Raw genomic sequence first — 72089 nt, forward strand, 5'->3', positions numbered from 1 at the left:
GGCGAGGCTGTGGAGAAAGGGGAACCCTCCTACACTGCTGGTGGGAATGTAAGTTAGTTCAACCATTGTGGAAAGCAGTATGGAGGTACATCAAAATGCTCAAAACAGACTTACCATTTGACCCAGGAATTGCACTCCTAGGAATTTACCCTAAGAATGCAGCAATCAAGTATGAGAAAGACCAATGTACCCCTATGTTTATCGCAGCACTATTTACAATAGCCAAGAATTGGAAGCAACCTAAATGTCCATCGATAGATGAATGGATAAAGAAGATGTGGTACATATACACAATGGAATACTACTCAGCCATAAGAAAAGGGCAAATCTAACCATTTGCAGCAACATGGATGGAGCTGGAGGGTATTATGCTCAGTGAAACAAGCCAAGCGGAGAAAGAGAAATACCAAATGATTTCACTCATCTGTGGAGTATAAGAACAAAGGAAAAACTGAAGTAACAAAACAGCAACAGAATCACAAAGCTCAAGAATGGACTAACAGGTACCAAAGGGAAAGGGACTGGGGAGGATGGGTGGGTAGGGAGGGATAAGGGGTGGAGAAGTCGGTGGATATTAAGGACAGCATGCATGGGGGTGTGGGAGAAAGGGGAGGGCTGTACAACACAGAGAAGGCAAGTAGTGATTCTAGAACATTTTGCTATGCTGATGGACAGTGACTGTAAAGGGGTTTATAGGGGGGATCTGGTATAGGGGAGAGCCTAGTAAACATAATATTCGTCATGTAAGTGTAGATTAGTGACACCAAAAAAAAAAGGCAGTTCCTGTGCGGTAACCTCCAATGAGTTCTACACAAGGGTATAAAGGGCATATAAAAGTGTAGGCAAAGGGTCTGTTTGTGTTTATACAGAGGATCAAAGCCTAATTGGGCTACCCCAAAAATGAACTAAGATACGATATGAAAAAGAACTTCCAACATCAGCACTCTCTGGAAGACTCATGCCAGAAGATGAACATCAAAAAACCCCAACAAAGATCCACGCACTGCTACAGCTGTAGATGCACTCATCCCACCAGTTCCTGGACTTGCCATGGGAATGAAGAAGGAGATATCTAAGCTGGCCTGTGCATGCAGTAAAACAACAAATTTGACTGGATCTATACTGTTGGAACTCAACCAAGAATTAGGAGAAGTGCAAATTGTAGCGCTCCATAATCTTACAACTACAGACTATTTACTGTTAAAAGAACATAAGGGATGTGAACAGTCCCCAGGAATGGGTTGTTTTAATTTGTCTGATTTCTCTCAGACTGTTCAAGTTCAGTTGGACAATATCCACCATGTCATAGATGTTTTCACAAATGCCTAGGGTGCCTAACTCTTTTTCTTGGCTTCACTGGAGATGGCTGGTAATTACATGTATGCTTTGGTTATGTAACTATACTCCTATTATGTTAATGTGTGTGCGCAATTTAAGTAGTAGTTTAAAACCTATACATGCTGAAGTTACTCTACAAGAAGATATGTCAAAGAAATAATCAATCTTCCCATGTTTTCTTCCACCTGCTACTTCTATAGCTTTTCTTCTTCCTTCCTAATTACCACCCTTAAATAGAATTCGTGCCTCATATCAAATTTTCCGAGTATCATAATTCTTCCAAGTGGTAAAGATACCTCAAGACAAATGCTGGGCATAGAAGCTACAGGGCATAAATATGCAAAGAAGTTAAAAGCTAACCATTCCAAACAATAAGGCTTCTGTCTCACTTACCAACTTAACATTTCCCTGTATGGCCCCGGAAAATGACTAGTTAGCCAGAGATGGATAAGATTCCTCAAGGGAGGAACAACCTAAGACAGGCACAGTCGCAGGGGGGTCATCAGGTGAGAAATTGGGGATCAATAGAGGTGAGGCTTAGAACCTCACCACCCCTGTTCTGAGAGAAATCTTCTGCATACGTGGATGTTTAATTGCCCTTGTCTAGCTTGGATTAACACATAGTCTACAGGCACACACCTGATCATCTACATTTGCTCTCTTACAACACTAAACTATGTTTTCTACCTTTATCTTGCATCTACCTACCACTTCAGCATTTTATTAAAAATAATAATAATAAAGAGAGAAATGTGGTATCCACATATAAATCAAGTATAAAAATCAAATGAGTATTCATATTTGAACTGACTGTTTATAGTTCATAATGCATGAGCAAAACCGACAGTTTCTGTGGTGACTGCCCTTGTACTGTTCACCATGTAACTTATACACTATGTAAGAATTTGTTCTCCATGAAGAACTTATTTGTTATGCTTCAGAAGATTTTAGACTGATGAAAATTATGGTTGGGGTGGATTAATGATTGTGCATTGAGCATTGACTCCCCTATACAGAATTTTATTGTTGTTAACAACCATTTGATCAATAAATATGAGAGATGCCCTCACAAAAAAAAAAAGTACACACTTCCAATTGTAAAATAAATAAGTAACCGGGATGTAATGTATAGCATAAGGGATATAATCAAAATATTGTAACAACTTGGTATGGTGATAGCTGGTACCTAGAATTATCATGTATATAAATGTTGAATCACTGTGTCGTACACCTGAAACTAATGTAATGTAATTCTGTGTGTCAACTACCCTTCAATAAAAAATAATTATCTACCAAAAAATAAAATAAATAAATAAATAAAAGCATCTATTCTTTTTGTAGGCAATGAAGTAAGAGATGCCACTAAAAATACTATGCTTTTTGCCTACTTTAATAACATGAGGATGTGCCAAATTTCCACTAGAGGTTTGTGAAAAGAACGATAGTTTTATTGTTTGGTAAAAATAAATACATATTTTGCTGTTAAAAAAAAAAAGACAAACATTTTGGGACCACTTAGCAGGTGTGCACTCCTAGCCCTTTGTCTCTCAACCTCCCTGTCTTGCCAATGGGTTTTAGCCCCATGCAAGCTTGCTATGGATTCAGTGTGATAAAAGAAATGACAGTAGAACATACTTGGGGTGAAAGGGTTTATTACCTGGCTTGTTCTCCTGATGGTAGGTCAAGCACTAGCGTCTCTGCCTCTACTGAGAGCACTGGGCCAAGCTCTTTATATAGTGCAATAATAGCTTATTGCCTATGGGTGGGAAGCAGTAGCCAAGCAACAGGCCAGTTACATCATCAAGTGCTTTACATTCAGTGAGTATCCTGGCCATAGGAACCCCAACATGCCGACACTCCACCCCTCCAGGATTCTTGCTTTAATATCTACACGCTCTCAATCTTCTGTGATGGTCCTGTGCAAGAACGCTAGATTACTGCAACCAGATTCCACAACAGCAATGGAGGATAAAAACAACTCAGAGATATTAACAAAAATTAAGATACAACAAGATTTTGATACAGGTAACAAAAATTATGATAGTCCTCAAGCCAGAGGATGTTCCCAATCCACAAAACCTTAGGGGTGCTAATGAACAACTTAGAGATAGTAAGAAAAATTAAAATACAAGATTTTGAACAAAAATTATAAAAATCCTCAAGCCAGAGGAGGTTCCCAATCCACAAAGGCCTTTGGGGCAATAAGACACATGTTTTAATGATACCAACATAGGCAAATCTTGTCCATCTGGTAGGATGCATACAAGAGAATGGTCCTATGCTAGGAGTGCAGCAGGAAGGGGGTCCCATCCAGATATAGTATACCATACTTTTACTCCTCTCCCCATGAGGGTTGCTGAGGGGTCTATATATAGTGCTACTGGAGGTACATACACTGGCCATCATGATAAAACAAAACTCCCTGGTAAGATGCTCCTATGTTCTGGCTGTTTAGGATATAATACTGTGTTCTTTGGGGGCCACTCTGCTGTTATTCCAGGAATACACAGGAGGCCAGCTGCCAGGCCTTCTTCCCAAGGTGCCAGGAGAGCCAGCTATTGTTGGTCCATGTGTCAAAAAGTCCAAGAAAATGCCCACTCAATGGAGTCTCCAGGGTGCAGTGCTGTTGGTGCTGGCAGCATGATATTATTCTGGTGGCTAAACCTTGGCTTCAGTGATTTTTCCTTGGTTTGTACTTGCAGTTGTATAGGGGAGGCAGCCATATATGTTAACATGTCTATGGAGCTCAGGGCTCCCTTTCAGGGTCTCTCATTCAAACACTGCACCATGGTCCATAAGTGGACTGACCATCCCTGCAGACTATTGGTATCTGACTTTAGTCTGGATTTTAACAAGCCACTGTGGCTCTCTATCAAGCCTGCTGTGGTACGATTGTATGGCACATGAAACTTCCATTTCATTCCCAACTGTCACACCCATTCTTGCAGTGTATGTACACTAAAATAGGTGCCCTGATCATGTACAATTACCTGTGGTCAGCCATAGGTGACAAAGAGATGCTCCAGGCCTCTTTTGTTCATCCTCGGTCTGCACAATGGGTAGGAAAAGCAACCAGAAGTCCAGTAGCTGTGCCCACACAAGTCGTGGCATACCGATATCCTTCTGACACAGGTAGAGGCCCAATATAGTCTACATGCCACCTGATGAGGGGTATCTGCCCCATAGCTATTGTCCCATGTAGCTGTGGAACTCAGTGTAAGTCCCTTTTAGAGCATACAACACACTCCTGCGGGGCTCAAGTAACTTCTTCAAAGGTCAAAGGCAACCCCCACTGATGGGCTCCAACCCACATTGTCTTTTGCCCCACATACAACAAATGCTGGTGTAACCATTGGGCTGCATCATAGGCAGGCTTTCCTTATAACTAATGTATCTGGGCCAATTTATATGCTTCATCATTTCCTGGGGATGCCAGTGACAAATGACCTGTCATGTGGTATACTGTAATTATTTTAGTATGACCACAGGCCCATAAGTCTTGCAGCAGTTCTTGCCCCCAAAGGGGTAGGTGACCAACTAGACAGTTGGCATGGAACCAGGTTGGTTGCCATAGGGTCAAGCCCTGATAGACAGCCAAGCTGTCAGTGCAGACAACTAAAGGGGAGGGCTCCCAGCTGATCAAAAGCCACATGACCCACAACTCTGCCCATTGGCTGCTCTTCCCCTCACCATCTTCCATCCATATTGTATCAGTCTTAGGATGGAAAGCTATGGCCTTCCAATTTGGGGACTTCCCATGGCTGTAGCCATCTGTGTACCATGCATCTTCAGGTATAGGGGCTCTTCCCTTCCGATGGGGACTCTCTGCTATTAATGGTTCGAAACGAAGTTCTTCTTTTCACTAGTATATGTCATGAGCCCCGATAAGTGTTGGAGTTCTTCACTCAAGGGGTTACTAGAGAGGGCACTACGCTGCTGTAGGTAAGCACCCCACTTGGCCAGTATGGGCATTTGTGCTGCACAACTCCTTGGCTTTTTGTTCCAGTCTCATACCCACCCCTAGATGGGATAGGTGGTTATTCCCTTTATTGGGACCATTCTAGGGATGGGTTCTATAGCCAGAAAGGCATGATACATGGCAGCCAGTTGTTTTTCTGTCAAAGTGTATCATACCTTTGCCCATTTCCAGAGTTGTGAGCAGAATCCAATAGGTTGGCATGTTCTTTGAAGCCACTGCCAGAGACCCCAGCAAAAGCCGTCTTCAGTCACATGAACATCCAGGTCAAAGAGCCTTAATGGCTCTATCACAGTCAAGGCCTGTATGTCCTTAACTGTCCATTTTGCGGTAGTAAAGGCAGATGCACATGTCTCATCCCAGTCCCACCTGATGCCCTTTCCTAACAAACTGTATCAGGGCTTCAGAATTTGTGCCAAGTGTGGGATAAACACTCTCCTGTGGCCTGGAATACCCAAAAATTCCTGTAACAATGTTATAGTTGTTGGGATAGGAAGGGCCTGATCTTTATCTATAACTGCTTCTGGTATAACTTTGGTCTTACCTGACCAGAAAACCCCCAAGAATTTGACTGACAAACCAGGTCCCTGAAACTTGGTACTGTTCACAGCCCATCCTTTCTCCTGCAGATGTTGCAGCAGTCTAGGTGCTGCACCTTCTGGATCTGAAAGAGAATTGGACGTGAGCATGACATCATCAATATCATGGTATAGCTGCACCATTGGCAGTTTTTCCTATGCAGCCAAGTCCTGGGCTACAAGTCCATGACAGATGGTGGGGCTGTGGAGTTATCCCTATGGAAGGATGGTGAAAGTACATTACTATCCTTCCCATGTGAAGACAAACTGTTCCTGACATTCCTGCTCAATGTCAGTTCAAAAGAAGGCATTAGCAAGATCTACTACATAATGGTATTTTCCTAGTTCATGGCTGAGGGTATCCATCAGGCCTGCAATAGAGGGGAAAACAGCATGCAAAGGGGGTATGAGTTTATTCAATTCTCTGTAATTCACCGTCACATGCCAGGAGTCATCTGCCTTTTTTACTGGCAACAAAGGGGAAATTAAAGGACTATGGGTGTGCTTTATAATAACATCCTTTTCCAGTTCCTGGAAGGTTTCATTGTATTTGTATTGTTTTGTATTAGTCATCCTCCAAGGCACAGGCAGAGCTATGAGTGGTTGCACAACATGTCCCCTCAGAACTGCCTTCACCACATGTCCTCTCAGTCTGAATCACCTGCGGTGGTCTGCAACCATAGACCCTGCAGGATATCAATATCCAAAATATACTCAGGGAGAGCAGATAAATACACAGTATACTCTTTAAGGGGTAGACACCCTATTCTTAAAGGGATTTGGGCTTGTTTCACTCAGCCTTACCCCCATATCCATCTATGATAGTGGGGGTACCAGGAAACACTTAGGCTTACCATAAATCAGTGAACATTCAGCCCCTTTGTCCACCAGAGGCAGGGCACCTTGTATGTTCACTGTGGACCAATGGATAGCTATTTCAACATGTGGCCTCTGGTCCCCACCTGATCCCTTGAGCCAGGTTCCTTGACCTTCCCCTCAGTCAAACCATGTTCACCAGTCACCTTCCTGTGTGGGCTTGAGTGAGGTTGGCTCACCCTCCAGCAGGAAGTCTTGCAAACACACAGACTGGACTTGTGGCTCTGTATCTGGCCTCTGCCTCTTTAGTCTTAATGGCTGGAACTGCTGCTCTGGTTTCCATTGTTGCCATAGCTCTAGTAAGATCCTATTTGTCTTTCCATCTAATTTCCTTCCATCTGCTCCTGCCCGTATTAAATCAACCAACATCTGGGTCCTCATAACCTTCATGGGGCCCTTTAAATTCTTCTTCTGAGTGGCAGACCTTATTTCTTTCCATGTTCTTATTGCTTCAGCCTCTCCTAAGCTGCTACTGTACTTGTCACCTTGCTTATGTGCTGCCCTAAGTGAGGGGAAAGAATGGCCACTAGAGACCCAAAAAGAGATGTGGGAGCCATTTGAAGCACAGTAGTTCTCATCCCTGTAGTGAAATTCTCTTCATCTGTGCCTGATTCTCTGGGCTATAGATGGCATTTCTTATGCCTAGTTCCTAGTAACACCTGTTGGAACTTACCATATGTCTGCCATCTAGCAAAAGAGGATGGTAGATCAGTCTGATTGGGCCAGTCAGCACAAAGTACAGCCATGAGCCAATCAAGGAGGGAGTGTTTTTCTGGGGTCTGATGTGCACTTTGTAACCGCTGACTCAAGGTGGGCTGAAGCATCAAGGAAGCCAGCTTTCCCATATCTGATCCAGACAGAACAATTCCATCCACCTCTAAGTCCTACAGACACAGGAGCCAAGCTGATATTGACTGTGAGGGCTTCTGCCTAAACTGGGAGCCCAAATAGACCAGCTCAGCCTGAGTATAGGGGCGGAGCATAGAGTGCTCCACGACCTGGGGTGGGGGCTGCTCCTGTCCTTGGGGAACTCTCAAACACAGCATCTTTATTTTATTTACAACACTGGGTGTTCTTTCAATACAGGAGATTTCAGTGCCTCCAGCACCACCCCTTCATCCTTACCCAGCTCCTCCATTTCTGGGTCTCATGATACCTTTCTATCCACTACCCCGAGTGTGTCCTCTGCTACAGTACCTTGCAGCAATGCTAGCTCAGTCTTCTGCTGCTGTCTTACCTTCATTTCAAATCTTTGCAGCTGGAATTCTCATGCCACCTCCACTTTTGCTTCCCTCAGGAGTTCATCTTTTTCCTTTATGGCCTTCTCCTCCTTCAGAGCACCTGGCAGCATTGCCATCTTGTTCTGTAAGAAATCTTTTACCTCTTCAATGGTACCTTGCTGCCAGTGTTCTCGTGCTGCCTCTTCTCACATTAATGCCATATCCTTCTTCAGTGAATCCACAGCAGTTTGCAGCTGGCATTCTTATGCCACCATTTATTGGGTCTTTCGCAGGAGCATGTCCTTCTCTTCTGTAGACTTTTCTGATACTGTGAGAAGCAGCTAACTCACAGTCCCTGCTTCCTCACAGGCACTCTGTCTCTGAAAAGACCTACTTACTATACCAAGGGCTATCTCTAATTGCCTCAGGTATCCTCTCCACTTGCCTCCAGTCCTGGTGTGGGGCCCAGCCTCTAGGAGACAAGCCACCTGAGACCACATACCCATTGAGGGACAGTCCACTTTCTCCCCATTCATAGCGGCAGCCCACTGAAACAACCCTCCCATAAGCGTAGCCTGTCTTTTTCCTTGGTCCACAATGAATCCTGCCAACTGTCACCAATTGTCTTGCCAATGGGTTTCAGCACCAGGCAAGTTCGCTATGGATTCAGTGAGACCAAAGAAATGACAGTAGAACATTTCTTTGGGGTGAAAAGGTTTATTACCTGGCCTGTTCTCCCAGTGGTAGGTCAAGCACTAGCGTCTCTGCCTCCTCCCAGAACACTGGGCCAAGCTCTCTATATAGTGCAGTAATAGCTTATTGCCTAAAGGTGTGGAAGCAGTAGCCTAGCAACAGGCCAGTGACATCATCAAGTGGTTTAAGTACAGTGACGATCCTGGCCATTGGAACCCCAACTTCCCCACACGCCTTGAAATCCTCTAGATAACACACTACCCCGGCGCTCTCTTGTTCCCCTCCTGGCATAAGCCAGGAGCTCTGTCATCTTGCTTTATCTCTAAATAAAAGCCTCTGCCTTGCTCTCCTACCTAGAGTGTTTGTGATGTTCATTTTTTGACTCTGGGATCAAGAACCCTGGCATCACTTCCTTAGAATTTCTCAGGAAAGAAACTTCTTGGCTGTTCATGATTTCACTCTTTCCTTCACAGTCCACATATAATCCATCAGCAAGTCTTGTCAGCAACTTTTAAAAATACATTGGATTTATTCATGTCTCTCCATTGCCAACTGTATAGTCCTTGTTTCAGTCACTATTATTTCTCTTCTGGACTACCATGAAAATCTCCTAACTGATCTCCTTCTACTTTGTGGGATGATTGTGTCATCACACCCAAATCCATATGTTGAAATGCTAGCGCCCAATACCACATAATGTGACTGCATTGGGAGGTTGAATCTTTAAAGAAGTAACTAAGTTAAAAATAGGTCATTAGAGTGGGTCCTAACCCAATATGACCTGTATTCTTATAAGAAGAGAGGATTAGGACACAGAATACACAGAGGGAAGATCATGTGAAGACACTGGGAAAAGATAGCCATCTATAAGCCAAGGAGAGAGGCCTCAGATGAAACCATCCCAGGCAACCCCTTGATCTCAGATTTTGAGCCTCCAGAATTGTGAGAAAATAAATTAATTTTGTTAAACCACCCTGTTTGTGGCACTTTGTTATGGCAGCCCTGGAAAATTAACACATCATAATAGTGGTTTTCTGTTACTTCATCACAAATTACCATAAATTTAGCAGCTTTAAAACAACACTTATTCATTCACCGTTCTGTAGGTCAGAAGTCTGGCATGGCATGAATGTCTCTGCTCAGTGTATCACAAAGGCTGTAATTTAAGTGTGCACTGTTTCTTTAACTGGTTTCCCTGCTTCTACTTTTTGCCCTCTAAAACCCTCTCCACACAATTGCCAAATCCGAATTGTTTTTCAAATGTGAATCAGATCATTCACTCTTCATTCTAAATTGTCCAATGGCTTGATCTAGCTACATTGGCCAAACTTGTTCTCATCTCAGGGTTTTTGTATTTGTTGCTCCTTTATTCTAGATCTTCTCTTGCTTGACTCTTTCACATCATTTATGGTCTCAGCTCAAATGTCCCCTGGACCTACATATGTAGAATAACCTCCCCCACCCCACCCCATTCTCATCCTTAGTCATTCTCTACCACCTTACTCTGTTTAGTTTCTTTGAAATTACTTAAGACTTTCTGAAATTATCTCATTTACTTGTTCAGTGTCTTTTTCCTCTCACTAGGCTTATAAATTCCGTAAGAAGAATTTTGGCTGTCTGGTTCACTGCAATAAACCAACCAACTGGAATAGTGCATGCATGGCTTAATCACTCAAAAAATACTTATTGACTGAACAGACAAATAAATGATAATCTGGGTTGAAATGTACCGCCTCAAATTTCTGGAACTTGATGATTTGGACAATGTTCTTCCCTAAAGGCAACTACTTATTTTGCCCTGATTCTTTTCCTAGTCTCCACCTTGGACCAGTTTCAGCTCCCATCAATCTTAACACCTTCCCTGCTCACCACTGAGAACTCCTGACAAGGTTAATGATCAGGGCTGATACTTTTAATAGACTTTTCATAGGTTTTTGTAAGTGGCTACAGCTAACTCAAATAAATAATGCACTTTTATCAGTACCATGCATGAGGCAACTCTGGTGGAAGTCCCTGTTCTCAAACAGAAGATCCAATAAAGAGGCTGTTTTATTGTGGTTTTAAATATATGTACATTGTTGTTCAGCAAAAATGGGTTCCTCTTTTAATAAAGGATTGACACCCAAGAAAGCCAGGGCTATTAATGAAGAAAGATAGATAATTAAATTATTGTGATATTAGAACTGAAATTTCCAGTTATTAGATGCTATTGTAGATAAAACCTTCTTGGGAAAATCATTAGAAACCATGTTATTTGCCATGTTTGTGCTTTTGGGAAGGGACCAAACAGAACAGGTCTGTGTTTAGTTAAAGGTCATAAACACTGTCAATTAAGAGCAATACATTTGGGCCTCCCACCTGCCCATAAGCACAGGTTTCCATTCAACTATCTCCGTGTTAACAACTACCATCTTAATGCCGGGAAAAGCACTAAACTCTATGTAGCAATAGTAATCCTGTGCTCATACACAAACTTCTTTATACAGGTGATACAGATAATTGACTACTTAATGAAAACATACCAAATAGTGTATAGTGTCATATTGAAATACTGAGCTTATTTCTCACCTAAAGACTGAATAAAATCTAATATTAGCAGGGAAGAATAATTAGGAACTTAATGACATTGATTGTGCCTGTAGTTCTATTTTAAAAAATCATCTGCTAGCTTAAGACTGTCCAGGATTGGGTATATTTTTTAGCCTACTTAAGGCTAAAGTTTCTGCAGAGAAGTAAATATCAAGGCCGTATAAATACCAAGTTAATTCCCTGCTTATTTTTAATATCATGCAGTAAAATTGACTTTTGTCTTTCAGTGCACAGTTCTATGATTTTAAACTCATGTATATATTTGTGTAACCACCACAATAGTCTATGTTAACAGTCTATATATAAAACTATTCCATCACTTCACAAAACTCCATTGTGTTACTCCTTTATAGTTGTACCATCTCCCAGCTCCCAATTCCTGGCAACCACTGATCTGTTTTCTGTTCTTATCATTTTATTTTTTTCAACAATGCCATATAATTAGAATCACACAGAATGTACTCTTTTGAGACTGGATTATTTCACTCAACATAACATTCTCCAGATCTAAGGTGTTCTTTCCTTTTTTAATGCTGAGTAGTATTTCATTATATGAATGGACCACTCTTTGCATATCCACTTACCCAGTGCAATATATCATGGTTGTTTTCAGGACTTGGTTCTAAAATTTTTAGAACATTTTATGTTCTAAAGTTTCCCTTTGTTTTTCTTTATGTTTTGTGTTTCTTTGCTGAATCTTTCTGTTTTATATTTGTTCAAGAATGTTTATGATTTTGTGTTTGGAAATCATAATTATAGCTGCTTTAAATATCTTATCAGATAATTCCAAAATCTGTGTTACCTTGTCTTTGGCATCTGTTAATTGTTTTTCCTCATATGAGTCAAGATATTCATATACTAAGTAATTTTGGCTTGTATTTTGGGCATCTTAAATAAAACATCATGAGACTTTAGCTCTTGTTTATATCTTATTGATAATAATACTTATATTTTCGCTTTAGCAGGCACATGGCTTGATTAAGTGAAGTGAATGGAGAAAAACTTGGAGGATTTTCCCATTGCTCTGAACTTTAGGATTTCCCTTTTCTTCTTCAGACAGAACTAGTGGGTTTCCCCAAGATCTCTCTATCTCTGTCTCTTTCTGTCTGTCTTTCTGCCTCTCTCTCAAGTGTTCACTTGTATTTCAGGCAGTACTGAATTCAGGCTATGTGATACCAGTGGGAAAAAATGATATGCTCACCATTGGTTCGGTGACACTTCAACTTCAGGTGTTCTTTCCTAATCCTCCTGCTAATACCTACTTTTCAGAGACCTCGAATAGCTATACAACGTGTTATGTGCAGGTTTTATTGTTGCATATGTAGGAGAAAATGGTTGTTGTGTGTTTACTCCATCTTACCTAGAACTGGAATCCTTGCATGTTTTTATGTTATTTAATTTTTTTGAAGAGACAAATGTGAAATATTGTGGTGTGGTGTAATGAAAACATATCATGATTTAGAGTCAAAATACCTGGGATTTGTCTTACTAATTGGATGATCTTGATAAAGGAGCAACCACCTTGTATGTTGGCTTCTTGGTTGCAAAATGGAATAATAAAAGTATAAAGAATTTTTGGGTGTTTAAAGGATATAAATGATAAAAGCAGAGGCTACATTGAGAGGCATAAGGTATACAGTTGGTGAGACAGACAGAAATAGATGAAAAAGAGACAAACAGAAAGAAATTGTAAGAAACAAGGGGGAGACAAGTGACAATTACAAAACATTCCCTTTCCATCTAATGCCAAGTGCACACACACACACACACACACTGTAGTAAAGAAACCGAAGACAATTAAAGTAATATGGAATCAAAAATAAATATTTTTGTCTTGCACTTTTTTGAAATGTAGTAGCCAAAACATCTTACTGAATCACTTTGTGATAAAAGCATTTTAAAGGCATTGTGATTGAACTATGTATGTTTTTCCTATCTTCACTCCATTTCCCAGTGTAGTTAAAAATATAATGAGCCTTTTATGCTAAAATGTAAGCTTCAAGAGGACATGAACTTTTTGTCTGATTTGTTCATTAATATATCTGAAGTAGTTGAAATATTGCCTGGTACCTGTTAGATTCTCTATGAAATGTTTGTTGAATGTGTGAATAATTCACATTCTTCTAATTTGGACATTTTAACAATTGGGAAATAGTCTTTGAATAAGTTTAGTTTCTTGATGTTTGTGGAGGAAATCTCTTGCTTTTCAAGTTAATAATGTAAACACATTTTTTTTTGGAAAATGTTTAAGCTACCTTCAGAGAACCAGGAGATTTTAAAAGCACTAAGTACATTTCAAACACTTACTATGCTAACTGCAAACTTTAAAAAAAATCTATTCACTACAGCAAATCTATGAAGCCCTTTATAATTTGTTGCTTAAGTTAATGGCTATAAAATTTCAAGTGATAAAACCGCATTTCTTTAAAAATAATTTATAATCTTTATTATATCTTCAGATTCATATCTCCATCTAGTCCAGAGAAGAACTGATTTATTATCTGTTAATGAAAAATATCGACTGAGCTTCAGTTATAGTTAATAAATGTAGCATGGTCTAATTTTTATTGTTGAGTTATAACAATTCTTATGATACAGCACTTTATTATTTGCATATCTGCTCTATCATTTGACTATAAGATTTTAGCAGAGTGTCTGGATGAGGTGGTCATCCTTTCCCTGGACTTATGGACCTAATATAGCTCAGTTACCCTTTATTACATTTTTTTTTTGAGAGGGCATCTCTCATATTTATTGATCAAATGGTTGTTAACAACAATAGAATTCTGTATAGGGGAGTCAATGCTCAATACACAATCATTAATCCACCCCAAGCCTAATTCTCATCAGTCTCCGATCTTCTGAAGCATAATGAACAAGTTCTTACATGGTGAACAGTACAAGCGCAGTCATCACAGAAACTTTCGGTTTTGATCACGCATTATGAACTATAAAAAATCAGGACAAATATGAATATTCATTTGATTTTTATACTTGATTTATATGTGGATCCCACATTCTCCCTTTATTATTGTTATTTTTTTTAAATAAAATGCTGAAGTGGTAGGTAGATGTAAGATAAAGGTAGAAAACTTAGTTTAGTGTTGTGAGAGAGCAAATGATCAGGTGTGTGCCTGTAGACTATGTGTTAATCCAAGCTAGACAAGGGCAATAATGCAGAAGATTTCTCTCAATACAGGGGGGGGGGGTGAGGTTCTAAGCCTCCCCTCTGTTGATCCCCAATTTCTCACCTGATGGCCCCCCTGCAACTGTGCCTGTCTTAGGTTCTTTCTCCCTTGAGGAATCTTACCCGTCTCTGGCTAACCAGTCATCTTCCGGGGCCATACAGGGAAATGTAAAGTTGGTAAGTGAGAGAGAAGCCACATTGTTCGAAAAGGTTAGCTTTTTACTTCTTTGCATATTTATGCCCTGTGGCTTCTATGCCCAGCATTTGTCTTGAGGTAACTTTACCACTTGGAAGAATTATGATACTCGGTAAATTCGATATGAGGCACTAATTCTATTTAAGGGTTGTAATTAGGAAGGAAGAAGAAAAGCTATAGAAGTAGCAGATGGAAGAAAACATGGGAAGATTGATTATTTCTTTGACATAGCTTCTTGCAGAGTAACTTCAGCATGTATAGGTTTTAAACTGCTAATTAAATAGCGCACACTCATTAACATAATAAGAATACAGTCACATAACCAAAGCGGAACTATAATTACCAGCCATCTCCAGTGAAAGCAAGGAAACCAGTTAGGCACCCTAGGCATTTGTGAAAATTTGTCTATGATATGATGGATATTGTCCAACTATACCTGAACAGTCTGAGAGAAATCAGACAAATTAAAACAGCCCATTCCTGGGAACTATTCACATCCCATATGTTCTTTTAATAGTATATAGTCTGTAGTTGTAAGGATTTTGGAGCACTACAACGTGCACTTCTCCTAATTCTTGGTTGAGTTCCAACAGTATAGATTCAGTCAGATTTGTTGTTTTACTGTATGCACAGCCAGCTTAGATATCTCCTTCTTCATTACAATAGCAAGTCCAGGAACCGGTGGGATGAATGCAGCTACAACTGCAGCATCGCCTGGATCTTTGTTGAGGATTTTTGATGATCATCTTCTGGCATGAGTCTTCCAGAGAGTGCTGATGTTGGAAGTTCTTCTTCATATCGTATCTTAGTACATTTTCTGGGTAGCCAAATTAGGCTTTGATCCTCTGTATAAACACAAACAGACCCTTTGCCCACACTTTGATCTGCCCTTTATTCCATTGTGTAGAACTCATTGGAGGTCACCACACAGGAACTGCTTTTTTTTTTTAAGAGAAAGGAATATTATCAGAAAAGTGTACCTCCATAGCCGATCATCTGACACCCTTTAAGTGATCAAAATTAAGGATATTTAAAGCATGCATTAATCATTGATTTACAGTTAGTTTTATCCTATCATGGAGTAATACCCCTTTTCCTTCTTTCTTTTTTCTTTTTTTTTTGTTATCTTTAATCTACACTTACATGAAGAATATTATGTTCACTAGGCTCTCCCTATACCAGGTCCCTGCTATAAACCCCTTTACACTCACTGTCCATCAGCATAGCTAAATGTTGTAGAATCACTACTTGTCTTCTCTGTGTTGTACAGCCCCTCCCTTTCTCCCATCCCCCATGCATGCTGATCTTAATACTCCCCTTCGTCCTCCTCCCCCTTATCCCTCCCTACCCACCCATCCTCCCCAGTCCCATTCCCTTTGGTACCTGTTAGTCCATTCTTGGATTCTGTGATTCTGCTGCTGTTTTGTTCCTTCAGTTTTTCCTTTGTTCTTATACTCCACAGATGAGTGAAATCATTTGGTATTTCTCTTTCTCCACTTGGCTTATTTCACTGAGCATAATACCCTCCAGCTCCATCCATGTTGCTGCAAATGGTAGGATTTGTCCTCTTCTTATGGCTGAGTAGTATTCCATTGTGTATATGTACCACATCTTCTTTATCCATTCATCTATCGATGGACATTTAGGTTGTTTCCAATTCTTGGCTATTGTAAATAGTGCTGAGATAAACATAGGGGTGCATCTGTCTTTCTCAAACTTGATTGCTGCGTTCTTAGGGTAAATTCCTAGGAGTGGAATTCCTGGGTCAAATGGTAAGTCTGTTTTGAGCATTTTGATGAACCTCCATACTGCTTTCCACAGTGGTTGAACTAGTTTACATTCCCACCAGCAGTGTAGGAGGGTTCCCCTTTCTCTACAGCCTCAACAACATTTGTTGTTTGTCTTTTGGGTGGCAGCCATCCTTACTGGTGTGAGGTGATACCTCATTGTGGTTTTAATTTGCATTTCTCTGATAATTAGTGATGTGGAGCATCTTTTCATGTGTCTGTTGGCCATCTGTATTTCTGTTTTGGAGAACTGTCTGTTCAGTTCCTCTGCCCATTTTTTAATTGTATTATTTGATTTTTGTTTGTTGAGGCGTGTGAGCTCTTTATATATTATGGATGTCAAGCCTTTATCGGATCTGTCATTTACAAATAAATTCTCCCATACTATAGGGTTCCTTTTTGTTCTATTTGTGGTGTCTTTTGCTGTACAGAAGCTTTTCAGCTTGATATAGTCCCACTTGTTCATTTTTGCTGTTGTTTTCCTTGCCCGGGGAGATATGTTCAAGAAGAGGTCACTCATGTTTATGTCTAAGAGGTTTTTGCCTAAGTTTTTTTCCATGAGTTTAATGGTTTCATGACTTACATTCAGGTCTTTGATCCATTTTGAGTTTACTTTTGTAAATGGGGTTAGACAATGGTCCAGTTTCATTCTCCTACATGTAGCTGTCCAGTTTTGCCAGCACCATCTGTTGAAGAGACTGTCATTTCACCATTGTATGTCCATGGCTCCTTGTTCAACTATTAATTGACCATATATGTTTGGGGTAATGTCTGGAGTCTCTAGTCAGTTCCACTGGTCTGTGGCTCTGTTCTTGTGCCAGTACCAAATTGTCTTCATTACTATGGCTTTATAGTAGAGCTTTAAATTGGGGAGTGAGACCCCCCTACTTTATTCTTCTTTCTCAGGATTGCTTTGGCTATTCGGGGTCTTTGGTGTTTCCATATGAATTTTTGAATTATTTGTTCCAGTTCATTGAAGAATGTTGCTGGTAATTTGATAGGGATTGTATCAAATCTGTATATTGCTTTGGACAGGATGGCCATTTTGACGATATTAATTCTTCCTAGCCACGAGCATGGGATGAGTTTCCATTTGTTAGTGTCCCCTTTAATTTCTCTTAAGAGTGACTTGTAGTTTCCAGAGCATAGGTCATTCACTTCTTTGGTTAGATTTATTCCTAGATATTTTATTCTTTTTGATGCAATTGTGAATGGAATTGTTTTCCTGATTCCTCTTTCTATTAGTTCATTGTTAGTGTATAGGAAAGCCACGGATTTCTGTGTGTTAATTTTGTATCCTGCAACTTTGCTGTATTCTGATATCAGTTCTAGTAGTTTTGGGGTGGAGTCTTTGGGATTTTTTATGTACAATATCATGTCATCTGCAAATAGTGACAGTTTAACTTCTTCTGTACCAGTCCGGATTCCTTGTATTTCTTTGTTTTGTCTGATTGCCTTGGCTAGGACCGCCAGTACTATGTTAAGTAGCAGTGGGGAGAGTTGGCACCCATGTCTAGTTCCCCATCTCAGAGGAAAAGCTTTCAGCTTCTTGCTGTTCAGTATAATGTTGGCTGTGGGTTTATGATATATGGCCTTTATTATGTTGAGGTACTTGCCCTCTATTCCCATGTTGCTGAGGGTTTTTATCATGAATGGATGTTGAATTTTGTCAAATGCTTTTTCAGCATCTATGGAGATGATCATGTGGTTTTTGTCTTCCTTTTTGTTGATGTGGTGGATGATGTTGATGGATTTTCGAATGTTGTACCATCCTTGCATCCCTGGGATGAATCCCACTTCATCATGGTGTATGATCCCTTTGATATGCTTTTGAATTCGGTTTTCTAATATTTTATTAAGTATTTTTGCATCTACATACATCAGGGATATTGGTCTGTAATTTTCTTTTTTGGCGGGGTCTTTGCCTGGTTTTGGTATTAGGGTGATGCTGGCTTCATAGAATGAGTTTGGGAGTATTCCTTCCTCTTCTATTTTTTGGAAAACATTAAGGAGAATGGGTATTATGTCTTCTCTGTATTTCTCATAAAATTCCGAGGTAAATCCATCCAGCCCGGGTGTTTAGTTCTTGGGTAGTTTTTTGATTACCACTTCAATTTCTTTGCTCGTAATTGGTTTGTTAAACTTTTGTGTTTCTTCCTTGGTCAGTCTTGGAAGGTTGTATTTTTCTAGGAAGTTGTCCATTTCTTCTAGGTTTTCCAGCTTGTTGGCATATAGGTTTTCTTGGTAGTCTTTAATAATTCTTTGCATTTCTGTGGAGTCTGTCTTGATTTTTCCGTTCTCAATTGTGATTCTGTTGATTTGTGTTGATTCTGTTTTTCTCTTAATAAGTTTGGCTAGAGGCTTATCTATTTTGTTTATTTTCTCAAAGAACCAGCTCTTGGTTTCATTGATTTTTGTTATTGTTTTATTCTTCTCAATTTCGTTTATTTCTTCTCTGATCTTTATTATGCCCCTCCTTCTGCTGGTTTTAGGCCTCATTTGTTCTTCTTTTTCCAATTTCTATAATTGTGATGTTAGACTATTCATTTGGGATTGTTCTTGCTTTTTCAAGTGTGCCTGGATCGCTGTATACTTTCCTCTTAAAACTGCTTTCGCTGCGTCCCGCAGAAGTTGGGGCTTTGTGTTATTGTTGTCATTTGTTTCTATATATTCCTTGATCTCTATTTTAATTTGTTCGTTGAGCCATTGATTATTTAGGAGCATGTTGTTAAGCCTTCATGTGTTTGTGAGCCTTTTTGTTTTCTTTGTAGAATTTATTTCTTGTTTTATACCTTTGTGGTCTGAAAAATTGGTTGGTAGAATTTCAATATTTTGGATTTTGCTGAGGCTCTTTTTGTGGGCTAGTCTGTGGTCTATTCTGGAGAATGTCCCATGTGCACATGAGAAGAATGTATATCCTGTTGCTTTTGGATGTAGAGTTCTATAGATGTCTATTAGGTCCATCTGCTCTACTGTGTTGTTCAGTGCTTCTGTGTCCTTACTTATTTTCTGCCCGGTGGATCTATCCTTTGGGGTGAGTGGTGTGTTGAAGTCTCCTAGAATGAATGCATTGCAGTCTATTTCCCCCTTTAGTTCTGTTAGTATTTGTTTCACATATGCTGGTGCTCCTGTGCTGGGTGCATATATATTTAGAATGGTTATATCCTCTTGCTGGACTGAGACCTTTTTCATTATGTAGTGTCCTTCTTTATCTCTTGTTACTTTCTTTGTTTTGAAGTCTATTTTGTCTGATATTAGTACTGCAACCCCTGCTTTCTTCTTGCTGTTGTTTGCTTGAAATATGTTTTTCCATCCCTTGACTTTTAGTCTGTACATGTCTTTGGGTTTGAGGTGAGTTTCTATTAAGCAGCATATAGATGGGTCTTGCTTTTTTATCCATTCTATTACTCTGTGTCTTTTGATAGGTGCATTCAGCCCATTAACATTTAGGGTGACTATTGAAAGATATGTACTTATTGCCATTGCAGGCTTTAAATTTGTGGTTACCAAAGGTTCAAGGTTAGCCTCTTTAGTATCTTAATGCCTAACTTAGCTCGCTTATTGAGCTGTTATATACACTGTCTGGAGATTCTTTTGTTCTCTCCCTTCTTATTCCTCCTCCTCCATTCTTCATATGTTGGGTGTTTTGTGCTGTGCTCTTTCTAGGAGTGCTCCCATCTAGAGCAGTCCCTGTAAGATGTTCTGTAGAGGTGGTTTGTGGGAAGCAAATTCCCTCAGCTTTTGTTTGTCTGGGAATTGTTTAATCCCACCGTCATATTTGAATGATAGTCGTGCTGGATACAGTATCCTTGGTTCAAGGCCCTTCTGTTTCATTGTATTAAATATATCATGCCATTCTCTTCTGGCCTGTAGGGTTTCTGTTGAGAAGTCTGATGTTAGCCTGATGGGTTTTCCTTTATAGGTGACCTTTTTCTCTCTAGCTGCCTTTAAAACTCTTTCCTTGTCCTTGATCTTTGCCATTTTAATTATTATGTGTCTTGGTGTTGTCCTCCTTGGATCCTTTCTGTTGGGGCTTCTGTGTATTTCCGTGGTCTGTTCGGTTATTTCCTTCCCCGTTTTGGGGAACTTTTCAGCAATTCTTTCTTCCAAGATACTTTCCATCCCTTTTCCTTTCTCTTCTTCTACTGTTACCCCTATAATACGGATATTGTTCCTTTTGGATTGGTCACACAGTTCTCTTAATATTGTTTCATTACTGGAGATCCTTTTATCTCTCTCTATGTCAGCTTCTATGCGTTCCTGTTCTCTGGTTTCAATTCCATCAATGGCCTCTTGCATCCTATCCATTCTGCTTATAAACCCTTCCAGAGTTTGTTTCATTTCTGTAATCTCCTTTCTGGCATCTGTGATCTCCCTCCGGACTTCATCCCATGTCTCTTGCATATTTCTCTGCATCTCTGTCAGCGTGTTTATGATTTTTTTTTTGAATTCTTTGTCAGGAAGACTGGTTAGGTCTGTCTTCTTCTCTGGTGTCTCTGTGATCTTGGTTTGCCTGTAATTTTGTCTTTTCATGGTGATAGGAATAGTTTGCAGAGCTGGGACGAGTGACGGCTGGAAGAACTTCCCTTCTTGTTGGTTTTTGGCCCTCCTCTCCTGGGAGAACAGCGACCTCTAGTGGCTTGTGCTGGGTAGCTGCATGCAGACAGGGCTTCTGCTTCCTGCCCTGCTGCTATGGAGTTTATCTGCGCTGCTGCTGTGGGCATGGCCTGGCTCAGGGTTCTGCTCCAAATTGGTGGAGTCTCGTTGGACGGGGAGCGGCCGGGAGGCTATTTATCTCCGTAAGGGGCCTCTGTGCTCCCTGCAGCCCAAGGGATTAGACTGTCCAGAGTCCCCGGATTCCCTACCTCTGGATTAAGTGTCCCGCCCTGCCCCTTTAAGACTTCCAAAAAGCACCCGCCAAAACAAAACGGCCACAAAAATAAAAAATAAAAAATTACATTAAATTAAATAAATAAAAAAATAAAAAATAAATAAAAAATGGCCGCTCGTTTTCCTTTTTTCTCCAGTGCCAGCCTCAGGCACCCGCTCACCGGTCTTGCTGCCCTGATTCCCTAGTATTGTGGTCCCTATCCCTTTAAGACTTCCAAAAAGTGCTCGCCAAAAGAAAACAACAACAACAAAAAAAACATGGCAGCTCGCTTTTCTTTTGTTCTCCGGCGCCGGCCTCCAATACCCACTCGCCGGTCTTGCTGCCCTGTTTCCCTAGTATTGGGGTCCCTGTCCCTTTAAGACTTCCAAAAAGTACCCACCTCAACAAAACAACAACAACCAAAAAAAAAAAATGGCCGCTTGCTTTTCTTATGTCCTCCGGCACCAGGCCTTTGGTACCCGCTCACCGTATCCAGAGCCCCACGCATGCACTGTGTTTGTGCTCTGGTCTGGATGGCTGGGGCTGGGTGTTCAGCAGTCCTGGGCTCCCTCTCCCTCCTGCTCTGTCTCCTCTCCTCCAGCCGGGAGCTGGGGGGAGGTGCGCTCAGGTCCCGCCGTTCCGGGACTTGTATCTTACCCCCTTCGCGAGGCGCTGGGTTCTCGCAGGTGTGGATGTGGTTTGGCTATTGTCCTGTGTCCTCTGGTCTCTATTTTAGGAAGAGTTGTCTTTGTTATATTTTCATAGATATATGTGGTTTTGGGAGGAGATTTCCGCTGCTCTACTCACGCCGCCATCTTGGCTCCCTCCTCCCTTTATTACTTTATATGGAAATTTGTTGTTTACGTTTATCTATCCCACTAGGATGTGAGCTGTGTCTTCAGTAACCACAGCACTGGGCACATAATAGATGCTTAATTAATCCCTATCAAATGCATGAATGAATCCTATGTAAATACCAAGTGGGGAGAGATGAGATATAGTACCAGTGAGGATACCAAGCATTTTGTAAGTTTATATGCAATAAAAATTGCCATTCCAAGATCAATCGATTCTTTAAGCCAGAAGCCATAATTTAAGACCATGGTTTTCAACTCTAGCTGCATGTTACAATCATCTGGGAAAATTTTAGAAACTGACGATGACCAGAACTTACCCCATAAATTCTTATTTAATCAGTCTAGGAGAACAGACATTCCTAGCTTTTTTTTTTTTATGGTATCACTAATCTACAATTACATGAAAAACATTATGTTTACTAGATTCCCCCCATTGTCAAGCAGACATTCATGGCTTTTTAAAAAACAGTTTTATTGAGGTATAATTTGCTTATCATAAAATTTATTCATTTGAAATGTACAATTCAGTATTTTTTAATAAATTTACAAAGTTGTGCGGCTGTCATCACCATCTAATCTTAGAACATTTCCATCAACCCCCAAAATTCTGCCATCCATTTATAGACACTTCCTGTCCCACCCCTATCCCCAGGCAACCACAAATCTACTGTCTCTATAGGCTTTCTTTTTAATGAGGTATAGTTAACATACTCTATATTTCACTCAGTGGTTTTTATTTTATATATTTTAAATACCCTTGGAGTTGTGCAACTATAACCACTAACCAATTCCAGAATACTTTCATTACCCCAAAAAGGAAACCCATACTGTTAGTGATTGATCCCCATTGCCCCCCCAGCCCCTGGCAACCATGAATCTACTTTCTATATTTGTGGGTTTGCTTATTCTGGACATTTCATATCAATAGAACTCTACAGGCATTTTGTTTCTGGCTTCTTTCACTTAGCATAATGTTTTAAAGGTTCATTTATGTTGTAGCATGTATCAGTAATTCACTCAGTTTTATGTTTAAATAGCACAGCTTCATATGAATACACCACATTTTGTTTATCCATTCATCAGTTGAACAATTGGGCTGTTTCCACTTTTGTACTATCATGAATTATGCTAGTATGAACTTTTATGCATGCGTTTTGTGTGAATGTTTGTGTTTTCTTTTTTCTTGGGCACAGTTTGTGAGTAAAATTTCTGGGTTATATGGTAATTCTATGTTTAAATTTTGGATAAACCATCAAACTGCCTTCTAAAGTGGTCACACAATTTTGTGTATGTGTTCCAGTTTCTCAACATCTTTGTCAACACTTGTCATTTTGTTGTTTTATCTTATAGCCATTCTAGTGTGTGTGAAGTGGTATCTCATTGTAGTTTTGATTTACAATTCCCTAGTGACTAATAATATTGACCACCTTTTCTCATAGTTTTTAAGACTTCTTCTGCAGTCAGAAGTCAAGAATCACTTATTTAGTAGCTCCAGAACTGAGGAAAAGCACTGTAAGCCACTGTGTCTCTCAAATGGAGTTTACCAGAGCCAACAATCCTCATATTTGACAATAACTGGATGAATTGGGCCTAACGGATGCCTCCTCAGGCTAAGCACATGTGTATTGTAAGGGAATAAGGGTATCCTCTTGACTTGTACTCTTTCAGAATGTTGACGTAATAGTGAAAGTACTGACATATTTTGAGGAAAATGAGAATGGGTGCAGCAGGTGAAGAATGGTTGTAAGTGCAATAATGTGGGTACCACTGTGGACCATGTGATGGTGATGACTGCTGGTCCTGTCCTAGGAAACTTTGACAGATCTCTAGTGCAAGATGGCTTGTAATTTGACTTAAGCAGTGAATTAAATGAAAGAGCTACATCTGAGGTTTTAATGTAGACTAGAAACAGCATGAGGTGCTTTTGCTTTGCGGCTTTTAATAGAGCAGGTGATGGGTAGGGTTGAAGATTCCTCCCAGTGTCATGATTGTCAAATAAAATCCTGGCTATCCATCTGTAGCTCCAGGGGGAAGGGTGTTCCCAGTCCAGAGAAAGTGCTGTATGAATCTGATGAAACTGAAGTAAGTGAAGGGAAAAAGTCAGGTTGGGAGAAAGGCTTTTATTTCTTACAGTCACTAGCCGGGCTCTTGTCAGTCCATCCCCTCCAGCCACTGCATGTGTTCTGCTTCCCCACCTGCCACTTCTGGGAGGAACTCCATGAGCAGGTCGTTGGTGACTGGCAAACGCCAGGCCAATTATGTACCAGAAAAGGAAGGGGAGGTGAGAATGGCCATTTTCTCTCCACCCCTTGCCCCGGATTGACAGTGGGGCTCTGCAGTGGTAAATACCCACTGATATGTAAACGGACTAAGGCTAGGCGGGAGATTCTGGAAATTCTGCCATTTACCGTACACCATCTAAATGAGGTACGAGGAACAGTGGAAAGATATCAGTAGCCAGGAAAAGTGATTTCATGGGGTGTTATAAAAGCTTCAGATAACCTAGAAGCCAGGGTAGGAATGGCAGACAGAATGGTGGAAACCACCTGTGAAAGTGAGCACTCTTGATTTATGAATGTATGTAAAATACCTCAAAATATCCCTGAAAAAGAGGCACCAGAAAGAACATACTTGCACAGATTTTTACTGAATGATCCAAAGACTGTTTTTTTTACAAATTCACCCTATTTTACTGTCATGCTGATGCCACCTGATGTAATAATGGTTATGCTATCATATTGCAATTCACTCAGGCAAAGCAGATAGCCTAGCTTCTATCTTGTTAACCAGTAAGACCTAGTTTCCTTCGCTCTGCTCTTCCCCCTTCCCTCCCTACCTTCCTTGGAACTTCTTCCTCTTGAACATCCTGAGGTAAACTTAAATTTGTTTTTGTCTTATGGACTTCACCTTCTTGGTGCTTATTAGGTAATACCCAATCATAAACACTGCTCCAGACCACTTGGTGCTCCAAATTTTACTTTGACTAAAATTTCTTCCAGTTTTCAAGAGACCTTTTCTGAACCATTTCCCCAAAGTGTTCTCTGTTGCAATTGTAAAGAATCTATTGATAATATACATCAGCCACACCATGAATTTAATTGGCTTTTGCGTGATAAGTGAGGAATTAATCACCATTTCTGTCATTATTCCTGGGAGTGGGGCCTGCACAGCTAATTCTAAAACTGGCTAATTAAGGATGCTTTAGAACAATATTGTTCTAGGTTACAATTTTCCTGTATGAAAGATATAAGAACCAACAATAAAAATAAGTTAGATTTAAATCTTGCTGAAATCTGTCCAAGAGAATACACAATCAGAAACATTTCCATATACAAAGGACAACCATTCAGATAAATATTTTTTCCTTCTGTAGTTGGTTATAGTCCATCAGGGTAAAATTCTACCTAGATTGGTCAGCCCAATATTTGAATTAACTAGGTATACTCTTGTGTAGGTTTGGATGGATTTAATTATTTTTACCCTGTATTTATGCTCTCTTTACAGAAAATCATGCCAATATGTGAATTCAAGCAAAATTTTAAATTCTTCTTTGCATCCTAACTTATGTCTAATTGTGATTCATTTTCTGAATTCTTTGATGGATCTTATATTATTTTGCAGCCAAAGGCATGTACTGCATGTTCAAGATATACTTTTTACTCAATAGGACACTGAGAACTTGGGACTATTCAAGCGACGGTGACAATGTTTCTTCCTACTACTAGACAATTTAATAAATATGGAAGAGGGAGTCCATAGTAAAATTACTTAACAGGGGAGGAAAGAGTCCTCAGGTGTTTTCCTCAGTCATACCAGCTAGTTACCAGTGCTAAGTACTGTGACATCCTGGCCCTTAATTATGTTTTTCTTCCACAATACATTGCCTCCGTATTAGTGAGAGATACTTAATTTCTGTGTAGATGGTGTACTGCCTGTTCTATGGTGAAAATTGCACAAAATTCTCCTAAGGATGAGTAGATAGAAAAGTATTAATGAGTTTCATCATGGGTAAATAAAATTAACCCCATCAAACAGTTAATGAACATCTTTGATTGTGGTTTTTTTTTGCGGAATTAAACCAAATCTATAAGCCTTATTCAATATCTATAATTCTATGACTTTTTTAATTATGGGAAATTAATGAGAGATGTTTGCATGAATAATGTTTGCCATTGCAGCATGATGAATTAGTGGTTTGTAGTGTGTCTGGGTTCATATGCAAGACAGTAGGAAAAAAGTTTCCAAAACAAAACTTGACAAATATTTGTAATGAGAATTAAATTTAAAGATTCCTATGATTTTGCTCTGCATATTAAACAAAATGTTCAATCAAAAAAGATAATAAATGAATTTTCAAGAAAATTACCCAAAGTCCAAAATATTTAATATAACCTTGGTAAAGGATTAGGGAATCATTATAGAGATACAGACATCATTAAAAAATGTATTCTTTGGAAGTAACTTATGTGTCTATCAGTGGATGAAGGGATAAAGAAAATGAGGTACACACACACACATATGCACACAGTGGAATACTATTTAGTCATACAAAATTAGGATATATTGCCATTTGGAACAACACAGTGGACCTTATGGACATTATGCTAAGTGAAATAAGTCAGTCAGAGAAGTACACATACTGTATTATCTCACTTATATTTGGATCTTAAAAAAAATACTCAACTGAACTGATATAGAGAACAAATTAATGGTTGCCAGAGATGGTGGGAGAATGCATGGTAGGGAGTAGGTGAAATGAGTGAAGGGAGTCAAAAAGTACAAACTGCCAGTTATAAAATGAATGTAATGGGGATATAATGTACAACATGGTGACCATAGTTAATAATACGGTATTATATAAGTGAAAGTTGCTAAGAGAGTAGATCTTAAAAGTTCTTATCATAGGAAAAAAATTCTGTAACTATGTATGTATGGTGATGGATGTTAACTACACTTTTTGGGGTGATTATTTTGCTATATATACAGATATTGAATCATTATGTTGTACACCTGAAACTAATATGATTTTGTCAGTTATATCTCAATAAAGAAAATGAGAACAAATTGTCTTTAAAAAAGAAGCAATGTATTAGGAAAAAAACAACAAAGCATTACCAATGTTTAATACAGAACCATAATATATACCTGAACACTGTGTCTAAATTTAGTTACTCTAAGTAAAGGAAAACAGAATAGAAATGTCCAGGAAAAGTCATGTGGAAGATAAAATAAAATTATCTAAGCAATAGAGACCTCCATAAAATTCTTTCCATACATCCATGAAAAAAATTCTATGAAAATAAATGGGCATAAATAAGACAAACATTTATTAAATTTTGAGTTTATGGTTTAGGTGAACATGTTCTGTTGGAACCGGGAACTTGAAAGATGTAGTTTCAGGGCTCTTTTTCTTTTCTTTTCCTTTTTACCTGAGATTTAACATAGTGAATGAATTATTTATTGGCCCCGTATTTCTTTTCCTCTGTCCCCTCAGAGCCCCTGGCACATGTATCAAGAACTTCAAAATGAGGTTGGTTTAAAGAGCCACCATGTTAATGAAAAGAATAATATGAGGTGGAAAAATACCATTTGGAGGGTCAGAAAGAGTGACAGTCATTTCCTGATTTTCACACACACCTTCTTCCCCAAGTTAGTACCACACATGTGATACATGCATGGTGTAGCTAAAATAGATGTATTGATCACACAGATGTAATAGTTATCAACTTTTATCTTCTATCACATTGAAAATCTAAGTTTCATGCTGTCACAGAACAAACAAATGTGTGATTTACCTTAAGTACTTTGAATACTTTTGAAAAGTCTCTCACTTCTAACAGCAAAAAAAGTTTTGCTTGGGAAATCTGGAGAATGTGATGTGGCATGTGTTCAGCGTTCTTCCTGGTACTTATGGTAAGAGTGGTAAAATAATCATAAAAAGTCTCTTCTTTTTCCACTTACTTGATTATTTCAGTGGTAATACAGGGAGAAGCTAATTTGGTAACCTGGGGTTTATACTGTCTGGTAAGTATCTTTAGCCCTCCAGAATGGGAGGGAAGATCCAAGAGGGAAAGCAAGCAAGGTTTTCTTACCAGAACTGTCTTTAAGCTCTTAATGATTTATGAAGGGTAGTAGAGGGAATTTTACTGACCAGCCCAGTTAACCTGGGCAGGAAACAGGCAAGGCTTGGGACCAGGATCCCTGTCCAGGAATAGGCAGTATATTTGGCAGAGGTGTAGCCAGTGATGCATTTCTCAGGAGCCTGGCTTTAATGAAGGAATCAGAGACTTAGAGTAGCAACCCCCCAGACAATATAGTGGAAGGCGAGTAGCTTTAACTCACTTACTCTCCCCATTCCAACTCATGTTCCTTCGTACCCTTTTTTAAGGACAGGAAGGGAAGCCTGAGAATCATAAAGCTGGAGTAAAAGTTCTTCCAGGCATCTTCCATGCCATGCTTTCACTGGTAAAAGGTAACAGTTGCTATTTTTCCCCCTAATTTCTAAAATAATACATGTTTATCGCAGATAACTGGGAAAACATAGAAAGTAAAAAAATAGCATAAATCATCAGAATCCCACTACCTGAAGACAAATGTCATTCCAGTTTCTTTTTATGCGTATGCATAGAGATTTAAAAACAAATAGAATCATCTGAACATGCTGTCTTATTACTTGCTTTTTCAACTAGCAATATTTCATATATATTTCAATGCTAATACATATTACATTTTGAGATTTTAATAGCCATGTAATAAAATTGTATCATACTTTAATCAACAGATCTCTTATTGTTAAACATTTACTTTGATATTATAAACACAGCTTTGATAAATATTCCTGTAAAGAAGTCTTTATGCTTTTCATAATTTTGTCTTTGGAATTAATTAACTGAAATGGGTAAAAGGATATATATTATTTTGTTAGAATATTTTTGGTTTGCCCTTTGGGAATATACAGAATTGCACATCTATGATCAGTGTATGGGTGTGCCCATCTCACTGTACCTTTACCAAAGAAAAGAAACATAGAGTTTGTTCTTTGAGAACATATAGGCTAATTGAATTGGACACTACTCCATCAGGTATAAACACTACTAAAATAACTACCATTTGTTAAATATGGTTTATATAAAGCATATCTCATCTGCTAATTTTCTTTATAATCTTAAGACAAATCAATGAGATTCTAATATGTGCAGATGTATAGAGAAAACGTATGTAGAATCTTATGCTCATTATATGTTTTCACCAGGAGAATTGGCCCAAGATGAAAGTTTAGTTTGAAGATTACTGTAGGGAAAAGGTTCCTGCATAAGTAATAGTCATTATCATCATCTTTACCTACCTACTCACTAGGCACATGCTGCTGAATTAACTGTTTCATATGCTTCACTTAATGAGAAAGGAAATAAATGACTATTAATTTTTCTTCATCACGGAAGTTGCTGTTTTTAGGTAATGCTGGAAGAACTCAATTCTAAAGATAGTATTTATCTAGCTTTCCCTTTTTCTTATGACTTATCATTAACATGGTTTTATTAGCTTCTAAAAGTCACTGCAAAGACAATTATTTTGAAAGAGGTCAAAGGCCTATTTGATTCATTTCAGCACTGACACACAGAAAAAAGGCACAAATGCAATCAAATGTTGTGCTTAGTCGAAAGAGCTTGAAAGAAATCTTCTAAAAAATAAAATTCAGCTTCACAGATGGGTGAAAGATGTTTTGTTTTTAATTAATGTTTCTGTTTGGTTTAAAAAAGAAAGCTCACTGGAGGCTATGTTGGAATGATTCACATCTGTTACAGTGACACAGATTGAGTAGAATGGCTGCCCATAAAGGTATTGAAAATTGAACATTGAGGAATTATGTTTGACTCAAGTACTATTGAAGTTAATGACAGGGGTCATTCAATTTCATCTATATCTAGGCATTTTCTCATTTTCCTAAACTTTGAACTAAGACAAAATATTGCTACAATGTTCAGAAAAGCTCCTGGAACAGCTCACCAAATTTTAAGAAATCAGCATATTCTTTTACTAGTCAAAAGATTAGCACATAACTTTCATATGAAATAGCACATAAATCTTTAATAAGAGCTTAGCTGGGGCACTATTCTTTAGGTAAGTTCCTAAATGTAAGAACTGGCTTTGTCCTACCAAGTACTTCATTAGAAATTTGTTTTAGGCTAGTATGTTCTATCACATTAAGGGAGATTTTCACACAAAATGTTATTTATTATCTGATGGTATGCCACACCTTAACATGTTCTCAGCCAGTCTTTTTTAGGTTCCTGCAAACAGTCATACATCAGACATTTATCTCAGATAGGTACAAACATAATCATGTATTTTATGAGAGGTCATGCCAAATCTCTCTCTTTAAAGATTATCAGATCTCAAGGCTCAGCAGAGGTCTTGTGAAAGTAGAGCCTTAGCCTGGAGGAGACAAAGCTGGGTTAATAGTTAAATAGTGCAGACAGCTCTCAAATATTCATGTACATCGAAGAAAAATAATGATGAAGAGTCCAAAAAAATAGAACCCAATCAAAGCTTCTCTCCATTAGTGTGCATAACTTAGAGTAAAACAATTTTAAGAAACTGGCGAGGAAGATAAATCTCAGCCCATCGGATGTGGAGTCCTGTATCTGAGACCAAAGGTGATGGGATGCCTGGAAGACAGGGAAGAATTAGTAATGTCTGTATGTGTGCATGTGTGTGTCAGAAGGATTAAGATACCATGGTGTAGATTTTTACTGGTGGTCTGGGGCCAAATGGAATGGAATTGCCTGCTACCTAACTTTGAGATCCCTTTCTCACTATATACTTCTTCATGCTCCCAGTATTAATTTTTGACACACTCATTAATCCTACTGAGACAGGGAATGGACAAGAGGCAGCCCCTGTCCAGTTAGAGCAAGATAAGGTCCCTGGGAAGGACAAATGAGATGTTTACTAAGGACCTTAGGAATGTGAAAAACAGGAGACTTGCAACTGAAACAATGCAACGACTTCAATGATAAAGAACCATCTTACTGATCATAAGTCACAGTAGCTCACCTGTACCTTGACCAAGGCATACTAGTTAAAAATGGAAATGAGCCTTAGTATGATTGGCTAAAATATAGCTGCCATTCTGACTGGAATCTATAGAAAACAAACAGCTTCTCTCCCTCGATGCAACAGGCATAAAATCCCCTAGACCTGAGCGCATAAAGGGCAGCCTTGCCCCTCCCAGTATATGCCTGGGAGGACTGTATTTTTACTTCTCTCTATCAATAAAAAGCCTCTTTCTTGCTTGCCTACCTTGAGCGTTTATGAAGTTCATTCTTCAACTCCATATACAAGAACCCTGGTATCACTACCACATTCTTGTTTGATGGGGACTCCTTTGCAGATGAACTAAGTGCAAGGTAAATAAAATCATAGGCAGGTACAGAATATTATTGATCACTTTAGAATTTGGAGAGGGAGATTATGGAGAGAGGAAATTGTAGTGTTATTACTATGGAAATGACATGCACAAGAAATAGGTTCTGGTTTTCCCTCAATTCCTGTAAAATTCTACCTCCACTGTTCCCAAATCCATCGTTTTGCTTTCTGAAAGTCTAATACTGCAGTTGTTTTTGACTCTTAATTCATTATAGAGTTGCTTCTGCTAGCATCCATTTATCAACTGTAGGATCTTTACCTCTATTATGTCTCAGATTTTTTCTTGCTCTCCTTTGAGACTTCCTTTGTTATTTTATTGAATTTAATTCATATAGTTCTTGTGTCTCACTTTTTACTTAGGAGACTTTCATTCCAAAGTTTCTTTTTGTACAAACATAGCAGATTTTGATTTACAATGGTTCACAAAATCATATTTGTTTATTGTGTTTATGTGATTAGATGATATTAGCTTTATTCTATCCTTACTGTAAATAAAAGTGAGAGAAAATGAAACTAAATTTTAAAAAATGCTCTGATCTTGAGAACATTCTTATTTATAACCTGTCTTTGTTCAGATAATCACCGATGACATATTTTATTGTCTTTCTCAGTAAAGAACAAGCCAGGACAGAAAGGAAACTTGGGGTATCAAGATCAAAACTCAGACTGTATCTTTGAAGTAAAGAAGGAAGTGAAGCCTAAGGTGGGGAGACAATAGCAAGATATCACCCTTTTGTAGGTTTAACTCTTCTACTCAGATAAATTAAATAGTAAGAATTTACTGATTGTGTTGCTGAACCACTGTCAGTAATCTTAAGCAAATCACACAAATCTGTAAAGATGCCAGAAGATTGGAAAGTTAGATTCTGGAAATTATCAACACGTAAATTTATTATTGACATGAAAAAGCTCAAGAATATAACATTGTGGATAATTTATGCAAACTTAAATGAGATCTACAAGACAGAAAAGGTAACAAGTCATACCAAATTAGTCTCATTTCCTTTCTTAATGAGATGACAAGATGGATAGAAAAGGGAATGCCCCAGAAATAGCATATCTTATTCTCAACAAGTCATTTGACAAAGTTTCTTATAATGTCCTAATCAATGAGATGAGAGAATGAAAGCTGAATAGTAGTGAGGTGGATTGAACAACTGAACCTGAACAGTGTTGATTTCTGTTATTTTGGGAAGAGCTATTAAATGTTGTACTGCAGAACTCTGTTTATGATCTTGTTCTCTTTAGCATTTTTATTATTATTTGGGTGAAGATGCAGAAGGCAAATTTATCATATATGTAAAAGAAACAAAGCTGGGACAGGTAGTTAACATTTTGAATAATAAATTTAATATTGTAAAAAATGTTGAATATTTCTTTAGATCAAAATAGAATTTTATGAAATGTTAGAAAAAATGTACTTCGATCCACAAAAAAGAAGAGGAAGAAAAACAGTATGAAACTGACAAGAAGAAATTTAATAGATACAAATGTAAGGTTCTGTATTTAGCTTAGAAAATAAGATAACTAAGAGAGAACTTTGACAATTCATGGGGAAAAGATCTAGAATTTTATTAATCACAAGCATCCTTTGAACCAACTAATACACAAAATGAAACAACAACAACAAAAAAGTGAATATAGTCTTAGGTGGCATTAGTAAATGCCCAGAGTCCAGATATGTAAAATCAGGGTAATAATAATAATAATAGGGCTCTTCTTCATGGGGCTCTTAAAAATGTTAAAGGAGAAAATCCATGTAAAACACTTAGCACTGGACCAAGTATAAACATTCAACACACTACTTATATCATTAACAAGAAATACGATAGTCCTACTTCACTTGTGTGAAATCACATATGGAAAGGTTTGTCCATGTGTAGTGTCAAAATATTGGAACCAATGTGAGGACTGGAGAAAAATTGGGAGTATGGATTTGAGATAATGATAGTTTTCCTAAATACTAAGAGCTAGCAAAGGAGAACTAGATTTACTCTTTATGACTCCTAGCATGAGTCCACCATGAGACAATAGCTAAGGAGTCCCTACTATGAGTGGATCAGCATTGTGATAAGCTCTAGTGGACATCTAAGGTTCTTTCTAAATCAATGATTACATGATTGAAGAAACAAGTTATCTTATACTTTCACAAAGGGCCACCTAAGCTCCATGTAGGAGTTATTTTTCTTAGAACTTACCCCTGCTCCCCACTCCCAACAGCTCCTAACATCACTTTTACAAGAGTAAATACCTGCTGTCCTAGCCCATGGTCTGCACTAGAAACCAAGGCCTCATGAATCATACCAAGCTGAAGGCTTTGCCATTTCAGCAGAAGGGCTGTTTTTTTCCAACTCAGCTGAGCCAGAGGGGTCATCCATAGTTTCTAATTCAAGTTTTGCTGCTGCTAAAGGTTGCTTCATGTTGAAATGGCATTTTCTTTTTAATGTAAACATTTTTAGAAAGGCTGTGAGGAGGTTTCGGTGTAACAAATGTACCAGAATAGCTGTGCCTAGCCTGCTGAGTGAAATCCTTTTTTGAAACATTGTTAGAACAAAGAAATTCACTCCCTGTGAAAAGAGAGCTAACTTGGAAATCATATCAACAGTATTTACACTCGGTGTTCCAGATGAGGTACTCTTCCTGCTGCTGTCAGCAACATTTGCTGCCAGATCCACTAACTACTTTTGCCTGACCTTGAGTGGATAAACAATATTCCATGCCATATCTCACCAGCCTCTGCGAGTCAAGAAAAGCATGCCCTTTCATAATTACGTCACAAAGGTATCTTAGTGTATTAGAACAGCAAAGCACTTGAATTAAAAAATCACTTATCCAAGACTTCCTAGCCAACAAAACAAAACAGAACAAAACAAACCCCCTCAAAGCCCCAAACACACAAGAGAATTACAAGGCACTGAGTGATCCCTAAGAGCAGTTTGAACATACTGCAAAATAGCTAAGTAGGAACAGGGTAGCAGAAAGGCGAGAATACTGTGACAAAAATAGTCAGGGGAATGGAAGCATAAAGAACAGGTGGATGAACTTCTTATTCCCAGGAAGAGAAGTTTAAATGTTGGTGCTTGTTCTTTTTACAGGAGAGGCATGTAAGAAATTTAACAAAATTTAATGCAAAGGTAAAATAAATATAAAACATTGTGAACAGCCCACACCTTCTCTACCTACCACACCCCCAGATCATTTTCTATGCAGCTGCACATCAGTAGTAAAAGAAGAGCAATTGTTATTCTTTCTACTTGCTTGGGATAAGTTGTCCCTTGTCCTGGTTGAGTGACTGTTCACAAATCTATTCTAATACATTTTTCAAACTGGGTATACATTTTTATCCACTCAGCAGTATGTAGTAATGTCTCCATTTCTAAAAGAGGTGGCCACATGAAAAGGTTTTCAATTTAGAAGTATTTAAGTTAGTCAACAAAGCAGAACTTTCTAACAGAAAACAAAATGAAGTTGCTTAACACTGCCCTTTATCCTGGCCCTTGTATGAAGGACTGAATGATGCCATCATTCTGTTCCTGGAGGACTATTAGGATGATATAATGGAGCAGTCCTTGGTTGGGGGTTGGCATGACTGGCATAACTTTGCCTCCTTGAGTGAACAGTAAACAAAAAGGAGTATAATCAGTCACAGCTACACAGAGCTTCATGGTCAACCATGATGAGAAAGATTAATGGCTGAAAGGTTATAAAATGGCACATAACATAAAGATCTCCTGTAAAAAGAACAAGCACCAACTCTGTGTGCTCTTCCTCCACAGAGACCATATAAATAGGTTTTGAGTTTTGAAATGTTAGTTAATGAGTTTTTTTAAAAAAGGACCTTGATTTAAAACATTATAAAATATTATAATAGTCACTTAAAAATAGGTAAAATACTTGAACAAATAATTTTTTAAAAATACAGCTACTGATTATCTGGGGAAAAAAAAAACGTCATTAACAATAGGGGTGAAAACTAAACCAAAAATAGGATATTGTTTTTTACCTATCAACTTAATAAAAATTAAAAAGAACAATTACACCTAGTATTGGTCATGGACACGTTAATATACTGCTGATATATACACTTTCTGGAGAGAAAACTGAAGGTGAATACACCAGTAAATTAACTGGTTTCTCGTGGTGTTGGAATTAAAAGTGATTTTAATTTTCTTCTATTTTCTGTATTTCCCAAATGTGTAATAATGACCAACTACCAGCCTAAATGGACACTTGGTCAGAGCATGTTAGTTGTATTTTTAAAAACCAAATTTATCTTCTTTCTCCCCAAACCAATTCCCCCCCACTCCCTATCCCTGGATCAGCCACTATTGTCCATGTTACTATCATTACCTTTGCCACTCCATCTTATAAATGTTGGAGTCCTTCTGACTCTTCTCTTTCCCTTACCTCCAATATCTAATCACCAAGCCCTTTAGATTCTTTGCAGTGCTTCATTATCTTTTTCATTTCCATGGTAACCATCTTAATTAGAGCCTTAGAACTTCACTTCTGGACTACTGCGATTGCTTCTTAACTGGTCTTTCTACCTCTAAATTTATCCTATACAGCACTTTCATATCAATCTTCCTAAAGCAACATTTTATGTAGGATACTCCCCTGCTCAAAGGGGAATGTTCCATGAACTAGGGGATAAAATAAAAACCACTTTGGCATTTACAGTCATCTAGAATCTGGTTTCAACCTGTATTCCCTTATCCCCCTCTCCTGCCTAATAATAATAACAAAAGCAACCCCAATACTTCTTTAGGGCTTGCTAATTTCTCAACAATGCTATGGGGTACTCAGTATTGTAGTCCCCTTTTACTGGTGAGAAAGCTCTAGATCACACAGTGAGAAAGTGGTAGAACTACATCTTGAACTACGCACTCTTATCAGATGTTTCTATTCCCGGTTCCCTGAACACAGCATATGCATCCTTGCCTTGGCATCTTTGCTCATTCCATATTTTCTGTCAAAAATGGCCACTTCTTCACTCTACCTAACAAAATTCTGTCAGCTCTTTAGGACTAAATTCACATTTTCTGTGACCATTCCAGCCCAGGCTTCTTCTTTCTTCGTAGTCCTTGTCTTTATTACCCATTTGACACTTATTGTAGGATACCCTATGGTGTTATTTATTTACACATCTATTTTTTATTTGTTCTGTTACTTTAACTAGACCGCAAGCCACGTGAGAGCCAAAACCATGTCATATACTTTGACTTACACTGCACTTAGCACAGTGCCTGGAAAGAGTAGATACTGAATAACTGTTTATTGATAATAATCATTCATTTATTTATTCATTGAATGTTTCATAAACATCAAATATATGTCGTTCTAAGTTCTAAGGAAATGAAGACACAAAGTTAGAATGTTGTCTTCTCCCTATATGAACTTCAGGATCTCAAAGTCTGAAGGGGAGAAGACTTGTAAATGAAATATTACAGTGACGCAGTTGTTGCTATATATATAAGGTGCTATGGTAGTGCAGAAGATGAAGTGTTCATCTTTGATTAGGGAAATCTAGTAAGTTTCCATCTGGTTGTCACATTAAGTCTAGTCTTGAAACAGAAGTTCATCAGGTACACAAGAGATTTTCCATAGGGGGAAACGCTTATACAAAGGTGTTGGGGCAAAACCAGATCATTGTCTACTCTTGAATTGCAAATAGTTGAAGATGGCTGCAGAGCAAGGTATGTAGAGGGAGATAGGGAGATTAGCCTAGAAATATAAGTAAGGGTTGCATCATCAAAAGCCTTGTATCCTGGACAAAGGAAATTGGTTTTTACGTTTTATTTAAACACTAAAATTTGTCTATTTAGTCTGGCATTGTAACTCTAGGAAAATAAATTTCAGTGGAGTGATAAGGTGGAAGCCAAATTAAAGAAAGTTGAAGAATGGAGGACAATGAGAGAGAGGTAGCAGTGAATTAAAAGTATTGTTCCACAAAATGAATATAGAGAAAATAAGACATTATGTGGTAGATAGAGAGGATAGAGAATTGGTGGGGAAATTCTTTGGGGAAACCTGAAGAAGGAGATATGTAATGGACTTTGGACCCTAAAGAATTGGGAAAGGATAATATACAGAGCACAGGCAAAGGACTTATTTAGAATGGAATGGGAAGAGGGAGCAGGAAGCTGGAAAACAGGTGAAAATGGGTATGGATGTACATAGGTTTATACATATGGAATGAGGTGCTTTGAGATTCCAGCCTAATGGCTTGTGAAAGAGGGAGCTTGTAAGTGACTTGAAAGAAGAGGCAAATAGAGGGAACCGTTTTGTAGATGGATGTCAGATAGTAAATAAGATGATGGAATATGCAGTCTGGGCTAATTGGTAGAGGAAGGAAAGACCAAAGGATTCTGGTAACCTGATAGAAAAGCTACTTGGAGTCAAAAGACCAGAGATACCTGCGGGGTAGAATATGAGTATGGCAGAAGGAAGGGAAGGAAAGAATGGCAAGTTTTAGAGCTTATTATAGCTGGAGAGTGGGATAATAGTTTAAAATTTCAGGAGTCAAGCATTCCCAGAGAAAGGATGAGCCCGTAGTTTGATCAGCACATGTGGAGGTAATAAGGAGTATTGGAAAATAAAGAAGAGTGAAATCTCAGCAGACGCTGGATAACCTTCAAAATTTACCTCAAATCAGACCATCTCACCAGTTGTACTAAAGCCACTTAGTCCATGCCACAATCAGCTTGTACACTAACCTAACTGATCTCTTGGATTCCCCTTATGCCCATTCCCCATCCTCTACCCAAGTCAGCTCCTCACTAATTGGTCACAGAGTAAATTAAATGAGATCATGCTGCCTCCCTCCTTTTCTCAAAACCCAATGTTCCACTGGATTTTCACTACACTTACTTAGCTATAAGTCCTTACATCATCTAACGCCAACTTTGCCAAGCTAACTACCTAGCACTTATCCTGTTCTCACAGGGCGTTAGCTATGCTGGGCTCCTGGCTGTCCTAAAAGCACAGTAAGCATGCCTAAAGGCCTTGGAACCTTAGGGCCTTGAAGTCTTTGGGCCTTTGGATTTGTTCCCTCTGCCTTTAATGCAATTTCACAGCATCTCCTCAAATCTCCGCATGACCCTTCCCTTTATTTCATTCAAGTCTATGCCAAAATTTCTCCTCAGATAGGTCTTTCTTTAGCAATCTTACTTAAAATGATAAGCCTCTGTCCTTCTTTACCCCAAAACCCTGAATTGTGTTTCTTATAACACATCACTGAGATATTTTATATATATTTGTTTGTCTATTGCCCTTGTTCCACCTAGAATTTATACTCTTTGGGGCTAATGACTTTGTGTGTCTTATTTCTTGTCTTAGAAAAATTCCTGGCACAAAGTAGGACTCAAGACAAGCGCTAGAACACTTACTCAAGGCAAAGCTAGTGATGGAGCTGCAAGGTAAGTAAGGTGTGGTCCCTACTATAAGCAGGAACAACTGCCAAACTGGGGAATCAGGAGGAGCACAGAGCGAGGTACACGACCTGGAGAATGGCAGAAAATGAAGCAAACGTTTAACTGTGTAAGTCTTCCTTTTGCATATTTTTATGCTCCAAAGACTTGCATAAAATCCAGGACTCTGGTTTCTCAAAGGTTACCCTAAACAGATCTTCGCAAACATAAAATGCTGGGCCATGCCATGGATGGGGCTGTTTCCTTGCTATTCAAAAATACCAACAGGCAACAACAAGAGGAAGGGAAATCAGATGACAAGAGTATTTCAGAACTTTAGAAAACAATAACAAAAAGTGTCCGTAAGTTTCTCTTTAAATATTGCCTTTCCTCAAAGAGTTAAAACTGCAGAAAATGTTCTTCAAACACACAAAATACTCCTTTTACAGTATTTTTTAATCCTCCCACTAGGATGATTTAACCTTTCCAAGATCTTTGCCCTCAGGAGTACATCCACAGTCTTAGTGTTCTTTTATCTGCACTCATTTTCCAAGCCTCCCTGCCAAACCCCAACAAAAGAGGGAAAAAAGAGCCTGGAGTTCACTTCAGGTATTTGCAATCATCCAAAAATGTTTTCCTTTTTAATCGACTTTCTTTTCGTCCCAGGTTCTGCCTAAGCCATCTGAACCTTATTATTTTGAGAGCAACTAAAGATTAAGCCATGGCTACTGAGTTATAATGATCACCAAAGAAACAGATTAGTGGTGCCTTGTGTTATGCTAGGATTTCCCAAGCGTTTAGTCTTTATACCCACCCCTTCTCACCCTCCATCAAAAGAAAAAAAAGCCCCTAGTGCTGAGATAGTGTGACATCCTTCCCAACCTTGATCTCTGGAAATGCATCTGTTGCCTCAGGCATCTGTAAACCTGTAAATCCCAAGAGCTTGCATATTTTCATTGCAACACACTAAAGCACTTTCTACTATACTTTTATTTTTTTCATGTGCACTAGAGATATCTTTGTGTACGTGACATGAGTAAGAGAGAATGGAGGCAGTTGAAGGAGTAAATTTGCTTCCCATAGGAAATAGGTTGCAGCTGAAGCCACTTTTAAGCAAAATTGTGAAACACTACTTAATGTAAAGCATGCTCCATCTAATTGGTGCAGTTCCCAACCTCTTTCTCAAGCCATGCTTCTCTTTTGGTTCCACGATCTCATGTGCTTCACTGAATGAGTGACAGGCTTTATTGTTCCAGTTAGCTTATTGTGAATCTGGAAAATTGCAATAGGACTGCGTGAGCTACCTGTTTTCTAATTGCTTTTCTTTATTCCCCTAACAAAGGCAGTGAAACCAGAATGACAAGTACATTTAAAAAAACACTAAATGTACCACACTGCCACTCACTTCTGTTTTTTGATCTTGAAAATATGAAATGGAAAATATTTAAATTAAATCTCCACAAAATAATCTCAGTTATAAGGCCTTTACCAAGAGGAAAATGAACCATGCCTTTCAAGTACTCCTAATTCCCCAGAACTTTCAGGAAACTATATTAGCCCCACCTTAACTCAAAATAAATGTTCCTTTTTTTACCCCACCTTGAGTATTTTAGGAATGTATTAATTTATAATTACCTGTACAAACCTTTCTGTTTGTAAACATTACTAAGTTTGTCCTGTAGAAGTTTGCTGTATATTATGATTTCCACTACAGGATGCCTGATTGGTGTACCTTTCATTATGATATTTTTTAGTATGTTCCTCATGTTCGTAATCTGGACTTTTTCACAAAGTGGTTACTTAATTAATGCATCTCTATCCTTGACCTCATTCCCTGTCCCCCAGGCTCATATCCAACTGCCTGTGAAAGCTCTGCTTGAAGGCAACTCACACTCAGTATGGCCAAAAGAGAACTTCTGATTCTCCCCATCCCAAACTGACTCCTTCCTCAGTACTTCCCATCTCAATAAATGTCTGTCTTCCATTTACTAAGTTGCTAAATCTACAAAAATCTAGGAGTCATTTTTTACCCTTATCTTTTCTACACACCCTTAATTTGACCCATCCACAGAACATGACAGTTTTACCTTCAAAATTTATCCAAAATCAAAACACTTGTCACTATCTCTACTACTATATCCCTATACCAAGCCACTTTCAACTTTTGCCTAGATTTGCCAACATACTTGGCAGTAGCCCTTCACTATTCTCCCTGCTTCTGCTCTTGACCCCCTACATTTTACCCAGCGCACAGCAATTAGATTGACCTTTTAAAAACACACATTATATCATGCCTCTCTTTTTCTCCAAATACTCCATTGCACTGAGAATAAAGTCCAAACTCCTTTACCATAGCTTACCATTCTCTACATTATTTAAGTTCTCCAACCTATTTCCTATCACTGTCCCATCCACTCACTCTTCTACAACCACCATGGTGTTCTTACTATTCCAAGAACACAAAAACTCATTATCTCATTCAGATCCTTTACATTTGCTTTCCATTATGTTACGCATGAACTTCCTCAGAACTTTGCATGGCTTGCTCCCTCTCTTCTTTCAAGTTTCTGCTCAATTACTACCTCTTCAGAAAGGCCTTCCCTGACCGCTTTTTTTTGTTTCTTTGTTTTTACATTTGCCCTTAGCTTTATTGAGGTATGACTGACAAATACTAAAGTCTATAGAAAAATGAAGAGTAATCAAAAAAAAAAATCAAACCAGGCTTCAAATCCAGGCTTTCTGATGTCCAATATAATGTGCCTCCCTCTACATAACCTTCCTGCTTAAAGGTATGAAACAGCAGTAATGAGGCCTCTGCAAAGGGACTGTTTATTGAGGGCACTTAGGCCCACTCCAGGTTGCAGAACAAATAAGTAGAAGAGAGCACCATGGGAAAATGGATATGGGAAACTAGGAGTGAAGACAATGTGCATTCATACTCTGCATTGTTAGCAACTGGCTTTGGCTTATTTAGTTTGAGGATGAGGGGAGGAGCAGCAGCCTTACTACATAATTTCTCCCAGAACTTAAATTCTAGAGTTTAACTTGTAATGTAAAGAAGTGAACTTCCAATGCAAATTAAAACAGTCCTATCAGACTTTGACTTTACTTTCTTTCATTTTTATCATATTCATTTTTTGGTGTGTGTCACCTGAAATTAGAATAATAGGTAGTAAATATGCATTGAAGAGAATCTTCCCTTTCATTCTCACTGGGCTACAGACTAGTAATATAATAGTTGTGGTGTGAGTGTGTGTCATAAAATTAGTGAACAAATTACAATCCCTGACGTAGTCTGCAGGTAGTTTCTTCTGATCTTAAATGACCAATATTGAAGATTTTATTGAGGTATTGAAGGACAGAATTTTGCCAAAAGCTCAGCCTTTGCTTGCTTGTTTGCTTTGCCTTTCTTTCCCACAGAGGAGCACTAATGGTTTACTAGCTGCCTGATCAGCTGGTGATATCTAAGTTATGACTGCTTTGTAAGAAAAAGTAGAAAATAGAAGACAAAATCTTTGAATGAGCCATAGAGGGAAATATCCTTTCACCATATTGCGGTTTTGCTACTTATGACATACTGGCATTATTAGGAGACCATGGGTATATGCAGGAAACTATGTTCATTTACTCTGAGACAAAATGGGCTTTTTTTGAGAAATTTATTTTTATACAACATAAGCCAGGCTTCATCCTATCATTTTTGTAGTTGGAGTGGAAACAGGGTGCCAAGAAATAGTTGGACCACCAAATCCTGGATGGATCTCTAATGTACTGTGAAATGCCTGCTTTTTCAAGCCACATTTTTTACCTCTTAATAATCATGTTCACTTCTGTGGTAACATACTAGCTTGGCCTACATAGAATTGCTTTATTTGATGCAATTTGTCCCAAGTCCCTATATTCTTAAAAAGAAATCACTTAAATGCAATCTATAGAAGTGTGTTGCTGTTGAATAATGAAACCATTCCCTTGAAAAGAAGCTTAAGTCATTAAAAAGTTACACATGCAATGACTCATAACTTGACATCTTTACTATTATTATTAAAACATTTTATAGCTCCATTAACATTATTAGTGGCACAATAGGAACAACAAAGTATGAAAGACTTGGATCTCTATGTACTTATTACACTCAACAGTTTACAAATCAAGGTTTATGCTTTATGTTCTGAGTCTTATTTCTCTCATTGAGATCAATTTTCTATTATAGTTACTGAAATGATGTGGCTTTGAAAGAAGTCAATATAAGAACAGATTCTGAATCAATAATAATGTCATTTAAAACAAGGTCTTCAATCAGAAGTGGCCTTCTTTCTGTGAGCTAGTTTTATTGCTAGTAAACAGTTGAAAAGTTACAATATTTCAAGAAATAAATGAACTGAAAAAGAATCATAACAACATAAGCAAGCTATGGAAATCACAGTAACTTGAAAAATCTGCAGGTTGAGAAAAAGACCCAATAGCTTATTATAAAACTACATTGAATTAGATACTTTCACCAAGATATTTGGAATTTTCATGTAGGCTAGTAATTGAAGCTAGTATTGCACTGAGGAAAAGAAAAAATTATTATATTGTTTATTCTCATCTGTAATCAAAATTTTGGCTATTATGAAAGGCATGGGATTAGGGCAATTTTAAACGTCATCAGATCCAAACATTTTTGCCTGCCAGTGTTTCAGCTTTTGCCCTCACATGGAAAGTAATATCAATTCATCCACCACAATTACTATGTGACTTAAATTATGGACATCTTCATGCAAGTATGAAAATGTAACACTTAAAACCCTGTTGACTGAAGCTGAGAAACTATCCAGCATGTGTTGCATCAAGAGGGAAATCAGAGACTCCCAAGTCTTTCCTGTGTTCCATCTCTGACCCTGCCGGTCTTTCAACTTGCATTTCTTTCATTAGAATGACTATGATAATTCTATTTACCTCAGAGTATTTGAGGCCTGAGGTGGGGGACTTTGGGAAGCAAAAAATCCTAATCAGCATAGCAGCCATTTTTGTGAGATCTATGCTAGAAGTGAAGAGTGTTCTTTAGTATCAAGTGGTGATGTCTCTGGCTGAACTAAAGGGCTAGAGGGCAGATATTGATCTTGTCACTAGAAACATCCTCAGGAAAATGGTAGAGAGAGAGAACAGTTGTGCCTTGAGCATCTCCTGAGTGGGACCAGGAGGGTTGAGGATCTAATAGCTCAAAACGGCTGAAAAATACACAGGCACTGTCTATAATAGGAAGTACAAGTGACTCAAGGACTGTCATTTCAGTGGCACCCTCACCCAGATTACATCCTCTCTAACAGCTTGACACCATGCACCAAATATTACCACCTGAGAATTACTCCTCTGGCTTACAGCATTGCTTTTGCTAACGTCTCCTGTGACAAGTCATTATTTCATGAATGTATTCACAGTGGTTCTCAAACAGGGCTGCATATTAGAAACACCTAGGAAATCTGCTTAAAATGCAGATTTCTAGACTCTAACCTAAGAGCTTCTAATTCAATGTGTGCACCATGGAGCCTAGGAATCTGTATACCTATCCAATTACCCAGGTGATTTGATGCAGCAAACTAGTATTTCATTAGCAAACATCAACAATCAAGGGTAAATAATTTTATTTTTCTCATCTGCTGTGGTTCTGGAAGAATGAGAGAGATAAAAGACTTTGATAGATGGTTTTGATGGGAGGATGGAAAGAGGTTCAGAGCCAAGAGATCCCTTGAGTAAGAAATACACAATTCAGGTGTATAAAAAATCAAAGGGTATAAAAAGCATGGGCTACCTGAGGGAAGAAGTTCTCCAGCAGAGAAAGAAAGGCTGTGAATTCTAACATAAAAGTTTTGTGTGTCATAATTTTGTCCAGATAGACTTTAATCTTCCTCAACAACCAACCAGTGGACCTCCACCTGCACAGCTTTCTGCCTAAACCTCATTAACAAATGAGATGCAGTGAAGAAAACAAGGACATTAAGGGTGTGTATGCATCTAGCATTGTGAAACAATTAATTACGGCTTCTTCTGTGATGAGAATTCCAGGTGACATCTCTGCCAGCCCATTAAATCTCATATTGTAACATTTAAAATACCTGAGCTATTACCTTTTCCCCAGGTTATTTTCTCCCCATCTCTCCCCAAAACATCAAAAAGTGAATTACAAAAGGCCCTGATATGATATTTTAGAGGTTGGAGTCTTCATAGACTCCCTCACTCATCATGGGTTTTAATACTAAAATATAAACCTGGCCCAACTGTCAAAGATAATTCATGATGTGAATACCTGAGAAAATATTGAGTGGAGGCAACAACTGGGAAAACTGGGAATGTGTCATAATTTTAGGACTTGAGTGTAAGCCCAGTTACAGGAATCAGGAAGTAGCCAACCAATTCATGTACTGTCTCATTTTCTCTATTAAGTTGCTTGATTTCAGGGCTTAAATCTTGTAGGATCTTGGTTTGTTTTAGATGGAGTCTCTGTTTTGTAGATACAGAAAAATTACTGATTGAAGCTGCACTGACTCTTATAGAAATATTTGTTCCCTGAGAAGAGAAGCGACAGAGATCACAGATGATGATATAAAAGCTAACATGAATTGAGAGCTTACCATATCCCAGGCTCTTGTTCTGTGCATAACTTTAACACACTAGGCCTCATTTAATCTTCAAAACAATTATATGAGGTTGATGACATAATTACTAGTATTTTATAGATAAAGAAACTGAGGGTAAACAAGGTTAACTTAATTGTCCAAGGCCACACAGTTTTAAGCAGCAGAGCTAGAATTCAAACCAAGGTCCATATTAGACTTGCAACAGTACACTGTAAAAGCTGATCTCATAAGACAAAATAATTTATTAAATTTTAGCGCTTTTATATAGTGCTATTATAAATGGACTCCAGAGAGGTCATCTTCTTATCATAATGGTCACACAAGTTATTAAATTATAGAACAATGCAAAACCTAACCCATAATACCCACTCAAATGCTGGTATTGCTGCCAGTCCAGCTCTTCAGAGTACTAACTACTGAAGTTGCACCCTACTTAAACAACTTTCTTCCTCTTCTTAGAAGTACTCAAATTAGATTTTTATGGATACCTCTCTGTAAAACTTTGCCTGTTCCACATGTTCCTGATCCCTTTTAGGATAAAGTCTGTATAGGAAAACATTCAGGAACAAAATCAAAGAATTCCAAAATTCTTACAGTGTCTAAATCAACTACAGTATATACTTTTCATTAAGTTAAGGCCTTACTTATAGTTCTTTTAAAAATGTTATTAAAATCTGTTTATATTTCTATTTGCAATTTTAGTTGTGAACTGGAACTAAGCTCTCCTTGATTTCTTTAGGATCACTAATATGTATCAGGAAAATGATCATGGTTTTTAATTCATACAGGCAGCTAGCTATTTAATTCTATTTCTGTCATATTTTAAGAAGAACAAGTCTTAAGGTTTGATGCAATGTTTATGTTCATAAATGGCTACCCAGCACAACAGGTATAAAAATAGTAAACCTTCTATTGTATATTGCTGACAATGCTTTCCAGTTGTCTCCTTGTCTTTTAGCTCTAACAGTATACATCCTAACTAAAACAAAGTTATCTCAATGAAGTTTAGTTCAGTGTGAAGGTGATTTTAGACCTGATTATTATAGTGATTCTGAGTCATAAATTGAAGACTGAATTATCATCACTGTCATCACTGTGTAGGAAGGTTCCAGGAAACTTCTTGAGGAGTAGTTCTTAATCAAGTGAGGACGAGTTCTTCAAACACCCTCTCAATGATGACCTGAAGGATGCAATGAAGGGAGCCATAAGCAATTTGATGCAATGCCACAGAAGAGCTAGGTTTAATTGTCTTCACCAATTTAAAACCTGGGTCAAATTTTGTGTTGAACAAAGAATTGTATCATGAATCCCTATATTCCACTGAAAGCAGTGTGATTTAAACCATTCTTGTGTTTTCATTTTCTTTATTAATTTTGATAAGAGAATTGGGTTGCAGCATTTGAATTTCCTTTATAAAAAAGGGATTAGGGCTATTAGTCAAACTCTTTTGTTTTGGGTAAATGGACACCTTCATAGTAGCTCTTGGTTTTATTTTCTCAGTACCCGTGAATTCTGTCATGGTGACAGCAAGTATATTGTTTATACTTGTCTATCTATGGCCTATAGTAGACACTTGATAAATGCTCATTGAATAAATGGATAAATAAACTAATAAGCATTCAGATGAAAATGTATATTATGGTAGATGTACCATCCTCTGTAAATTAGATAGTCTATCAGTTGGGTCCATTTTGGTATCCTGGATCTTCTTTTCTTACTGTACACATTCTCTAAAAATTATCTCATATACTCTCATGATTGAATAGCTATCACTGTTAATGACTCTCAAATCCCTCTTATCCCATATATTTCTTCTAGGTTCCAGACCAAATATCCAGTTGCTTACTTGAACATCTCTACCTGGATGTTTCTCAACCATTTCAAGTACAACACATCCATATTTGAACTCATCTCCATACTCACTCCCAAATCTCTTGTGTGTTCCCTGGCCCAACAAATGCCACCACCACCTATCTAAATGCCCAATTCATCTTTGATTCCTCCTTTTCCCTCATCTCCTACATTAATTATTCTGGATACCCCCATAAATTGTGAGCTCCTTAAGGGAGGGGCCAGGTCTGTTTCATATACCTGTTGCTAGCTGGTACTTGACACATAATAAATACTTGGTAATGAATTGCTATATGAATAAAAGAAAGAAGGAAGGAAGGAAGGAAGAACAGAGGGAAGGAAGGAAGGGAGGAAGGAAGAAAAGAGAAAGAAAGTGAAGAAAAGAAAGGGAGGGGTAAGGAAAGGAGGAAGGAAAATGAGTTTAATCCATCCATCCAATTACTCCAGTTTTACTAGCGCTCAAGAGACAAAGTAGTATAGTCCTTAAAAGGCATAGAACCTAGTAAATGTTTGTTCAGAATGCATGCTTTATTTGAATTAATCAATTGGATAAGAAACAACTGAATTGGCAATACATTCAGAAGAGACATAATGTATATACTTTTCATTATAAATTTATTAGTTCAACTGGGATGAGACATGGGTATTCTGGAGCAAAGGACATCTTTGGGGGCACAGTTTTTATTGTGCTTGTTCTTTTGTTACTGTGTTTTGTTTTTACTCTAGTCTTTTTCCAAGTGAGATAAAAGCTGCAAGGTCTTAGTATATTATTGCAAGAAAATATGTGCTATGTGAGAAGTATCATGATAGTCATCCTTCTGGTCTGGAGAGATGAGTGTGCTTGCTTTTCAGTCTCCCTCCAGCAAAGGCTGGGGAGTCTTAGCTGGTTTCCTGACTTTCATAATCCAAGATGTCATTATGTTGATTGTTTTTGAAGTCTATTGAATGATTTATGTGGGCTGTGATGGCCTGTATTGCTAATTTGTTCTATCATTTTACATGGCTGTTCCGTGATCAGCATGTCTTGCATGTTTATATTTATGCAAACTAATATTCTTAAAAAGTTTCCTAAGCTAGGAGCTCTGATATTTTTATCAAACACAATTAAAGATCACATAGACGAGCCAGAGAAACAAAGCCTATAATGGGTCATGATACACTTTACGGTCAGGTCATAGAAAAAGTGGAGATGAGAGAGGAAGGGAATGACTGTTCTCTTTCATTTCTAGAATTAAATAAGACAGAGTTGATTCTTTATCTTAGTTAGGGAAAGGGAAGTTAGAATTATGGAGCTTTGCTACAATAAGGATGGTTTTGTTTCTGTTCTGTCTTTTTGTTACTCCCAGCTACATCATGTTCTTTGGAAGAAACATCTGAAAATAATCAACTTGGAGCCTCGAGTTGGCTTTGTGCCTCAACCCAATAGGCCTCGAAGAGAGGACTTTTTACAAAACCACATAGGAAGTATTCACAAGGCACTAGAAAATGGCAGGTTCTACCTGTCCATAAAGTAATTCAAACAGAGAAGACTAATTAATATGGCTAGATACACTAAAAAATGAAGACAAAAGGATTTGGGCATCTTGATTACTTCAATACTATAAATACCCTACCTTTTCTAATGTCAGGAAACATAATTTAAAAGTCTCTTTCTTAAATTTTTACTTGAAAAAAATTTTTGATTCCTTTTCTGATTGTAAATCGTGATTTATTTAAACACAGTTTTTCAAGCTCTAAAATATATAAACAGTAGAGAAACACTTGCTGTCAAAATTTTAGTTCAACTCAAAAGTTCACCTCTTTAATCAGTAAGCCCTTTGTCTTACAAAATTTGTTTCGATTCCTTTTTTCCAAGGCATGGATAATCTGAGGGGAAGGACTGAGAAGAGGGAAGTGTGCGCAATGATGAAAGTGAGAAAAAGAGAGAGAGAGCTTGCTGGAGTAGCTGGGTTCCCCTTCACTTTTTCCTCGCAATACTTTGTACCTACTCCTTTTCAGCAAAGTCTGTCACCTCTTAATTTAACAATCACAAAGTTAGAAAGCTTCTTTTATTTTAAACGACTGTTTTATTTTTTTTTAAGTTACACAAGTAATGTATGAACACATTCTCATTATAGAAAATTTAAGAAATACAGAAGTATATGCAGTAAAAAGTGGCGGGTCCATTAGCTATACCCAGCCCCATCCCAATCCACTCCCCAGTAGTAGCTATTGCTAACAGTTTGATGTTTATCTTTCCTATCCACTTTAGAAAACACTTTTTAGTCTTATAAAGTATATATACTTCCAAAAAATAAGGAATATGTTTACAGGTCTTCTTATTTTTACCCAGAAAGTCTTACACTGCAATCTCATTGTAAAACTTTCTGTTTCATTTGGCAAAGCAGTTTTACATAAAACATGCTAGTTTCTCAGGCAACAAAGTGTCAAGAGGCCCAAATACATAGAAGTCTCCTTCAGTTATTAAACAATCTCATTTGGATCCAGAAGAACAGTGGGATATTAAAAGGCTTCAACATACATTCTGCATGAAGTGGACACAATATATATTTTTGAAAGATACTGGAAGTACATTCTTCTCAGTAGGTCTACTCAGGCAGAGTGGAGAAGGGCAATTGTCTAGTAAGTTTAATCATTGTCACTATGAAATTAAATTGTCACTACTCAAATTAAATGTTTTAACCCCTCACTTGTTGAGATTTTCGTGTGAGGAATTTACAAAACTGCCTCAAGTCTCTTGTTTACTGTTCTTGTATAATTAGTTTATATATTCATATTAGTGAATTTTCCTAAACAGTCAACTGATAAACAATAATTTATTAGCCATGTGCTGTATGTTTAGTCATGAGTTAAGCACTGTGGAGTGTACAGAAGAATGATTTATTCATTTTCTTTTTATCCTCAATGAGTCTAGCTGGTAAGATGACACACAAATACATGAAACAAGCTAAAGATAAAAGACTGTGTGGTATGGAATGTTAATGCAAAAGGGGTACCTGGAGATGGCTTCACAGAGGCAATGGCACAGTTTAAGTCTTAAAATTAGGTAGAATTTAATCGTCTTACTAAAAATGTTAAGAGCATCCCAGGAGCTGGTGGAGCTGGCAAAAGAAAATTACAGATGAATATCCCTGATGAACATAGATGCAAAAATACTCAACAAAATATTAGCACATTGAATTAAAAATACATCAAAAAGATCATTCATCATGATCAAATAGGATTTATTCCAGGGATGCAAGAATGGTACAATATTTGAAAATCCAACATCATCCACCACATCAACAAAAAGGACAGACACCACGTGATCATCTCCATAGATGCTGAAAAAGCATTCAACAAAATTCAACATCCATTCATGATAAAAACTCTCAACAAAATGGATATAGAGGGCAAGTACCTCAACAAATTGAAGGCCATATATGACAAATACACAGCCAACATCATACTTAACAGCAAGAAGATTAAAGCTTTCCCTCTAAGGTCAGGAACAAGACAAGGATTCCCATTCTCCCCACTTTTATTCAACATAGTTCTGGGGGTCCTAGCCACGGCAATCAGAAAACAGAAAGAGATAAAAGGCATCCAGATTGATAAGGAAGAATTTAAACTGTCACTGTTTGCAGATGACGTGATATTATACATAAAAACCCTAAAGAATCCACCCCAAAACTGCTAGAACTAATAACTGAATTCAGCAAAGTTGCAAAAAACATAATTAGTATACAGAAATCTGTTGCATTCCTATATACTAATGATGAACTAGCAGAAAGAGAAATCAGAAAAATAATTATACTCACAACTGCATAAAAAAAATACCTAGGAATTAACCTAACAAAGGAATTGAAAGACCTATACCCCGAAAACTACAAGACACTCATGAGAGAGATTAAGATACCAGTAAATGGAAGTATATCCCATGCTCATGGACAGGAAGAATTACTATGGTCAAAATGGTCATCCTGCCTAAAGCAATCTACAGATTTAATGCAATCCTTATCAAAATACCAATGGCATTCTTCAATATTTGTAGAGCAAATAGTTCTATAATTCATATGGAACCACAAAATACCCCAAATAGCCAAAGCAATCCTGAAAAGGAAACATAAAGCTGGGGTGATTACGCTCCCCGACTTTAAGCTTTACTCCAAAGCCACAGAAATCAAAACAATTTGGTAGTGGCACAAGAACAGACCCATAGATCATAGAATAGAGAGCCCAGATATAAACCCAAACAATTATGGTCAATTAATATATGATAAAGCAGCAATGGATATACAATGGGGAAATGACAGCCTCTTCAACAACTGGTGTTGGCAATACCGGACAGCTACATGTAAGAGAATCAAACTGGATTATTGTCTAGCTCTGTACAAAAAAGTAAACTCAAAATGGATCAAAGTCCTGAATGTAAGTCATGGAACCATAAAACTCTTAGAAGAAACCATAGGCAAAAATCTCCTTAATATAAACATGAGCAAATTTTTCCTGAATGCATCTCCTCAGGCAAGGGAAACAAAAGCAAAATTGAACAAACGGGACTACATCAAACTAAAAAACTTCTGTACAGGAAAGGACAGCATCAGTAGAAAAAAAGGCATCCTAAAGTATGGGAGAATAGATATGTAAAGGACATATCCAACAAGGGGTTAACATCCAAAATGTGTAAAGAACTCACACAACTCAGCACCCAAAAAGCAAATAACCCTATTAAAAAATGGGCAGAGGATATGAACAGACAGTTCTCAAGAGAAGAAATTCAGATGGGCAACAGGCACATGGAAACATTACTAATTATCAGGGAAATGCAAATTAAAACCACAATGAGATATCACCTCACACCTGTTAGGATGGCCAACATTGAAAAGACTAAGAACAACAAATGTTGGTGAGGATGTGAAGAAAGGGGGATGTGAAGAAATCCTGCACTGCTGGTTGGAATGTAAATTAGTTCAACCATTGTGGAAAGCAGTATGGAGGTTCCTCAAAAAACTAAAAATAGAAATACTATTTGACCCAGGAATTCTTCTCCTAGGAATTTACCCAAAGGAAGAAAGTTCTCAGATTCAAAAATATATATGCACCCCTATGATTATCACAGCACTATTTACAATAGCCAAGATATGGAAGCAACCTAAATGTCCATCAGTAAATAAATGGATAAAGAAGAGGTGGTACATGTATACAATGGAAGAGTATTCAGTCAGAAGAACAAAACAAATCCTACCATTTGCAACAACATAGATAGAGCTGGAGGGTATTATGCTCAGTGAAATAAGGCAGGTGGAGAAAGACAAGTACCAAATGATTTCCCTCATATGTGGAGTGTAACAATGAAGCAAAACTGAAGGATCAAAACAGCAGCAGACTCACAGACTCCTAGAAGGGGCTATAGGTTACCAAAAGGGAGGGGTGTGAGATGGGTTGGTATGGAGGGAGAAGGGGTATTATGATTGGTACACATGGTGTGTGTGTGGGTCAGGTGGAAGACAGTGTAGCACAGAGAAGGCAAGTAGTGACTCTGTGGCATCTTACTATGCTGATATACAGTGACTTCAGTGGGGTATATGGGGGACTTGATAATATGGGTGAATGTAGTAACCACAATGTTTTTCATGTGAAACCTTCGTAATAAAAAAAAAGAGTAGTATAGTACCAAAACTCCTAAAAAAAATGTTAAGAGCAAGGTTCCTGGAATCAAACTACCTGGATTATATACCCTGGTTTCAAAACTTGCTGGTCATGTGATCTTGGGAAGGTACTCAATCTTTTTGCCTCAGTTCCCACATCTGTAAAATGGAGATGTTAATACTACTACTTACCTTATATGATCATGGTCAGTATAAAGTGAGCTAATACCTGCAAAACACTTAAACAGTACCGGTATATAGCATGTAACTGATAACATCACAGCTATCTCTATTTAGATTTTCACTGTGATGAAAAGAAGTTTTGAATTGATCAATCTGCATAGCATAGCATTACCTAGCAATCTTTTTCTTTCATTCTTTTTAAGGCTCTCATTTAGAATATACATTAATTAATCTGAAATTGTACCTGTTATTTTTTACTCTGTACTCTTCTGTGCAGTTTGAAATTTTTACATTCAACCTTTTTTTATACAGCTTTATTAAGATATCATCTGCAAACCATTAGTTTTCTCATTTCAAGTGTAGGATTTAATGAGGTTTATTAAATTTACAAAGTTGTGCTGTCTTCACTGCAATATAACTCTAGAACATTTCCATCACCCCTAAAAGCAACCTCATACCCATTACTATAGTTTGAATTTTATGTGTATTTTTATTTGTTTTCAATTTGTAAAAGATCAATAGGGAAAAAATATAGTAAGAGTATCTGGCAGCAAACCTACGAGCAAATTAATAAACTATGACTGTTTCTTTCCAAAACAATGCCACCATCCAAAATTGTACTTTTAAAACTTGTCCCACAGTGTCATATTATACTCTTTTGGTAGTACATTTACCCACATGTCTTAAAAACACTTCCAAAGCTTAAAATGACCACTCTATCTAGTTTTAAAATACCTGGGTGAGTTGTTCTAAAATATTTTCAGTCCGTTGTCCCCTTTGATGGGGCATAAGACTTCATGGGCCATCTATTCCACTTGCTTTGCCATCTCAGAAAATACAACCAAATCTCCCCAGAATTAGAGAAAGTAAAACTTTTGATGAGCTACAATGAGGTTATGTATGCATTTTTATTAGAAACAGAAGTTCTGAATGCATAACAGAAACTAAGAAATACGCATTGTTATATTCTTTTTAGTAATGGTATTAGATAGTCTGTGGGCCACCCGAGGACCCATGTGGACCATGACTTGCAAACCAAAGTTCTATGTCAAAGTTACCGCAGAAGCCCAACAGGGACACGGAGTCAGGCTTGAATTCTAACTGAGCCACTTAGTAGCTGCAAGACCTTAGGTAAATCACTTAACCTTTCTCAGCCTTATTTCCCTCTTTTCAAAAAGAAGAGAATAATACCTAGCTTGTCTCGTTATTGTGAGCATTAAGTGAGAAAGTGTATGTAGAAGACCTAGTGGTAGCAGAAAATAAATATTCCTTTCCTTCCCTCTCCCTTTTTCTCCTTTATCCCACCCTTGCCCTCTTCCGTTGTGCTTTCTCTACTCCCTTTCTACCTTTCCTTCTTTCTTTCTAACTGGCTCTCAGGAAACTGTATAAAATACCCTTTAAAGTACCCACATCCAATGAATCCACTCCTGAACAGAAAGAACCACAAGAACATAATCACAGCATTCAAGTTGGCTCACTCCCTGCCAAGCTTATTCTCATTATCTTCTGCCACCACTTTTCTCCCCCATAAGTATAGATGAGTTTTGATGATTCAAAAAATCTCATGTAAACAGGTTCTTCTAGGTTGTGTCATTACATATTTATTTATTTATTTTTTATTTGGTATCATTAATCTACAATTACATGAAGAACATTATGTTTACTAGGCTCCCCCCTTCACCAAGTCCCCCCAACATACCCCTTCACAGTCACTGTCTATCTGCATGGTAAGATGCTATAAAATCACTACTTGTCTTGTCTGTGTTGCACAGCCCTCCCTGTGCCCCCCATGCACTATACATGCTAATCATAATGCCCTCTTTCCCTTATCCCTCCCTTCCCACCCATCCTCCCCAGTCCCTTTCCCTTTGGTAACTGTTAGTCCATTCTTGGGTTCTGTGATTCTGCTGCTGTTTTGTTCCTTCAGTTTTCCTTTGTTCTTATACTCCACATATGAGTGAAATCATTTAGTACTTGTCTTTCTCCGCCTGGCTTATTTCACTGAGCATAATACACTCTAGCTCCATCCATGTTGCTGCGAATGGTAGGATCTGTTTTTTTCTTATGGCTGAGTAATATTCCATTGTGTATATGTACCACATCTTCTTTATCCATACATCTACTGATGGACATTTAGGTTGCTTCCATATCTTGGCTATTGTAAATAGTGCAGCGATAAACATAGGGGTGCATCTGTCTTTTTCAAACTGGAGTGCTGCATTCTTGGGGTAAATTCCTAGAAGTGGAATTCCTGGGTCAAATGGTATTTCTATTTTGAGCATTCTGAGGAACCTCCATACTGCTTTCCACAATGGTTGAACTAATTTACATTCCCACCAGCAGTGTAGAAGGGTTCCCCTTTCTCCGCAACCTCACCAGCATTTGTTGTTGTTTGTCTGTTCGATGATGGTGATCCTTACTGGTGTGAGGTGACATCTCATTGTGGTTTTAATTTGCATTTCTCTGATAGTTAGCGATGTGGAGCATCTTTTCATGTGTCTGTTGGCCATCTGGATTTCTTCTTCATAGAACTGTCTGTTCAGCTCCTCTGCCCATTTTTTAATTGGATTATTTGCTTTTTGTTTGTTGAGGTGTGTGAGCTCTTTATATATTTTGGATGTCAATCCTTTATTGGACCTGTCATTTATGAATATATTCTCCCATACTGTAGGATACCTTTTTGTTCTATTGATAGTGTCCTTTGCTGTACAGAAGCGTTTTAGCTTGATATAGTCCCACTTGTTCAATTTTGCCTTTGTTTCCCTTGCCTGGGGAGATAGGTTCATGAAGAAGTCACTCACATTTATGTCCATGAGATTTTTGCCTATGTTTTTTTCTAAGAGTTTTATGGTTTCATGACTTAAATTAAGGTCTTTGATCCATTTTGAATTTACTTTTGTGTATGGGGTTAGACAGTGATCCAGTTTCATTCTCTTACATGTAGCTGTCCAGTTTTGCCAGCACCATCTGTTGGAGAGACTTTCATTTCCCCATTGTATGTCCATGACTCCTTTATCATATATTAATTGGCCATATATGTTTGGGTTAATGTCTGGAGTCTCTATTCTGTTCCACTGGTCTGTGGGTCTGTTCTTGTGCCAGTACCAAATTGTCTTAATTACTGTGGCTTTGTAGTAGAACTTGAAGTTGGGAAGCAAGATCCCACCCCATTTTATTCTTCCTTGTCAGTATTGCTTTGGCTGTTCGAAGTCTTTGGCGGTTCCATATGAATTTTTGGACTATTTGCTCCAGTTCATTGAATACTGTTGGTAATTTGATAGGGATTGCATCGAATCTGTATATTGCTTTGGGCATGATGGCCATTTTGATGATATTAATTCTTCCTAGCCAGGAGCATGGGATGAGTTTCCATTTGTTAGTGACCTCTCTAATTTCTCTTAAGAGTGTCTTGTACTTTTCAGGGTATAGGTCTTTTACTTCCTTGGTTAGGTTTATTCTTAGGTACTTTATTCTTTTTGATGCTATTGTGAATGGAGTTTTTTCCCAGATTTCTCTTTCTATTGGTTCATTGTTGGTGTATAGGAAAGCCACAGATTTCTGTGTGTTAATTTTGTATCCTGCTACTTTGCTGAATTCCAATATTCTAGTCGTTTTGGAGTGGAATCTTTAGGGTTTTTTATGTACAATATCATGTCATCTGCAAATAGTGAGAGTTTGACTTCTTCTTTACAAATCTGGATTCCTTGTATTTCTTTGTTTTGTCTGATTGCTGTGGCTAAGACCTCCAGTAGTATGTTGAGTAACAGTGGGGAGAGTGGCATCCCTGTCTTGTTCCCGAACTCAGAGGAAAAGCTTTCAGCCTCTCGCTGTTCAGTATGATGTTGGCTGTTGGTTTATCATATATGGCCTTTATTATGTTGAGGTACTTGCCTTGTATATCCATTTTGCTGAGAGATTTTATCATGAATGGATGTTGAATTTTGTCGAATGCTTTTTCAGCATCTATGGAGATGATCGTGTGGTTTTTGTCCTTCTTTTTTTTGATGTGGTGGATGATGTTGATGGATTTTCGAATATTGTACCATCCTTGCATCCCTGGGATGAATCCCACTTGGTCATGGAGTATGATCCTCTTGATGTATTTTTGAATTCGGTTTGCTAATATTTTATTGAGTATTTTGCATCTACGTTCATCAGGGATATTAGTCTGTAGTTTTCTTTTTTGGTGGGGTCTTTGCCTGGTTTTGGTATTAGGGTGATGTTGGCTTCATAGAATGAATTTGGGAGTATTCCCTCCTCTTCTATTTTTTGGAAAACTTTAAGGAGAATGGGTATTAGATCTTCTCTGTATGTCTGATAAAAATCCGAGGTAAATCCATCTTGCCTGGGGGTTCTGTTCTTGGCTAGTTTTCTGATTACTGATTCAGTTTTGTTGCCTGTAAGTGGTTTGTTTAGATTTTCTGTTTCTTTCTGGGTCAGTCTTGGAAGGTTGTATTTTTCTAGGAAATTGTCCATTTCTCCTAGGTTTTCCAGTGTGTTAGCTTATAGGTTTTCATATTATTCTCTAATAATTCTTTGTATTTCTGTGGGGTCTGTCATGATTTTTCCTTTCTCATTTCTGATTCTGTTGATGTGTGTTGACTCTCTTTTTCTCTTAATAAGTCTGGCTAGAGGCTTATCTCTTTTGTTTATTTTCTTGAAGAGCCAGCTATTGTTTTCATTGATTTTTTCTATTGTTTTATTCTTTTCAATTTTATTTATTTCTTCTCTGATCTTTTTTATGTCCCTCCATCTGCTGAACTTAGGCCTCATTCATTCTTCTTTTTCCAGTTTCGATGATTGTGACTTTAGACTATACATTTGGGTTTGTTCTTCCTTCTTTAAATATCCCTGGATTGCTATTACTTTACTCTTAATACAGCTTTTGCTGCGTCCCACAGAAGTTGGGGCTTTGTGTTGTTGTTGTCATTTGTTTCCATATATTGCTGGATCTCCATTTTAATTTGGCCGTTGATCCATTGATTATTTAGGAGCATGTTGTTAAGCCTCCATGTGTTTGTGAGCGGTTTTGCTTTCTTTGTACAATTTATTTCTAGTTTTATACCTTTGTGGTCTGAAAAGGTGTTTGGCAGGATATAAATCATTTGGAATTTACTGAGGCTCTTTTTGTGGCCTAGTATGTGGTCTATTCTGGAGAATGTTCCATGTGTACTTGAGAAGAATGTGTATCCTGTTGCTTTTGGATATAGAGTTCTGTAGATGTCTATCAGGTCCATCTGTTCTAATGTGTTGTTCAGTGCCTCTGTGTCCTTACTTATTTTCTGTCTGAGGGATCCGCCTTTTTTAGTAAGTGGTGTGTTGAAGTCTCGTAAAATGAAGGCATTGCATTCTATTTCCTCCTTTAGTTCTGTTAGTATTTGTTTCAGATATGTTGGTGCTCCTGTGTTGGGTGCATATATGTTTATAATAGTTATATCCTCTTGTTGGATTGAGCCCTTAATCATTTTGTAATGTCCTTCTTTATCTCTTGTTACTTTACTTTGAAGTCTATTTTGTCTGATACTAGTATTGCAACACCTGCTTTTTTCTCTCTGTTGTTGGCATGAAATATCTTTTTCCATTCTTTGACTTTTAATCTGTGCATGTCTTTGGGTTTGAGGTGAGTCTCTTGTAAGCAGCATATAGATGGATCTTCCTTTTTTATCCATTCTATTACTCTGTGTCTTTTTATTGGTGCATTCAGTCCATTTGCATTTATGGTGATTATTGAAAGATATGCACTTATTGCCGTTGCAGGCTTTAGATTCACGGTTACCAAAGGTTCAAGGTTAGCTTATTTACTACCTTACTATCTAACTTAAATCGCTTATTAAGTTATTATAAACACAGTCTGATGATTATTTTTCTCCCTTATTATTTCTCCTCCTCCATTGTTCATATGTTGGGTGTTTTGTTCTGTGCTCTTTTTAGGAGTGCTCCCATCTGCAGCAGTCCCTCTAAGATACCCTGTAGAGGTGGTTTATGGGAGGCAAATTCCCTCAACTTTTGCTTGTCTGGGATTTGTTTAATCCTGCCTTCATATTTAAATGATAAACGTGCTGGATACAGTATCCTTGGTTCAAGGCCCTTCTGTTTCATTGCATTAAATATATTATGCCATTCTCTTCTGGCCTGTAAGGTTTCTGTTGAGAAGTCTGATGATAGCCTGATGGGTTTTCCTTTATAGGTGACCTTTTTTCTCTCTCTGGCTGCCTTTAATAATCTGTCCTTGTCCTTGATCTTTGCCGTTTTAATTATTATGTGTCTTGGTGTTGTGCTCTTTGGGTCCCGTCTCTCGGGAGTTCTGTGTGCTTCCGTAGTCTGAGCAACTATTTCCTTCCCTAGTTTGGGGAAGTTCTCAGCAATTATTTCATCAAAGACACTTTCTATCCCTTTTTCTCTCTCTTCTTCTTCTGGTACCCTTATAATGCGGATATTGTTCCTTTGGATTGGTCACACTGTTCTCTTACTATTGTTTCATTCCTGGAGATCCTTTTCTCTTTCTCTGCATTAGCTTCTTTGCGTTCCTATTCTTTGGTTTCTATTCCATCAATGTCCTCTTGCATCTTATCGATTCTGCTTATAAGTCCTTTCAGAGTTTGTTTCACTTCTGTAATCTCCCTCCAAATGTCTGTAATCTCCCTCTGGATATCATCCCTTAGCTCTTGCATATTTCTCTGAAGCTCTGTCAGCATGTTTATGATTTTTATTTTGAATTCTTTTTCAGGGAGACTGGTTAGGTCTGTCTCTGCACATCCTCTCTCAGGTGTTGTCTGAACTATCTTGGACTGGACTAAATTTTTTTGCCTTTTCATGGTGATAGCAGTGGCTGTAGGCAGATAGCAGGTGTGTCAGCTGGGAGAAGAAAGTCCTTTCCTGCTTGCTGGATGCCTTGCCTTTCTCCGCTGCCTGTGTCAGTTACCTGCACTCCTGGTGCGGCCACCAGGTTAATCCCCTAAACTGCTGTGGCGGGGCCTCCATCAGAGCAGTGCGGAGCCCTGCAGTGAGTGGCAGGCATGCCAGGTGCACTCCTCTGTGATAGCGGCGGCCCTGCCAGGCAGCTGTGTGCCACCAGCAGCCTTTGGGTCTGGCCCCGGGTGGCTGTGCATTGGGTGGGATTCTGGTCAGCTGCTGGGAGTGCACCTGCTCCCTCTGGCTCCGCTGCAGGTGCACGTGGGGCTCTCCTGTGCGGGCCTCTCCCGTACTCCTCTGCCTCCACTGCCACTGGTGCATGCTAGCGCAAGCGGGCTGTATGGTTGCCACAGCTGTGGGCTTGCAGAAGCCTGTTCTGTTCCCCTCTGGCACCATTGCCACATGCAATCTGCTCCCTGTCCCTTCCAGCACCCCTGCCCCCAGCGTGCACTGCCCCTCTCCCGCTACTGGGCCGCTATATCGGGGTCCGCGCCAGTTGGTGGAACTACTGGCAGGCTGCTTAGAGTGATGAAGGGCTTTAGAGCTGCACTGCCTCCCCAGGATTTAGGGTGCCTAAAGTTCCCCGGGATTCCCAGCTGCTGGCTAAGTGTGCTGGGACAACTTCGTCCAGCTATAGGGTCCCTGTCTCTTTAAGACTTGCAGAAAGCACTCGCTTTTCTTTCGTCTCAGGGGCGCTGGTTGTGGGGACCTGCCCACAGGTTTTGCTTTTCTGTTTCTCTAATATCCAGCGCCCTATGCACCTTGTGTCTGTGCTCCAGGTGCAGATTTCTAGAACTGGTTGTTTAGCAGTCCTGGGCTTTCACTCCCTCCCGGTTCTGACTCCTTTCTTCCCTCTGTGTTCTGGGGTGGGGGAGCGTTCGGGTCCCGCCTGGCCGTGGCTTGTATCTTACCCCCTTTGTGTGACGTTGGGTTCTTACAGATGTAGATATATCCTGGCTGTTTTACTGTATGAACTGGTGTCTCTTTTAGGAGTAGTTGTATTTATTGTATTTTCATAAATATATATGTTTTGAGGAGGAGATTTCCTCTGAACTACTCACGCTGCCATCTTCCCGTGATCCACATATATTCTTAAGTTCTCCAACCACTCCCTCTCAATTCCTCTTTATGTTAGATTGTATTTTGTTGATTGGTGTTTGGAAAGTGTGCTGTTCACTACATTATTGAAGAAGTATGATTGATCTGATGTTTGAATACTTGATAGTTCTCTGAGATAAGAGTTGTGAACTTGGAATATGACTGAAATCTCTATTGTATTATGTACATGATGATGGAAGAAATGTTAATGGAAAAAATCTTTGTTTAGGACTTTCTTTCTCACACTTAACTGTGTTGTAGTAAATATGAGTTAGCATGAACTCACATTGCTGCTGGAGCTGTGCCTACATAAACTGCCCTGGTAATGTGTTTGCATGACACATAATTAAGCACATGTTGTAACTTGCTTCTAACTATTACACACACAGTTTGAACAATGTACAATATCCAACCATAAAATTAGGACTTACCTCATTCATTGTGTCTGTCAAATTTCCCTGATTTTAAGAGTAGTTATGACCTTCAAATCATAAAACCATAAAAGTCAACATAAAACATAAAAGTCAAAGGTGCCTGGGAAATAATAGATAAAACAAAGAGGTGGGACTTGTTAGTAAATTTTACCACTATTTGGTTACCTGGGAACTCAGATTCACTTATAGTTGAGCCATAGAAAATAGAGCTTTCTTATCAGAGTGTTAATGCCCTGCCCTGCCCTGAGATATGAGCTCCTGCACTTAGGAAGTGCCCTCATTTGTTCAGGCCACTATAACTTATTACAGGGAATCTATAGAGAACCAGTAGCACGAAGTAACAACTACCTCTTGGAAACTTTAGTTCCAGAAATGCAAGCAGGCACAGCTGAAATGTAAGAACAAAGTGAAGGGAAGAGTAATACAACAGAGAGGTAGAAGATAAGGGGAAAATCATGTAAGGCATTTTACCATTTGAAAGACTGATCTTTGAATGGTATAAGATGTCATCTGAGAGTTGTGAAAAGGTGAGATATAATCTGATTTCTGTTCCAAAGCAATTACTATGGCTTTTGTGTTGAGATGACATTATAGTGAGGACAAGGGCAGAAGAAAAAAAATTAATTTGGAAGGTATTATAATATTACAGGCAAGAGATTATGGCATCTTTGAATGGAGAGAATTGGTCATACTCTAGACATATTTCAAAAGGAATTGAGGGGGGGAGAATAGAATAATAAAGATCTTATAGCCATAGAAGGCTAGTACCAGTATAGTTAACTGGTCTTATCCCACCCACAACTCAGAACCATAAGATAATAAATGTTATGAGAATTATGAAGATAATGATATATTCCCTTTTTGGAACCAGTATTCTGACAAATCTCCCACCATCTTCTTATTGCCAGTTTCTTAGATGAAAGTATACTCGATCTGGTTTTACCTGATTAATCAAATCAATTGTACCATGGGTCAGTTGCTATACAGCCAATTGGATCATGTTTAACCACTCCTACTCCATCCTAATGATTGAATAGACCTCATTTAAATAACAACTCCTTAGAATTTTCAAGCTCAAAGATGTTTTGGAGATCATCTGGTTTAGAGGTTCCCAACCTTTTCGAGTATAGAAACCCTTTTTAACATTGCAGATTGTAGTGGTTCTTCCCACATAACAGTAGCACTTTAGGAACTGCTGATTGAGAAAATACATAATAACAAAAAACTACAATATATATGATATTGGTTTTGAGTGAATGTGTATTTTATTAAGCTCAATAGCATTTGTATACACACATGTGAATAAATGTTATTTATGTACTGTACAGATTTTGTTCAAGGAACATATGAATTCATGTGCTTGCAATATTTTTGAGCCCTCCCCACTTACACCCCAAAGAATCCTTGGTTCACAGGTTTGAACCAGAGATTCAGTCCTAACTTTCCAGAGTCCATGCCCAATTGTGCAGGTGGAAAACATTAGATTCATAGGATCTAAGTGATTTGAGGAAGTTAGCATCAATCTTGGGACAGGAAAGCAGAGCTACAGCATAAATGACAGTCTTAGACTTGGTGTTAAGAGACCTGAACTTCAAACATAGCTCTTAAGGTAGTTCCCTTATTCTTTTTAAGCCTCATTTTCCTTATCCACAAAGGGAAGATAATAAGCAAACCTTAGAAAATTATGCTGAGGATTAAAAGAGATAATGTTTTCTTTTTCATTGAAATATACTATACAATGGAAATATTTTACCATTATTAGAACCTGACTCCCAGTTGAGCACCCTATGAATTATTTCTATCCTTTTTATGACAATACCTGGGCATGTTATTTTGATGATTCTGATACTAGAATCAAATAAAATACAATTTTCTCAACACTAGGTAACAGTAGTCCAAACCACTATTCAAAATGTAGGAGACTAAATGAGTTTCATGATGTAGACATTGTCTTAGTTAATGACTGATGTTTATATTCCATTGTTTTCTCTGCCTTGCTTTGTCTGTTTCTGAATTCAGGAAAATTCAATGACATTTCTCTCATACTCAGAATTGTTCTTGGTGTTCTTGGTACTGTTTCTGTTACAAAGTGGTCATTACATTATACAGGCTTTAGAATAAAAAGTAGTGGTTAAATGGAGTTCTCTGAAACTCAGTATTGTGGGCATCTATACTGATAAATAATTTAGGGTAGGAACAACTTCAAGCAGGTTCTTTGCCTGTGCTGAGCACATGACATATTAGTAGCCTTTGCTATTAGCATATAAGAGCCAAATAATCTGATTATCTCTTTGCTGTTTTTTAAAGTGAATATAAAACAATATTTCTGTAATTAAGAGCAGACAGTATGAAATCTAGACTGTTTGTTTTAGTCATAATCTCAAAACAGGTACATCAAGTTTTCCAGGCTATTACACTCAACTGTGCAAGCAGAGATTTTAAATGTGTAGATATGAAATCTAATAATGTCTTGCCAATGGGCTTCAGCCCCAGGCAAGTTCGCTATGGATTCAGTGTGACCAAAGAAAACTGACAGCAGATTGCTCTTTGGGGTGAAATGGTTATACGCAACTTTATTTCCAGGTGGCAGGTCAGTCACTAGAATCCCATTCACTCAGAGCGAGTCTGTATGCAGCAAGCCAGTCTCTGCCTCTGGGCCCGTCTGTCTGCATAGCTGTCCTCTGGGCTTCTCTGCACAACCGTCCCACACAGCCATCCTCTGGGCCTCTCTTGCACAGTTGTCCCACACAGCCATCCTCTAGGCCTCTCTGCCTGCACAGCTGTCTGGCACAGTCATCCCGCACAGCCACCCTCTGGGCCTCTGTCCTCGGTGCTGACACCACTCCAGCCTCTGCTCTGCTCTCCTGCAGCCTTGCAGCCATGCCACCTTGTTGTGCCCAGGGCACTGGGTGGAGCTCTTTATATAGAGTCAACAGTCATGTATTGCCCACAGGTGTGCAGTGAGCTAGACAACCATGGCCTGGTGAGAATCCTGGCCACAGGAACTCTCATTTTATCCACAAACGACTTCCCAGTGAATGTGCATATTGAAAGCACTCAAAGTGGGAAATAATGGCACCGTCGTTTTAAATGGTTCTTTAGATATGTATACTGTCTGTGCTGCATGCACATATAAATGCCCTTGTAGCAGATAAACTGAGTCATTAGATGCTGTCATGGCATGCAAAAATCTACTTCTCTAGACTACTGACAAGAAGTTTGAAGGGGGGCTGGGGGGAGTAATTTGGAGTACATGGTGACTGAGTTCAGGGCTAGACTTCCTAAGGAAGTTATAAGACACAACTTCTCTCTTGCTCATGAGGTTTGAGTACTGCCACAATTATCTTCTAATCGAGGATGAGGACTCTGCATGGTTTTTTTTGGTTTTTCTTTAGAGATTTTAGCTAAACTGAAGGTTATTGAGTGTGAGGAGTCAAGCTCCTTGGAATATGTGTCCCAAAGAGACAGGAATCTCAGTAACAGTGGATAGTTCCACTGTGAGGTGATTTCTGATTTGGCTATACTTCCTGATATCTACTGCAGAGTTTCCTTACTATATGGTGTTGAAAATATCATGGATAGGTTGTCATTTTTTTAGTTTAAGATTTATTCCCTTTAAAATGGACATTCCCTGGGAGGAGTTAGCATGTTAAATTGTTATCATTTACACTTTGGTGTTTTAGGTGCTAGAGCCTGGGGAGACGTTGCTACCTAGAAGAAAAAAAGCAAAAAGTCATTAAAGATAGAGATCTTCCTTCACAATTTTACATGGCAATATGTTGTAATTTGGAATTACTTTCCTACTTGCCTACTGCCACAGACCTGTAATTAAATACCCATCTCATAAGGCTATCATGGGAATAAGTAAGATAATATATGTAAAGCACCAAGCACCATGCTTGGCAAAGAGTCAGTTCTCAGTAAATGTTAGCTATAAAAATCCCCTAGCCATTTACCAACCAAAAAGCAAATGGGAATCAGCTGGCTATGTCTAATGGATTTGAGACAAAGAAAAAACAATAATACGTACCCTATGCATTCATATGATCCTTTTCCCAAAGATCTCTGCAACACTTTCTGTTTAATTAGTGAGCCATCACATGAGGGAAGTTAGAGGAATTTCACTTCGTCAAGCAACTGAAAGTAACTAAGCAATTTATTTAAGGTTACAGGAAAAAATCACTGGCAAAGTCGATGGCACTCAAGTCTTGTAACTCATATTCCAATGTTCTATGATCCATGCTAACTTGCTTTACTTGGGCCCAAACCCTGAGGGTATATAGACTCCTATTTGGTGTAAAGTTATGAGAAGAACCCAGGCCTGATGATATGATCAGGCAAATGGTTTCAATCACTGTAAGCATGTGTGGATAAAATGAGAGTGCCTATGGCCAGGATTCTCACTTGGCCCTGGTTGACTAGCTCACTGCACACCTGTGGGCAATACATGGCTGTTGACTCTATAAAAAGAGCTCCACCCAGTACTCTGGGCATGACAGGATGGCAGGGCTGCAAGGCTGCAGGAGAGCAGAGAAGAGGATGGAGTGGTGGCAGTGCCAGGGACAGAGGCCCAGAGGATGGCTGTGTGGGGCGACTGTGCAGAGAGGCCCAGACGGCAGCTGTGCAGGAAGGCTGTGTGGACAGAGGAGTTCAGAGGATGGCTGTGTGGAAAGAGGGGCCCAGAGGACAGCTGTGCAAACAGAGGGGCAAAGAGGCAAAGACCAGCTTGCTGCATGCAGACTTGCTCTGAGTGAATGGGATTCTAGTGACTGACCTGCCACCTGGAAATAAAGTTGGGTATAACCCTTTAACCCCAAGAACATTATACTGTCATTTTCTTTGGTCACATTGAATCTATAGAGAACTTGACCGGGGCTGAAACCAATTGGCAAGATAATTGGCAAAAGTCTGCAGTGTTCATTGTTGACCAAGGAAAAAGACAGGCTGCCCTTATGGGAGGGGTGCTACAGTGGGCTGCCCCTGTGCATGGGGAAACAGTGGATCATCCCCCAATGGGTATGTGGTCTGAGGTGGCTTGCCTCCTAGAGGACTGGGCCCCACCCCAGGACTGGAGGCAAGTGGAGGTGACACCTGGGGCAGTAGGGGTGGTTCTTGGTATAGTAAGCAGATCCTTTGAGAAGCAGAGTGCCTGTGAGGCAGTGGGTACTGTGGGTTGGCTGCTTCTCACAGTCTTGAAAAGGTCTACAGAGGAGACCCAAGAAATGGCGGCACGAGAACACAAGCTGCAAACTTCTGTGGATTCCCTGAGGAGGGAGATGGCATTGACGCAAGAGGAGGAGGCATGAGAAGGTGAGCTGCAGACTTCTGTGGATTCCCTGAGGGGGGAAATGGCATTGATGTGAGAGGAGGCAGCACGAGACTGGCTGCAGCAAGGTGCTATTGGAGACGAAACAGCAGTGCTTCCAGGTGTTCTGAAGGAGGAAGAGGCCATCAATGAAAAAGATGAACTCCGAAGGGAAGCACAGGTGGAGGTAGCATGAAAGCATCAGCTGTGAAGCATTGAGGTGAAGGTAAGAGACCTTCTGAAGACTGAGCTAGCATTGTTGCGAGGCACTGTAGCAGAGGAGGCACTTGAGGGAGTGGAGAGAAAAGTGCCGTCAGCCCCAGAAATGGAGGAGCTGGGGAAGGGTGAAGGGGTGGTGCCAGAGGCACTGGCCCTTCCTGTATTGAAAGCATGCTCAGCAGTTGTAAAGAAAATGAAGACCCAGCAACTGAAAGTTCCCCAAGGAGAGGAGCAGCCCCCTCCCCGGGTCATGGAGCACTCTATGGTCCACACCTATACTCAGGCTGAGTCAATGGCTGTGGGACTCAGGGGTGGATGGAATTGTTCTATCAAGATCAGAGATGGGAATGCTGTCTTCCCCGACAGTGCAGCCCACCTTGAAGCAGCGATTACAAAATGTGAGGTGGCACATACAGTAGCTGAAGCAATGAGAATCTGGAAAGAAAAAAGACCTGTTACTCACAGGAGCAATTTGAGGGGCCTCATGTGGGTTGTGAGGACCCAGATGTGGGTTGATTTGATATGAGCAGGAGTAGGTGGAAGGAAATTAGATGGGAAACCAAATAGGATCTTACTGGAACTATGGCAACAACTGAAACCAGAGCAGCAGTTCAATCCAGTAAGACCAAAGAGTCAGAGGTCAGAGACAGAGCCACAAATCCGACCTGTGTGTCTACAAGACTTTTTGCTGGAGAGGCTGGAGAACAATGTTTGAGCTTCCTTGCGCAGGAACCATTGCAGAGGACTGAAGGCACATATATTGAGAGGAGAGAATCCTGGAGGGGTGGAGTGTGGATAAAATGAGAGTTCCTCAGGAATGAATTCAGGTCAGAGATTCCAATCGTTAAAGAACACAATGGAGAGTATTAAAAGAAGGCTGAATATGGTGGATGAGACAATAAATGAAATAGAAACTAGAGAAGAGGAATACAAAGAAGCTGAGGCACAGAGAGAAAAAAGGATCTCCAAAAATGAAAGAATATAGAGAGAACTGTGTGACCAATCCAAGCAGAACAATATTCACATTATAGGGATACCAGAAGAAGAAGAGAGAGAAAAAGGGATAGAAAGTGTCTTTGAAGAGGTAGTTGCTGAAAACTTCCCCAATCTGGGGAAGGAGATAGTCTCGCAGGCCATGGAGATACCCACAGATCCCCCTACACAAGGGACCCAAGGAAGACAACACCAAGACACATAGTAATTAAAATGGGAAAGATCAAGGATAAGGACAGACTGTTAAAAGCAGCCAGAGGCAGAAATATGATCACATACAAAGAAAAGCCCATCAGACTAACAACAGACTTCTCATCAGAAACCTTACAGGCCAGAAGGGAGTGGCATGATGTATTTAATGCCATGAAGCAGAAGTGCCTGGAACCAAGATTACATTATCCAGCGAGATTATCATTTAAATTTGAAGGAGGGATTAAACAATTTCCAGATAAGCAAAAGCTGAGAGAGTTTACCTCCCACAAACCATCTCTGCAGTCTATTTTGGAGGGACTGCTATAGATGGAAGTGTTCCTAGGGGTGGATAGCTGTCACCAGAGGTAGGAAAATTATGGTAGGGAGGGTGGAACAGCTGATTGTGAGGCAAATGCAAAATTAAATTGACTATCCCCAAAGCCAATCAAGGGATAGAGAAAAAGTATAGAATCTGATACCTAATATAGAAAGAATGAAGGAGGAGAAATAGAGAAGAACCTTTAGATTGTGTTTGTAACAGCATACTAAGTGATTTAAGTTAGACTCTTAACACAGTAAGGAAAGTAACCTGGAACCTTTGGTAACCACGAATCTAAAGCCTGAAATGGCAATAAGTACATACCTATTGATAATCACCCTAAATGTAAATGGACTGAATGCACTAATCAAAAGACATAGAGTCACTGAATGGATAAAAAAACAAGACCCATCTATATGCTGCTTACAAGAGACTCACCTCAAACCCAAAGACATGCACAGACTAAAAGTCAAGGGACAGAAAAAGATATTTCATGCAAACAAAAGGGAGAGAAAAGCAGGTGTTGCAGTACTAGTATCAGACAAAATAGACTTAAAAACAAAGAAAGTAACAAGAGATAAAGAAGGGCATTACATAATGATAAAGGGCTCAGTCCAACAAGAGGATATAACCATTCTAAATATATATGCACCCAACAGAGGAGCACCAGCATATGTGAAACAAATACTAACAGAACTAAAGGAGGAAATAGAATGCAATGCATTCATTTTACGAGACTTCAACACACCATTCACTCCAAAGGACAGATCCACCAGACAGAAAATAAGGACACAGAGGCACTGAACAACACACTAGAACAGATGGACCTAATAGACATCTATAGAACTCTACACCCAAAAGCAACAGGATATACATTCTTCTCGTGCACATGGAACATTCTCCAGAATAGACCACATACTAGGCCACAAAAAGAGCCGCAGTAAATTCCAAAAGATTGAAATCCTACCAACCAACTTTTCAGACCACAAAGGTATAAAACTAGAAATAAATTGTACTAAGAGAGCAAAAAGGCTCACAAAAATATGGAGGCTTAACAACACGCTCCTAAATAGTCAATGGATCAATGACCAAATTAAAATGGAGATCCAGCAATATATGGAAATAAATGACAACAACAACACAAAGCCCCAACTTCTGTGGGACACAGCAAAAGAAGTCTTAAGAGGAAAGTACATAGCAATCCAGGCACATTTAAAGAAGGAAGAACAAACCCAAATGAATAGTCTAACATCGCAGTTATCAAAATTGGAGAAAGAAGAACAAATGAGGCCTAAAGTCAGCAGAAGGAGGGACATAATAAAGATCAGAGAAGAAATAAACGAAATTAAGAAGAGTAAAACAATAGAAAAAATCGATGAAACCAAGAGGTGGTTCTTTGAGAAAATAAACAAAATAGATAAACCTCTAGCCAGACTTATTAAGAGAAAAAGAGAATCAACACACATCAACAGAATCAGAAACGAGAAAGGAAAAATCATGATGGGCCCAACTGAAATACAAAGAATTATTAGAGACTACTATGAAAACTTACATGCTAAGAAGCTGGAAAACCTAGAAGAAATGGACAACTTCCTAGAAAAATACAACCTTCCAAGACTGACCAAGGAAGAAACACAAAATCTAAACAAACCTATTATCAGCAAAGAAATTGAATCAGTAATCAAAAAACTACCCAAGAGAAAAACCGCTGGGCCAGATGGATTTACCTCGGAATTTTATCAGACATACAGAGAAGATCTAATACCCATTCTCCTTAAAGTTTTCCAAAAAATAGAAGAGGAGGGAATACTCCCAAGCTCATTCTATGAAGCCAACATCACCCTAATACCAAAACCAGGCAAAGACCCCACCAAAAAAGAAAACCACAGACCAATATCCCTGATGAATGTAGATGCAAAATACTCAATAAAATATTAGCAAACCTAATTCAAAAATATATCAAAAGGATCATAAAGCACGACCAAGTGGGATTCATCCCAGGGATGCAAGGATGGTACAACATTCGAAAATCCATCAACATCATACACCACATCAACAAAAAGAAGGACAAAAACCACATGATCATCTCCATAGATGCTGAAAAACATTCGACAAAATTCAACATCCACTCATGATAAAAACTCTCAGCAAAATGGGTATAGAAGGCAAGTTCATCAACATAATAAAGGCCATATACGATAAACCCACAGCCAACATCATACTGAACAGTGAGAAGCTGAAAGCTTTTCCTTTGAGATCTGGAACAAGACAGGGATGCCCACTCTCCCCACTGTTATTTAACGTAGTCCTGGAGGTCCTAGCCATGGCAATCAGACAAAACAAAGAAATACAAGGAATCCAGATTTGTAAAGAAGAAGTTAATTTGTCAATATTTGCAGATGACATGATATTGTACATAAAGAACCCTAAAGACTACACTCCAAAACTACTAGAACTGATATCGGAATACAGCAACGTTGCAGGATACAAAATTAACACACAGAAATCTGTGGCTTTCCTATACACTAACAATGAGCCAATAGAAAGAGAAATCAGGAAAACAATTCCATTCACAATAGCATCAAAAAGAATAAAATACCTAGGAATAAACCTAACCAAAGAAGTGAAAGACCTATACCCTGAAAACTATAAGACACTCTTAAGAGAAATTAAAGAGGTCACTAACAAATGGAAACTCAGCGCATGTTCTTGGCTAGGAAGAATTAATATCGTCAAAATGGCTATCCTGCCCAAAGCAATATACAGATTTGATGCAATCCCTATCAAATTACCAACAACATTCTTCAACGAACTGGAACAAATAGTTCAAAAATTCATATGGAAACACCAAAGACCCTGAATAGCCAAAGCAATCCTGAGAAAGAAGAATAAAGTGGCAGGGATCTCACTCCCCAACTTCAAGCTCTACTACAAAGCCATAGTAATCAAGACAATTTGGTACTGGCACAAGAACAGAGCCACAGACCAGTGGAACAGATTAGAGACTCCAGACATTACCCCAAACATATATGGTCAATTAATAGTTGATCAAGGAGCCATGGACATACAATGGCGAAATGACAGTCTATTCAACAGATGGTGCTGGCAGAACTGGACGGCTACATGTAAGAGAATGAAACTGGATCACTGTCTAACCCCATACACAAAAGTAAATTCAAAATGGATCAATGACCTGAATGCAAGTCATGAAACCAAAAAACTCTTAGAAAAAAACATAGGCAAAAATCTCTTGGATGTGAACATTAGCAACTTCTTCATGAATATATCTCCCCAGGCAAGGAAAACAAAAGCAAAAATGAACAAGTGGGAC

Source organism: Manis pentadactyla, chromosome X, assembly GCF_030020395.1.
Source record: "Manis pentadactyla isolate mManPen7 chromosome X, mManPen7.hap1, whole genome shotgun sequence".
Lineage (NCBI taxonomy): Eukaryota > Metazoa > Chordata > Mammalia > Pholidota > Manidae > Manis > Manis pentadactyla.